Source organism: Hemicordylus capensis, chromosome 5, assembly GCF_027244095.1.
Source record: "Hemicordylus capensis ecotype Gifberg chromosome 5, rHemCap1.1.pri, whole genome shotgun sequence".
Lineage (NCBI taxonomy): Eukaryota > Metazoa > Chordata > Lepidosauria > Squamata > Cordylidae > Hemicordylus > Hemicordylus capensis.
The window spans coordinates 256,756,100-256,811,413 of NC_069661.1; the positions used below are offsets into that span (position 1 = coordinate 256,756,100).

Sequence of the window (55,314 nt, forward strand, 5' to 3'; positions counted from 1 at the left end):
ACTGGTGGTTATGAGCCACCTCCAGCCTCAGAGGCACAATACCAGTTGCAGGGGAGCAGCTGCAGGAGAGAGGTATGCCTTCATCTCCTGGTTGTGGGCTTCTCATAGGCTTCTGCTGGGCCACTGTGGGAAACAGGATGCTGGACTAGATAGACCTTGGGTCTAATCCAGCAGGGCTGTTCTTAGTCACAAAGGCATGTAACTAAAGCAAACCCAAAATGAAGAGTAGCACACTTCAGCAACACAACAAATCAATCCAGAATTTCCACTTGAGGCACAAATGACCAGGCTCAAACCTTCATACTTTGGATACATGATGCGAAGACCCAGCTCCCTTGAGAAGTCCATAATGCTGGGGAAAGTGGAAGGAAAGAGAAGAAGAGGACGACCAGCAGCAAGGTGGATGGACTTGAATGAATGCACTACTCAGCAATGAATGCACCACTGAGAGACCTGAAAGGCCAAGTGGAAGACAGATCCTTCTGGAGAGAATCTATCTATGTGGTCGCTAAGAGTCGGCACCGACTTGACGGCACTTAATCAAGCAAAAGAAAAAAAGGATGCGATAAGAACAACTGTCTTTTCATAAAATGGATTGTAAGGGAGAGTTTCCATTAACCTGGCAATGCAGATTCCAAGCAATCAGTGAGAAAAAGAACTTCCCTGACCCGCCTGACTGACTTGGTCCTTCTTACTGGCAGGCCGCTGCGGCCAGAGTCTTTCCCAGCTCCCCAGCAGCTCTCAGCCTGCTGCTTCCTTGGGCCCTCCTGCCCTGGGGCAGCACTAAGCAGCGTCCTCTTCTGCTGCTGGGGGCCCACCCAGGCCTCTGGACTGGCCCTCCCGTCTTGCATTTCCAGCGTATGTGAGTTCTGCTCAGCAGCAGCAGCAGCAGCAGCACATGCACCCTCCTCTTTATTATGTCGCACACACACTTGCATTTGCTTCTCTTATCTCTGTTAACTGTTTTCGTTCTCTTTCGTAGTTTTCCAGTCAGTTTTTCCTAATACAGGCAGTCGCTTATATAGTGCTTAAATACAAAAGTAGTTTTTAAAATAAGCAAAGGATCAAGGTGTGCCTTGGCAGGCTCCCCACTTCCCCTGTATCCCTTTCCCCCCCTCCGCGCATGCTCACATCACCTGTCGCGGACCGTTGGGAAGGAACGGCCTTCAGGCGTCTGTCGCGTTTTGCTAGTACGCACGCGCAGTTTCGTTTGACACTTGGCGCATGCGTATTTGTTCCATATAAAGTCCCGTACGGCGGCCGGCGGGGCTCAGTCCCTCCGAGCGACCCGGCGTTGATTTGCACATCCTAACGATGGCTGGCCGGGGCAAGCTCATTGCCGTCTTGGGCGACGAGGACACGGTGACTGGGTTCCTGCTGGGCGGGGTCGGGGAGCTCGACAAGCACCGGCGGCCGAACTTCCTGGTGGTGGAGAAGGAGACGGCCCTGACCGAGATCGAGGAGACCTTTCGGTGAGGGCGGGGGGAGAGCCCGTTGCTGGGGAAACGGGGAGGAAGAGACCACTGCCGTAAAAATGGGGGGGGGAATCTGGGGTCGACTACTCCTGGCGACGGGGTGTGGGGGGGGGATAGGGTGATGCATCGGAGCTCCTGAAGAGTCGTGTGTGTGTGTACTGTGGGTTGGCGTTAGGCGCGGGGTCTAGTGCCGAACCACTCTGTATATGGGGGACGGTTCTAGGACGAGACCATTTGGAGCTGGGGAGACGCCAGCCAAGGGCACCAGTGGCCCGTCCCTTTGGTAGCGGGGAAAATCCATTCTGGTCGCCGGGGGGGGGGCGCGTAGAGGCTGTTTTGGGGCTAAACCATTTGTGGGAGGGGGAGAGGCGCCCTTGAGCAGGCTAGAGGCGCTAGTCCATGCTGGGGGGAGAATCCTGGCTCGGAGGCGGGGGCAGAAAAGGGCACACACGTGCACAGCTAGCCGGTCCTCCTGGGGCCCATGGTATGTGTCTGGCAGCTTTAATGTGTGGGACTTGCTCTTCATACGTGCTCAGAGGTGCTCTTGGAGGTGACAGGCATCTTCCGTGCCTGCGCTCTTAAGTCAGGGTTTCTCCACTCCAGATGTGGTTGAACTACAACTCCTACCAATCCCGTCTACAATAAATTGCGGCCAGGGGGTGATGGGAGTTGTAGTTCAGCAGCTACCCTTGGGGAGTGTAACACAGCTAAGAACTTGGCTGTGCTACCTGTGAAGAGGGTTCTCGGAGATGCCGTCCTTGTTTGGTGTTGGCTGGGATTGAGGCAGGAGACCCTTGCCCAGCAAACGGAGGTAGAGGAGGCTTCCCTGGGAAGGTGCTTTTGCTTTGAGGTGGGGTTGCCTCAGCAGCAGCTCGTGTTCTTGGCCAGTGAAGGCGGTGGGGCTCTGCTTTGGTCCGCACCACGCCAAGGAGCTGGCCTGCAACTGTTTGTCTTGGGGTAGGTTTGGGCTCAGGGCCTCCAGTGGCTGATCTCGGCTAGAAAGTGTCTCAGGGCAGAAGGAAATTGAGCTTTGTGGGGTGTCTGTGCATGTCTGAAAAGGAGTTGAAAGGGGAGAACGTTCAATGGATTTTTTTTAAACAAACGATTCCCTGTAGGGGTAGCTCTGGTGCTTGTGTCTGGTCCGCTGGTTGGACTACTCCCCTGTGGACAAGAGGCGCCTCTCAGTGGGAGAAGCAACAAGACAGACTTGCCGGGCAGATATTTCCGCAGCTCAAGGGCTGGAACTCCCCGCTACTCCCTGTGGGTGAACACTTCCTCCTTTTCCTTATCCTGCTGCGACTTTGTGTGACTCATTATCAAGGGGTGGGAGCGGTTGGTCTTTTGGTGGTGTCCTCTTCGCAACAAAGGTCATCCCCACCTCTGGCAGCTGCTTGGCATGCAGGAACTGGAGGCGAAACCAAATGCAGCCTCAACTAGCTACACTTCTGTGGGTCAGCTTTCTGTTTGAAGAACAGGAGCAGGGCTGGGGGAAAGCTAGCAGCAGCACTTGGTCTGAAGTGTCTGAGCTCCCTTGCATTTGGTGGGATTTCACATACTTGTTTCACTCTGTTGTCCAAAATCGCTCAGCCAAGGCACTGTGTACTACATCAGAATTGGCACCATTCACCCACATTGAAGGGAGCTTGCCTGCCTCTTGTCCTTCCCAGAAGAATCCGACTTCAGCCCTTTCTGTTTACACACAAACATTCTGCCCTGTGTAAGCCCGGCTGTAGCTGCCTTCCACCAACCCTCTTCTTGTGTGAACTGACAAAGGAACAACCTTCTGCTCTTCTGACCTTGGCAGGGCTTCTCCCAAGGGTGCTTCTTTTGGGCTTCCTTCCGTGGATTGCAGGGCTCATGACTCTGTGGCAGAGCAGTTCCCAGGCACTGTTCCCTCTAAGATGTGTGCGCACTCACAATTTTTTTAATGTCAGCTCAGTTAATTTTAGATTCTGCTCGGGTTGAATCTGGAAGGTCTCACTCTGAATGCACATGTTGCGCATACATCCAGAACAAAACTCATTCCGCACAGAGATGATGAAAATCAGAGGGACCACTATTCCTAGGATCTCTCGCAGAGCCTGCCTCTATACAGAAGTGAATGGTAGAAAACTGGATGTGGGTCAGCCAGGTTTAGTTCCCTGCTCAGCTGATCAAGGTCACGAAGTGCACCTGGTCAAGCCCCTGTCATTTTGTCTACATCAGGGCTGCTCAAATTCGGCCCTTCTGCAGATCTTTGCCTACAACCCCCACAATCCCTGGCTATTGGTTACTGTGGCTGGGGATTATGGGAGTTGTAGTTCAAAAACAGCTGGGGGGCCTAAGTTGAGCAGGCCTGGTCTACATGAAGCAGAGGTTAGATTGCAAAATGCAAGCTTATGACAAGGTCTTGAAAAAACAAAAAGATAAATGCATTCTAGCTAGGAGGGGACTCTTCAGCATTGCTCACTGGGCAGTCTACACTAGGGATGCTCACGGAATGGGATTCGCGTTCTGTTCTGAGCTCGGAATGCAAATCCCAAAACATTCCATCAGAACCAGGTGAGCCGGAATGTTTTGAGCCTTCCGAGTGCCATCTTGGCGGGTTGTTTCCCCCTTTCTGGCTGGCTTTGGCACTGGCTTCCAATTGGCTTGTGATCTCCTTGCTTCTTGGTTGGCTTGTTCTTATACAAATAAGCTTGATTTGTATGATAAGCCAACCAAGAAGCAAGAAGACTGCAAGCCAGTGCCAAAACCAGCCTTTTTTTTAAAAGAAGCTTTTCTATTGTACATCCCCTGCCACTGCCTTTTAGGTTCTTCCCTGGCATTTGCTCTTGATACATGGCTGCTTAGGCTTGTTTAAAAGCAGGAATATCTGCAAAAATGGCTGATACCGCTTCTCAAGTGCCATGTCCTCCCAGAGCACAATCTGCCATGCTCTTCTGCTTGCAGTGGTCTATGCCCACTCTCATGGTCCTCCCTCCTTTGATCTAATGCATCTTCTAGGCTAATCTGGCCAGTTGCCGTATGTGAGTTTATCTCCTGATGGGGCTGCACGTCCCTTGAGAGAGACGGTTTGTGATCTGGGGGTCCTTCTGGACTCACGGCTCCTGCATGAACAGCAGGTGGGGAACGTGGCCAGGGGTGCCTTTGGCCAGCTTTGGCTGGTTCGCCAGTTACAGCCTTTTCTCGGCCAGCAGGCCCTGGCAACAGTAACATGCTCTACCTCGGGTTGCCTTTGAAAACGATTTGGAATCCAGAATGCAGCGGCCCGCCTCCTCATGGGTGGCCATAGATTTGATAGTGTTACGCCTCTTTTCTGGTTGCTGCGCTGGTTGCCTCTTCACTTCTGGGTCCAATTTAAAGTGCTGGTTCTCCCCTACAAAACCCTTATGGGCTTAGCACCTGTATCTCTCCAGGATCATCTTGCTTTGTGGCTGCCCCCCTTCTTTGGAACACCCTCCTCCTCATTTCATTCAGTCCTCTCCTTAGTGGCTTTTAAGGCCCTTCTCAAGACCTACCTTTTTTGCCAGGCTTTTGCCCTTAAATTTTTTTTTTTAAAAATAATTGCTATTGTTGTTGTTCTCTGCCTAGAGTCTTTGGAGGAGGCGGTATAAAGAAATTTTTAATAAATAAACTGACAATACTTTGGACTATAAATGAGTTCAGTGCTTTCTCCTGGTGGAGGCAGATCGTCAGTCAGGGGGAGGCCCCAGAAAGCAGCACCAGGCAGGGCCCCCCAGAGATGACTGCCTGTGGCCTCCCTGCTATCTCTCCTCTTGTCTGTCCTCAGGAGCTTCTTGTGCCGTGATGACATCGGCATTGTTCTCATTAACCAGTTCATCGCAGAGATGATCCGGCACGCCATCGATGCACACACCAAATCCATCCCGGCTGTGCTGGAGATCCCCTCTAAAGAGCACCCCTACGACGCCTCCAAGGACTCCATCCTGCGTCGGGCAAAGGGCATGTTCACTGCTGAGGACTTGCGATAAAGGAGTCTTCCCTGGCCAACTGCTTCAAACTCCACGCTGTTCCATAAAGATCTTGCCTCCCCTCCCATTCTCACCTTGCTTTTCTGTATTTGCTGCCTACCCCTTGGAGTCCCTGGCTGGTGTGTCTGTGTGTGTGGGGGGGGTGTTGGCAGGATGCTCTACTGCACCCCCATACACCTGTACCCATCGTACAATAAATGTCAAGTATAAAATTCTCAGCAGGGAAAGGCCCTGGATCTTTTGTCCCCTGTCAACCCCACATTCCTGAGGACCAAAGTCCTGCTCCGTTTTGTGGTTGATGTGGAACTCTAGTGTTCAGTTCCCTTTATCTGTGTCGTGAAGTCTTTGTGGATGGTAAACTAAGCTAAAAGATGTATCCTGGGATTCTGCTCTTGGTGATGAGAGAGGTTTATGTTTTGGGATCTCCATCCAGACCCCCTCCAGCGAAAGAGTTACCTGTGTATCATGTCTATTGCCTTTCACCATAGGAATATGACGATATATACCGCTTTTCAACAAAAGCTCCCAAAGCCATTTACATAGTTATATAAATGAAATGGCTCCCTGTCCCCAAAGGGCTCGCAGTCTAAAAAATGAAGATAAGATAGACGCCAGCAACAGCCACTGGAGAGAGGGCCAGTTGCTCTCCCCCTGCTAGACAAGGAGAGCCGCCATCTATAAAAGGTGCCTCTGCTCAGCAGGGAAACATTTTATGTGAAAATTCTCCATCCTTTAGGAAGTGGACTCTGCTGTCTGGTGCTTGAATGATGGGGGCGGGATACCTGCTGCAGAAAAGTACTCCCACCCATCGTTGGTCATGATCTGTGTTTAAGAATCATGTGCTGAGCGTACAGAGAGCAGGTATGTACTCCTAGAGTAGCCAGGCTCACTGCTGTCTTCTGACCTGCTTCTGAACTGTCAGTTACAAGAAACATAAGGAGGCTCCTCCAATAAAGCCAAATTTGTTCTGTCACTATCCTTGATTTATTGAATTAGAGGTATTTACAGTGGGCTTGTTTTTTCTTCTTTCTCCGTATGCTTACCTCACCCAAACCAGTTAGCTACATATGCTCTCTTAGAATTCAGTCAAGTTAAAAATGGTTCAAAGAGCATATTGTCTTTCTGATGAGTACTCTGTATCGTAAGATAATCAAGAGTCTGGCTCTGTGGAAAGCTATCCGAAACCTCCCTATCTGTGGAACCTGAGAATGCCAGGAAGCACCCCCCCCCCCATGCTGTTCTACTTTTTGGTATGCCAAGCCTTCTTGACACAGAGCTATGCTAAAACATGCCATTGTCTGCTTATGTTTTAGAAGGGGTGCTGTTGGTTTATCACACTGAGAGACTGCCCTGTATAAAATCTCTGGGCAGTTTGCAAATTAAAGCACAAGGTGTCCAGGATGGTGCAGTTTGCTCCTTCTTGGCCCCTGCTTGCAGACTGTAACTGACCCTTCTGCTGTTCGAGCTTTGAAGAGGGCTTGGCTGTGGAAACAGGTTCTGATGTGTATCATCGAGTTATTGCACACTTGAGCGCTCTGTTTCACAGTTGGATAGCAGATGGCCCTCTTGGGCGGAAGAGCTTCATACAAATCATATGGTAGCCAAATAATGAGCTGCAGTGTTTGCAAACTTAGGCACAGCTCAGATGACCCCATCCAGTACATCAACCCCTCTCCCTGCCCCTTTTGATGCCTGTCCCTGGCAATTCCTGCCAAGAGTCAGAAGACTCCTTCAGTGTGTGCTCCTCAGAGTGGGAGCCACTGCCCTGGAATAAAGGGGAGCAAGGCTGCCTCCTGAAGTGGGGTGTCCTGTGGTGGTGAGGATGCAGGAAAGAGGACTCTCCCAGGGGCCTGTCTGGTCTATTGAGAAAAATGGCCACTAGGCCCAAAGTACTTCAGTCGGCCATGCCTGAGCACACGAAGCCCCTTAACGGAGTCTCCCGAGAGTGTATCTGATGCACCACAAACTTTGTCCACTTAATTCCGCTTGTCCCTGATGCCAGGAAATTGGTGGGGAGGCAGAGGGACACTGCTTGGCCCTGGCAGGTCACACCTGAAGTGGCAGGAGAGAAAACTGGAGGTCCCCTTCCCCAAAAGCCGTGCTAGCCAGTTCTTGTGCCGTAAGCCCAGGCCAAAGCCTGCAGGAGCACATCCCTAGTCTGCTGCAGGCTGCAGAATACAGGCAGGCCTCTGGGTTGGGCTGCAGGGCGACTGGAGGCCTGGTTCTTCAGCCCATCTGGGCATGTGAGAGGGCCCCCGCAGGCTGGGGTGGGGGTGCTTCCTTGTGGCTGGGTTTCCATCATCCCCTTGGTCCCTGGGTGGAGGGTGCAGCATCCCCGGGCGAACTGGTGGGGACTGCATGTCTCGGGAACAGGAACTGAAAGCACATTCTTTCCTCCTCTCCACCATCCAGCCTGGAAAGCTATTTTCAGCCTGGGTTATGCTGGTGATTCCTTTCTTGAAGCTGTCTAGGAGAAATGGCTTCTGTCATGCTTTGCATGTGCCTCCTGAGTTGGCACTGGGGAAGGGGAAGCAAAAAAAGTCTAGTCTTGCGACTGCTTTCTTAAAGCAAATCTATTTTTGGTGCCCTTCATACTGAAGCCTGTTCACTTTGGAGCTGCTACTTCTTTCAAACTTAACAAACAAACAAAAACAACCAAAGGAAGTGATTCTAAACACTGCAGTTTATTTTGCTGGTTGGAACTCAGTGACACTGGACACGGTCATGACAAATCATTTGATTACAAAACAAATCAAGGGGGTAGCTGACTGAATGTTGTGGGATAGAAGGGGGCAGTGGGCAAATGGGGGAAGGAATAGGGACTTCGCAAACTTTTTCAAGTCCATCACAATGGTGCCCTGGAAAAAAAAATTTTTTTTTGGCTGTTTTGTGGGAAGGAAATGTGTTCTGACACAACCAGGAAACATGCCCCCATCTTCTTCTGCACAGGCTGAATGCAGTGGGGAGAAAGGTTGGCTAGACAAGAGGAGTGGTGGGCTAAACTGCTGCACGTATTAAATTTCTGGTTATACACTTACTACAGTAGGTGGCATTTTGGGGAAGAGCTGTGCCTTTAGATATAACAGGCAGAAATTCAGTGGGGCATTAGCAAATGATGGGGAAGCTTCATCTGTTGATTTTCTGCCTGGTCACATTCATCCCCAGCCCAATATCAAGTTGAAAAATCAAAGCTGAAAAATCAATATCAAGCTGAAATATCAATATCAAAAATCAATATCAAGCTGAAAAATCAAAGTGTGGGTGCATGGAACCTAATTTTTAAAGACAGCATAATATATGAGACTGTACAAAGTCATTACTGCTCATATGACTATGGAGTTAAGGTGGGCACCTTAGCTTGCCATTTCTACACTTTTTAAGAACATGGGTGAAAACGGAAGTACTTTTTCACACAACGCATAATCAACTTGTGGAATTCTCTGCCACGAGATGTGGTGACAGCCAACAACCTGGATGGCTTGAAGAGGGGTTTGGATCACTCCATGGAGGAGAGGCTTCTCAATGGCTACTAGTCGGAGGGCTATGGGCCACCTCCACCCTCCAAGGCAGGATGCCTCTGAGTACCAGTTGCAGGGGAGCAACAGCAGGAGAAAGTGCATGCCCTCATCCACCTCTTGCCTGTGGGCTTCTCAGAGGCATCTGGTGGGCCACTGTGGGAAACAGGATGCTGGACTATTTGGGCTTCCTTGGGCCTGATCCAGCAGGGCTGTCCTTATGATAACTCACTTTAACTTGAAGGTTTTTTTGCTCCTTGGGAGGCAGGGAGCGCGTGCTGGTGTTCATAGACGAGGCTCTCCCTAGTGGGTTATGAAACAAGAAAACCTGTTTGGCATCCTCAGAGGTAGTTGACCACAGCGATGGGAGTTGTAGTCAGCAACATCTGGGGGATCCCCGTCACAGGGCACCCTGGCAGATCTGGGTCAGCCCGCTTTGCCGCAGCCTCAGACCAGTCCTGCTTGGGGAGGGTTGCCGGTGAGCTCACAAGGGGCTCTGCAGTAGCCATGACGCCCACCCTCCTGGGATGCCTGCCAGAGCCCCCCAGCCAGGCAGCTGAGTGGCTTCCTGCGGGCGGACGTCGGCTGGCTTGTGGCGGAAGGGCTGGCTCTGGGTCGGCTGCCGGAAGCGAGGGTGGGCTGGAAGCAGAAGGCAGCGGCCAGGGGCGTAGTGTTGCCTGCCGGGCCGGGCGGGCTCCTCTCTCCGGCCAGCCATGGCGCGGCCCTTGAACATGGACACGCTGCAGCAGAACTTCTGGAAGGAGGAGTACCTCAAGGAGCTCCTGCTACGCTTTGGCTGGCACCAGAAGTATGGGGCCATCGTCAAGGCCAAGCAGGAGAGCCAGCGCGAGCGCCGCAAGAAGGCCGTGGACAACACCCTCCGCCTGCCTTCGGTGAAGGCCCCGCTCCCCCCCGTCAAGCCCAGCCCCCCTCCCTCTCTCCAGGCCCCCGTGGGGCCGGCCCGGGAGCGCGACCTGACCGGCATCGACGCCCTGATTCTGGAGGCCGAGATGAGGCCCGTGCCGCGGGAGGTGCACGGCCTCCTGTACCAGGGCATCTCTCACGAGGACGAAGGGCGCGCCCGTTACCTGAAGACACGCCTGCTCCTGGCCCCGGAGGAGAAGTACACCTTCCCCATCACCACCAGCTTCAACTATGGCTGGCAGATGGGTAAGTAGATGCCCACGGCAAGGCTGCCCGGAGCAGCGCTGTAGGTGGTGCGGAGGCCTGCTGGCCGCCCCCTTGGGGTGAATGAGACCCGTGCCCTTGGTCCCGGGTGCGAGGAAGCATCCCTTGGACCTCATGGCAAGGGCTGGGGGGTACTGGCCAGTGCTGTGTCATCAAGCAAAGCTGCACAACTTTAGTCCTGACTGCCTCTCTCCCCCCCTCCCTCCCTCCCCCCCATGCCTCCACAGGAAAGATGGCCAGCGCCCATGTGGCCCCCACTGCCAAGTGTCGCATCGAAAGCTTCTTCCGCAAGAACGGGGCCTTCTCCTTGCTCAATCCCCGGGACGTGGCCCTTTGAGTGAGATGCGACTGTGCTCCCTTGTCCCCAAATAAGACCCAGCTATTGTAGCCCCGGAGTCTCAGTCCTGTGCCTCTCCTTGCTGGGGTGCCAACCCCCCCCCCCACTTTACAGCAGCTTGCAGAGGAGCAGAGCCTGGGGCTTGTGGCCGGGGGATGAATGGGCCACCCGCAAAGGACCCATTTGACTCGTCAATATGCCGAAAGGAGATCAGGGGTGGAACTACTGCATAGGCCGGCGGGGGGGGCATATTTGGCGGCTGGCCATCCTAATCCTCCAGCCTGTGTGATGGGAGTTTGAGGGCTGGGTGCGAAGCATGGCGGGGGAGGCAGGGTGTTACTGCAGCACATGACTGCACTCCGTTTGTGTCAGTGCAGGGCCTTATGCATTGGGGAGGAGAGCTGGTCTTGCGCTAGCAAGCAGGAAGAGACTCGTTTGCTAAGCAGGACTTACCTTGGTTTGCATTTGGATGGGAGACCACCTGTGAGCACCGTGAGATGTCCCCCTTAGGGGCCGGGGCCGCAGCTCACCGGAAGAGCACCTGCATTCTTGCATGCAGAAGGTCCCAGGTTCAGCTCCTGGTGGCATCTCCGAGTAGGGCTGGGAGAGACTCCTGCCTGGAGAGCTGCTGCCAGTCAGTGTAGACAAGCCGGAGCGAGGTGGACCAAGGGCCTGACTCGGGATAAGGCAGCCGGCAGCCCCAACGTGAGGCTGCCTCCTGTGACAAAAGCCGCTGGTGCACGTTCAGCTTTGGCCAAGGAGAGCGGCTCAGCTTCAGCCAAGCTCATTCCAGCTCCATGAAATGGGCTCCCTGCACAAACCCAGACTCTGCTGCTCCCTGGAAGGACCTGGGCCTGGAGGAACCCGAAGCTTAAAGGGAGCAAGGCGGGTCGGCGGGGAGGACCAATGAGTTTCTAGGTCACCTGAGAGCAGCTATTTAATTGAAAACATCTCTGTCGTTCCCCCCACTCCCCTTCCCATCGATGTTGATGTCACGCCTAACATTTGAAAAGCGGGACCAGAGAAGCAGAAAGTGTTCTCTCCCCAAGTCAGTAGCGGCTCATCCGAACAAGCCAGGGGCGCACCAAAGGGAGCAGCTGGGCTGGCTCTTCTCTCTCCCACCCCGCCTGAGAGCTGCATTGCCCGCAGGCTGGCAGTTTGTCAGGTAGAGCTGTGTGGTTAACCATACTGCTCTACCTGATGAATGGCCAGCCTGCAGGTAGTGCAGCTCCTGGGCGGGAGAGACGAGCTGTCCCCTGCGGTGCCTTCCTGGCTCATTCGGACAAGCCGCTCCTGGCAAAATTGAATCCCTGCTTGCAGAATTTGCATCAGAGGCAATGATGGATTTCCTGGTGGTGGTAGATGATGATGATTTGGTTCACAGCCCGCTTTCCAACAAAGAAGTGCTCAAAGTGGCTCACACAGAACAAGGAAGGAGAGCGCTCTCTGTCCGAACTGAGCTCATGTCCTAGAAACGGAGCCTGTTTTCTGGTAGCGACACACAGCAGTCTCAGCTGGAGACCGGAAGGGAGGGAGCAGGAGAGGGCAGGACACCACCTCTCTTGTCTCATGGGCGAAGCTTCCTCCCCAGGGACCCTGGTGCCTGTTCCGTGAAGGGGCTGAGAGCTCTTGCCTAGCAGAACCGATCACAGCTTGGGCTCCGGAGTCTGCAAAAGAGGCCGGACGTCCTCCTTGTGCCATGGCCTCGCTCGGATCCTGAGTTGCGCCCTTCTGAGTTGCGCAGGGTGGAGCCTGTGAGCGGGTGCAGCTTCTCCACAGTATGCCATCAGTGGCTGACATGATGAGGAAAGTGACTGAAAGCAGCCCCGCTGGGATGAAAAGGCAGCAGTCCCGTTCCAATGAATGTGAATGGGCCTACTCTTGAGTAATTTCCCTCCTCATGTCAGCCAGTGTGCTGGGTGCTTTACAAATCCTAAGTGGACAGGAAGGATTCCATACAGGGTAGACCAAGGAGGGAGATGGCGGAGAGTCCTCTTCTTACTCCTTGCTCCCTCCGGGTTGGTGTCAGTCCTTTGCTTGAAGATCTAACCAGCCACTGCCAGGCTCCTGGTCGCTCCGGGTGGGTCCCTGAGTCGGGAGGGCCCCCGCTTGTTGTCTTCACACTTCCCCCGGCTCGGGACTCTCCTCCGGCTGGGCCACCAGTGGGTCCAGGAGCTCCTTGAACCGCAGAGTGTTCCTAGGGGAGGCGAAGAGGTTGGTGGGGATCCGTGCAGCGGGTGCTCGGAGCAGACCATTGCGCAGAAGAAGGGCAGCGCAGGAGCTCGAGGAGCTGGCAGCAGAGCTCTGGGCCTGGGAAGCTTCCCCCTGAGGCCCACCCAAGTTGCTTTTCAGTGGGGCGAGACGATGCATTCAGCACATGCCCAGAGAATCCGGGGGGGGGGGATGACCCTGCTCTCCCCAGAGCCCTCCCCTGCGCCTTCTCACCTCTCTCGCTTGGACTGCATGACGTAGGTCCGTTCTCGCTTCACCTTCTCCAGGTGGCGCTTCAGCGCTGTCTTCTGGCCAGCCTGGTCCTGCTGGAGGGGAAGTGGGCAAAGCCAGGCCGACATTAGACAGGGGTGGCTACGCAGGGAGGAGGAGGCTCACTTGCCCGGCTCATGCAAGAGGATGGCGAGGAGGCCCAACAGGCATGGCTACTGCCCTGTGTGGACGGCATACGTCCCAGAATCCTTTGCAACGTGCAGGGATTCCTTGACAGGCAGCATGGAAGGGGTTTCCCTGCAAGCAGAGTGTTTGAAAACCAACTTTCTAGGTCCAAGCAGAGGACAACACTGAACTATCCCCGAAAGAAGTAGGTGAAGAAGAAGTCACTGAGGCGACCTACTCCCTTCGCTCTCGTCTCGTCTCGTCTCGTCCCCCAGAGGAGGCCGATCCTAAGGCTCAAGTTGCATGTGGCAGGAAACACGGGCTTAGCCCTTGTGGGCTGGGTTTTGGGGTTTTGTTTTTGCTCACAGTAAATAACAGCTGGATAGGGCCCCCTCTGAAGTCTAGGACGGCAAGGGGTGGGGAAGGACTTTAAAGCCACACCCTCTCCCCTTCACAGCCCCGATCACAATCCGCCCTCCCTATTCACAAATGCTATTTGTTTGGATCAGGATTGAAGCGGGGTGTGGGAGAGTGTTAACACACACACCCCAGCCAATAGTCCTGACCCAACTGCTAAACACACGCATGGAAACACTTGCTTATAATGTGTAGTTTAACTCTAAGATACCTTCACACGATCAAAAAACTGTGTCTCACCCAGGTTTGAGAGCTGTGTGGGCCCCCACAATTTTCGGTTGTATGGAAGCAAGGTCAGAAGAAAACCTGGGTAGCTTTTTCTCCTCCCTTGCTTCCACACAATCACTTCTCCCTCCTCCTGCCTAGTTGTTTGCACCCACACAACTGAAAATTGGGAGCACACGCAGCTCCCAAACCCGGGTAGGACACAGTTTTCGTTTGTGTGAGTGACATTGTTATGTGCAACACACATACAACTGGAGTACAGGGTACCCATATACAGATTTGTATGCACCTGCAGTTACTCACATGGGCTATTCAACACATGTAGAGTAGTCCACTTCTTATCTGTCTCCTGCATTGGAGCGGGGGACCTGTGTCCAGGTTTGCTTATAAAATGAACGCCCGTGCAGCCACTCACACAAAAACATGGACCTCTGTACCGAGAGTGTACACAGAAGGGTCTGAGCCGGACTCTGGAATACCGCAGAGAAGTGACTGGGGAGGACAGGGCAGAGCAGAGGGAGTTACCTGGCCCGGTGGTTCCGTGTGGGGCGGCCATCGCTCGACTGGACTGCCTCCCAGAAGGTCCTCTTCTGATTTGCGGTGCTTGGCAATAGACAGCCTCTCCTGGAACTAGAGAGGGGAGGAGGGCGGGTGCTTCAGTCTGGGTGCTTGGACACTCCTTGGCATTGTACATCTCTGGCTGGGCCAATGCCCTTCACCCTGTTTTCCGTTGCCAGTGGACAGGCAGGGAAAAGAGTCCACCTAGCTGGACAAGGCAGGTGCAACGGATTTGCTAGCCAGGGGTCTCCCTTGTGCCCACGGGCAGGCACGTGGCACATTAATCAGGCCCTGCTCTTGCCTATTTAAATCTGTGCAGCAACAGGAGAAGGGGGTTCCCTTTACCTGCTGGGCACCTTTCAGGGAAGGACCATCTATGCCCTGGCCCATTCCCTGTTGAGGGAAAGGGAGACGGTTCCATCCTACGTGCGGAAAAGTCCGTCTTGTGCATACAGGACTTAGAGCAGGGATAGGCAACCCTGGCGATGCAGCTGCAGCTGGGGATGATGGGAACTGTAGTTCAGCCACAGCTGGAGAGCCAGGGGGCCTATCCCGGCCTGGTTTAGAGCTCCCCATGGGCTTGAGGAGAGAGCAAAAGTATCAGGTCGTCCAGAGAAGGGATGAGAGCAAGCTTCCAGAGGGGGGCAAGGCAGCTGCCCCCAGAGCAGAGGTCAGGGTGCTGCCACCTTCCCAGGGTGCGCTGGGCCTCGTGGACTGGGCAGGACTCACCCGCAGGCTCTGGCGCTCCTTGTCGCGCTGGTGCCGGCGTTCTCCCTCGGCCTGAAGCTTTGCCAGCTGCTGCAGGGCTTCCTCCTTCTCCTGGCGGGAGAGCCAGATGAAGGCCTTCTCCCGGCGTGGGGGCCGAGGGCGTGGAGGCTGGGAGGGGCGCAAGGCAAAAGTGAGCCAGGAGGGCCTTTCGTGTGGCCAGGAAGACCACACAGGCCCAGCCCCTGCGGCGCATACACAACAGCTGGGCTGTGGCCAGTTCCGTCTAGGGATGGGCATGAGATAGATTTTGTGTTCCGTTCCGAGCTCAGAACGGAACACAAAATGCCCAGAACATTCCATTGGAACAACCCGTCAAGCCGGTTGTTCCAAAGGAATGACCCCCATTCCGAGGGCAATTTTGGCCTCCATAATGTCTTTCTTTTGGCTTCTGCGCACACGCTGTAACCATTTGCATGGTGGTACTGACCATGCTAATGGCTGCCACGCATACACAGAAGCCAGAAGAGTGCCATTTTGGAGTTCAAAATGGCGCTTGGAATGTTCCTAGTGTTCCAAGTCGGAACAGGCCCTTCAGTTGAAGGGCATTCTGTTCTGAGCTCAGAGCACTCAAAATGGTCCGGTTCGTGGTCGGAATGTTCCGACCCGAACTGTTCTGCACATCCCTAGTTCCATCTAGGAGTTTATTAAATCCTTGCCTAATACTTTATGTGCTGTTTCCAAACGTCACTAATAAATAAGTACATGAAGACGTTGGTATTCCACCCTTCCTTCAAGGAGCCCAGGGCCATTCTGTCCTCACAACAATCCTGTGCGGTAGGCTAGGCTGTGATAGGAGGATCTGTGGCTGCTTTAAAAAACAAACACTGAGAACATAGGAAGCTGCCATATACTGAGTCAGACCATTGGTCTATCTAGCTCAGTATTGTCTTGAACCTTGGAGAAACTGCTGCCAGTCTGTGTAGACAATATTGAGCTAGATAGACCAATGGTCTGACTCAGTATATGACAGCTTCCTCTGTTCCTATGTCTTTACAGACTGGCAGCGGCTTCTCCCAAGGTTGCAGGTGGGAATCTCTCTTGGCCCCATCTTGGAGATGCTGCCAGGGAGGGAACTTGGAACTTCAGATGCTCTTCCTAGAGTGGCTCCATCCCTTCAGGAGGATATCTTCCAGTGCTCACACATCAAGTCTCCCATTCATATGCAACCAGGGTAGACCCTGCTTAGCTAAGGGGACAAGTCATGCTTGCTACCACCAGACCAGCTCTCCACCAGAACTCTTTTATGTGTTCAGGCTTTTACCGCTTAGGGGTTGCCAGTCTTTCATTTCTGGCCGCTCTGTTTTTGTTTTTTATGGCTCTTGCTTTTTGGTGTTTTTGTGTTTTGATGGTCTTAATTGATTTTAATATTTTAATGTGATTTTATGGAATTCTATTGTATTAACTTTTGTAAACTGCCTGGGGGGGTAGGTGTTATGAAAGACAGTATATGCAGCGGACAATAAAACAAACAAACAAATAAATAATGGGGCCTTCCCTCAGAGTACTCAGTGGACCTCGGAGCTGAGCGGGACCTTTTGACCAGACCCTGCTATCCCCTCAGTGCTGATGGCACTCTGCATCTTCTCAGAGGAGGGGCTTTCATTCTGAGTACGTCACATATTCTGGGCCAGATTCCCTGCCCTGAACCTTATCCTGGGGATTCCTGCCTCCCCTTGTCTCCTTCCTGGTGCATGCAGCTCTTTTAGTCACAGAGCAAAAACGAAAAACCAGATACTGCTTTGCCAATAGTGTGATATAAATGGCATAAATCATATCTTTGTATAACATCTTTCAATCTTATAAAACACAATTATAGTGCAAACATGTAGTTTCTGAGATGGTCTCTTCACCAGTGCTTCTGAACGACAGAGCAGTTGTTAAGAAGCACTGGTGAAGAAGAGAACCTCTCAGAAACTTCAGGTCTCTAAAATTCACTATTAAACAGTGAATCACTATTAAACACTGCAGCTTTAAGTGGATCAAGAAGACTATAGACCACAGACTTGCATTAATTGTTTGGACTGCAATGGAAGACGTTTTACGGAACAGAGTATTCGTGCTACCTGTTTTGCAGTCATTTGAACTTGTAGGTATTCTGGCCATCCATCCTCTCAGCAGTCACTTCAAGTGCCATTCAGTACCACGCATCCAGCAGATTGTACAAATAACCACCTCTGGACATTTACATCCATCTCTCAAGAGATATACAAAAAGGATTTGGGGGGGGGAGATTTAGACCTACGATTGTACATTGTGGGCTTATTACAAACTATTGGGTTACACATTATGTTTTATAAGACTGAAAGATGTTATACAACGTTATGATGGATACAATTTATATCACAGCAGGATCTCGTTTTTCATTTTTGCACCGTATTATGCGATGCTGCCCCCCACCCTGCTCTTCTTTTGGTTTTGCATCGCTCTTTTTGTCCCCCCCCCCAGTAATCGCCCCACCACCTCTGGCTCCTTCAGCTTTCTGAAGACTTATTCTGCAATCTGGCGGCACACCTGTCGGCTCTTCACTGACCTGTTTCCAGCTCGCTTGTCTTCCTTCCTGTCCTGGCCTGCTTCCCTCAGGCTGCCGGCAGAGGCTGCGATCTGCGACCTTCCGCTGGCCAGAATCGAAAACCCACAAAGCTAGGACAGGGGTCATGGGCCCCAGGAGGCCCTTACCTGGCAGATTCCGGCCTGTTCCCTCTCAAGCAGGACAGGATCCATGGCCTCCTCACCGGCTGTTTGCATGCCCTTCTCCAGGCGGCTCTGTGGCTACAGAAGCAAGTACACAGGGGAGATTAAGCTGGGCCCAAATCCCTCCTGCATTTATGTAACAAACCTTGGCCCTCCATCAGGGTCTTCCTTCTTTCCCTGTTCCCACAAAAGACCAGCATGCATTGTGACAACCCTTAGGAAGCAGACCCCGCCATCTGCCTGCTTGCCTGCAGAAGGTGCCAAGTTCCCTCCCTGGCAGCATCTCCAGACAGGGCTGGGAGAGATTCCTGCCTGCAACCTTGGAGAAGCCACTGCCAGCCTGGGTAGGCGATACTGAGCTAGATGGACCAAGGGTCTGACTCAGTAGAAGGCAGCTTCCTATGTTCTTATGTGTTCCACACATACATAAATTCAAATTTCGTATTGCACATAGAGTTCAGCCTCCTGAGGGACGCATTCTGTTTTTCATTTTAAATCAAGGGTTCTGAAGCTTGAGCCCCCAGCAGCTGTTGTTGGATCAGCTCCCATAATCCCCGGGCACAATGGCAGGCCATTGTAGCTAGGGATTATGGGAGTTGAACTCAAACCACAACTAGGGACCCAAGTTTCAGAACCCCCAGTTCAAACCAAAGCAAGTCTCTAGCACTTTTGGCTGATGAAATTTCAGAAGCTAGAGAGGGCCTTTCCCAAGATTCTCCAAGAATGAGGGGGTAGGAGTCAAGTACACTGGATAGCTCCACCCAGAATAAATTATATACATTTTGCTTGTTTTGCATAATGAAACACAGGTTGCAGAATTCCAGTTTCCATATTGCAGAATGTTTATTTTTGAGCACACACTGTTGGACCTGCAGTGGAGCCTGAATGGGCTCCAGTTTCCCAGCTTCCTCAATACCGGGACTGGCCAACCAGGTGCTGAAAATCCAGGATGGCTGGTATAGCAACAGGCAGGTGGCAGCCCAGTTCCTTCTGCTCCCTAAACATCCACCCATTTTCTCCTTCCCACGCCAGCCGCTGCCACTGCATTCTCGTGTCCTAAGCCAGGCCTCCCTCCCTCCCTGTCCACTCACACACCTCCTTACCAAAGCGAGTCCAGAAGGTCTCCCTGTTTGGGCCACACAGATGGAGGCCTCTCTAGACAAGCCCACCCTGAGAACGATGGGCTCCCACCTCAGCTCCTCCTCCTCCTCCCTTCCGGGGCTGGGTGGAGAGAGCACAGTCACCCCTGTGTGTTTCCAGGTCTCCAGAGCTCCCTGCCCACACAGTGGAGACACCTCTAGCCTCTGTCTGAGCGTGGCATGCTCAAGGTCCTCCAGGTGCAGAGCACACACCCCAGGGGCGGAGAGAGTCCTCTGCTGAGGTCCTTCCCCTGACACTCTTTCTTCCACTTTCCATTCCTGCTCCTGACACGCCTGTGGATCTTCCAGCCACTGAGGCTCCCCCTCCTGTTCCTTCCACAGCGGACACAATTCCCCATCCCTTAATCCGGGGAGACAAGGTGTCTCCAGCTTCCCCCGAAGATGCTCCTCCACTTGACAAGCCTTCCATTCTCTCTGATGACGGGGAAGAAGGAGGCTGCTTGGGCCTCTAATTTCCTGCTCCTTGGGAGTGTCCTGATTCTTTGGGAAAGCTCCCTGGGGCCGGCGGGCTTGTGGCTGGTTGTCGAATGGCTCCTGGGATGAGGGCATCTGTTGAGTGCTCAGCTCCTTGTCCTTGGAAGGGTGGCGGTCTGCTTCCCTTGGTCCTGGGCTCTGGAGGCTCCATGGCCTTGACAAGCCCTGAGGTTCAAGAGATTTTGATTTCCTCAGCAAGACTCCCTGCAGCATCAAAGGATGCTGTTCTTGACTGTCTGTGAGTCCTGGCTCCCTTTCCACCACCTTCCCTTCAGCTTGAAGGGGTCCCCACCCACTTGGAAGGCAAAGGCTCTTTGGCTGCCTCCTTTCCTGGAGGATACAGGGCACCCTCTCTGTCTCTGGAAAGCAGTGATGCAGTTGGGTTGTCTGTGGTGCCTTCATGCCGCTCTCTGACTCCTCTTTCAACATCCCTGGAGTTTGACCAGGCCCTGGGTCTCTTTGCTGGCTTTGGAGTAGCTGTAGGGCCTCTTGTTGCTGTCCTTGCAACAGTTTCCTTGCTGCATCGCATACCTTCGGGTCTTTGGGATGTGGCTGGTGGGACTCTGTTCCTCTCCACTCTTCATTGTAAGAAATCTGGGGCCCCATGGTTCTTTGGGGCTCGACTGCCTCCTGCTCCTCTGGTTCAATGCACTCTCTTGTTTCTTGGGGTGGAAGGGCCTCCTCTGCCTTCCGTTCATGGGGTTTAAGAGTGTCTAGTTCATTGTGCAGCCTCCCCAGCTCCTGCAGGAGCTGAATCCCAAACTGTGGCACTTTGTGAGGAGGAAGGGCCTGTGACAAGCTTTGCTCTGGAGCTCCTGGTGGAGAATCACCTTTTTCCTGTGGGAAGTTCTGGCTTCCGGGCAGAGATTTCTGGACATGAGAGGTCTCCCCCGCCATTTTGTGAGCTTCCCTTTGGGAGACAAGAATATGTCCCGGTTCTGTGGAACCAAGAGTCCTTTCATCGGCATTTCGTATCTCCCGGTGCTGAAGAACCTTCAGCTGACTTGCCCCCTGGATGTCATGTGAATCTTGCCCACATCCCTGAACTTGCTGAAGTGACTGGGTCTCCAGCTTCAAAGTGGCTTGGCCCTGGGGGCCTTCTGGCCTTTTGCAGTGCTGGATCTGGAAGGCATCTCTCCTTGCTAGCTTCTCAGGTCCAAAGGTCTTGGACTTCCTCAGCAGATCTCTCAGGAATGGAGGGCTTTCCAGATCCCGTTTTTCTTGGAGATCAAAAGCCTGTGTCTCCCTGAGTCCTTGAGGCTCAGCAGCTTCTGGCTGTCTTTGGCCGGCTCTCTGGGCTGGAAGACATTCACTCTGAGTGGATTTCTGGCGTGGAAGAGCCTCTAATCCCTTACATTCCTTGGGGCAGAAAATCTGGGCATCTCTCAGTTCTTGGGAAGAAAGGACCTCTCCCTTACTTCTTGGGGGCTCATGAGTCTGGAAAGGCGCCATTTCTATCTCTTGTGGTTTCTGAGTCTCACACCCTCTTTCTCCCTGCAGTTGGGGCTCCTTTTGATCCTTTGGGGGAAGTTCCTGGATCTGAAAGGTTTTGGAATGAAGGACCACTGAATCCCCACATTTTTGAGCTACCACCTCATTCTGCATTTTTGTCTGTAACTGAAACATTTTAGGACTACTCACGTTCTGCAGCATCGGGTTTTCCAGCTCCGTTGATGCCTCTGACTGCACAGCCTGAAGCTCCCCCAGATCCAAGGATTTGGATTTCCCCAGCAAACTTCTCCAGGGCAGGGCAACTTGCATCTCCTGATATCTGAGGGGCAGCTGAGCTGTGGACTTTCTGTGCCCCATGAACTCTGACTGCCTTAGCAGGGTTTCCTCCTCAAGTCGAAGGACATACGGGGGGCATAGATCTGTGGATTCCAGACTCATTTGGTTCTTCTGTAGCCTCCCCTGGACCTGCAGAGATGCACATTCTGTTTGCACAGTTCCTGGTTGCTGGAGGCTTTCCATTTCTTTCTGTCCTTGAACTTTGAAGTCATTGTTTTCCTGGGAATCAAGGGCACCCGACTCACTTTCTCCAGGTTTCTTCTGTGAGGATTCCAGTCCCCTCGGCTCTTTTTGCACAGAAGATTCGCTCTCCATCTGTAACACCTTTGAGTCCTGTAGGGGGTCTCTCACCACCTGTGCATTTTCCTGTGGTGGAAAAATCTCCAGCCTCTTCAGCATTTGCTTCTCAAGGACGTGAGGACATTTTTTTGGATATCCTGGAGTCTGAGGAATTTCTGCTTTCCTTGGCCCCTGGAGTTGTGAGGCAGATGGCCTTGACAGCTCCTGAGGATCCAGAGATTTTGATTTCCTAAGCAGATCTGCCTGAAGCTCTGAAGTTTCATGCATGAGAAAGGTCTGAGCATCTCTTTCCAAAATGTCATGCATCCCTGAGGGCTTCTCTTCCATCCTGGACTTGCAGCTCTCTGCCTCACAATGCCCCTGGGGACTGCTGGTCTTGGGATCCATGGCTGTCTGCAGTTCGAGCTTCTCAGCATCCCCCTGTGATGATCTTGCTGAATGAAGCCCAGTTGCTTCTTCCGGCCCTTGGGTCTGTAAGGTCTGCAGTTCCATCAGCTCAAGGGATTCTGTCTTGAGCTCCAAGGAACTCTCTTGAGGAGGGATTCCTGCATCTGGGCCCAGGGGCTGAAGTAGCCGTGGTGTGGCCTGGGCTTGTGAGACCCGTGGACCACTCTTTACATCCTGGGATGGAAAGACATGATGATCTTTTCGGGTTTTTTGTTTCCTACGTTTCTTCTGGGGATCCTTCTGGGCCTGAAAGCCTTTTGGCCATTTGGGCGGCTCTCCCTGAGCTCGAAGAGATTCCTGCCCCCACAGCTCATGTGGCTTTGAAGTCTGGAGCTCTGCTAGGTCAAGAGACTTTGATTTTCCTGTTAATCTTCCTGGTGGTGGGAGGCTTCTTGTTTTACCAAGGCCTCCTAGAGGCTCATGGGATGGGTGATCTTCTAGTTTGACCCTCTCTAGTGTTTCGGGATTTGCCTGTGGCATTTCCTTGAGGCAAAGAGCCTGCAACTCCCTTTGGTCTGAGGCACCACAATCTTCTGGATCTCTTTGGGGTACCTCCTGGGCCTGCAGAGATTTGAGCATGGGATGCATGATGTCTGGTTGTCCCTGTCTTGGAGGTGGGCATGCCTGGGAGTGACTATCCTTGTAGGGATCGCACATGTCCGACACTTTATCCTGTGGCCCAGAGCTCAAGAGACAGTCCTTCACCTCCTTTGGCACAGGAGTTTCCTGCATCCCTGGGTCTCCCTCCTGTATTTGGGGCGCTCCCTGAGTTAGCACAGACTCCATCTCTTTCAGGAGCTGGACCTCATGGACCTGAGGGCATCTCTGAGTCGGTTCTGCTCTCCACAGGTTCTGGGATCCTTGTGAGCCTGACAACCCTGGGTGAAGAGACTCTACCTGAAGGAGAGTTCCCTGAGGTGGTAAAGATTCTGGATTCCTCCTTTCCTGAAGAAGGGCATTGCTTGATATCATTCCTTGATCCTGAGAGGTCTCTTTCAGCACCTGAGGAGTCTTTGGCTCCTTTGCATCCTGGAGAGAAAGGGTCTTTTGTGTTATGTCTTCCTTCGACTCTACTTGCTGTGTTCCTTGTGGCTGGATTGCTGGTGGCTTGTCCTTCTCCTGGGACTGAGGAGAATCCAGCCGTTCGTGGTGGGGCATGCTCTGCTGGGCCAGCTCGAGGGCCCACCACAGAAGAGGAGGGGTCTCTGGACTTCTGCGTTCTCCAGGCTGGAGAAGAAGCTCAGTTTCTATCTCTAAAGCTGGCGGAGACTGCAAAGCTTCTGCAATCTTCCCTTCATGCAGTTTCGTCTGTGACATCCTTTGGGCCAAAAACGTTGGCTCTAAGTACCTCAACTTTTGGGTCCGAAAAGCTCGTGGCTTTCTCAGCTCAAATGATTTTGCCTTCAGTTCCAAAACCCTCCAGAGGAGAGGAGGGGATTCTGGAGCCCTCTCTCCCTGTGAATCTTCTGGCATCATTTCTTGGTCATGAGAAGGCTTCTTCTCTCTCCGTATCTGAAAAGCTTTCGGGTCCCTTGGCTCCTGTGGATCAAGCATCTTGGAACCTCCATGCTCCTGTGATGCACAAGACTCTGGATCTTGGTATGGTTTGCCTTGTGGCTGGACTGTTTGTAGCCTCTTCACTTCCAGTAGCCCCTGTGACATCCTTTGGGCCAAAAACGTTGGCTCCAAGTACCTCAACTTTTGGGTCCGAAATGTTCGTGGCTTCCTCAGCTCAAATGAATTTGCCTTCAGTTCCAAGACCCGCCAAAGAAGAGGAGGGGATTCTGGAGCTCTCTCTCCCTGTGAATCTTTTGGCATTATTTCTTGATCATGTGAAGTCTTCTCCTCTCTCTGGATCTGAGAGGCTTTTGGGTCTCTTGGTTCCTGTTTATCAAGGATCTTGGAACCTTCATGTCCCTGTGATGCACAGGACTCTGGTTCTTTGTATGGTTTGCCTTGTGGCTGGACCGTTTGTAGCCTCTTCACTTCTGGTAGCTCCTGTGACATCAACTTTTGGGTCTGAAAGGTTCGTGGCTTCCTCAACTCAAATGATTTAGCCTTCAGTCCCAGGACCCGCCAGAGAAGAGGACAGGATTCTGGACTTCTACGTTCCTCATGCTGAGGACACTCTCTTTCTGTTGCTGGAAAGGCTTCCAGATTCTTCTTTTCAGGTAACTGAAGGGCCTCAAGGATCTTTGGACTTCCACATTCCTGTGATGCACAGCACTCTGGTTCCATGTCTGGTTGGCTTTGTGGCTGGACCATTTCTAGCCTCCTTACCTCCTGAATCTGAGGAGCCTGCAGCTCCTTCTGTGGCATCCTTTGGGCCAAAAATGTTGGCTCTAAGTAGCTCAGCTTTTGGGTCCGAAAGGTACATGGTTTCCTCAGCTCAAAAGATTTTGCCTTCAGTTCCAGGATTCTCCACAGAAGAGGAGGTGTTTCTGGACTCCTACATTCCTGGGAGTGAAGGACCATGTGGGAAGATCCTCGGGCCTGTAATATCTTTAGACACTCTTCACTGTAAGACTGAAGGGCCTGCACATCCCTCAGTTCTTGCACAACAGCCTCTGGGTCCTTGGGTACTTCCAACACTCTTTGAAGTACTTTCTGTTTCTTAGATCTTTCCGTCGTGATCTGTGGGGTTCTCTGGGCCTCATCCTGAGGCTGAAGCAGTTCTGGACGCCTCTCTCCCGGAAACCGAGCTCTCTGGGATTCTGTGAACCGCATTTCTGGAACCTGCAAGATATCTTTCTCTGCCTGAACCTCCGCTTCCCTCAGCTCCTGAGGAGAAAGACCCTTCGGATCTCTGTATCCCTGTGGTTTATGAGCCTCTGGTTCTATCTGTGATCTCCCCAGTGACTGAACTATCAGCGACTCCCTCAGCAGCTGGGTTTTAAAGGCCGATGGTTTCCTCAGCTCAAACGTTTTTGACTTCACCCCCAAGGCCCCCCACAGAAGAGGAGGTGATTCTGGCCTTCCTTGATCCTGGGGCTCGGGGACCTGTATCCCCTTTTCTAGAGTAGTCTCTCGGACCTGTAACGGTTCCATGCCCTTTCTCTTGAGGGACAGAGGGACCTGCGGTTCCTCCCGTTCTCTTTGCACGATGGCTTCTGAGGGGCTTGGCAATCGTGTCTCCCTCGGTGGAATTTCCTGGCTCTGAAGTGTTTGCGGCCTTCTCTGTAGAGTTCCCTGGATTGCCGGGCTTTCATGCCCTGTCATTTCTTGAGGCTGAAGGGCCTGTATCTCACCTTGGGTGAGAACACTTGATTGATCCCCCAGAACTTCCTGAGGAACTTGTGATGTTCTCTCCCCTGAATGTTGATGGGCTGCCTGGGGATCTGTTGGTATCGGCTTCTCCATTTGGAGGACCTTCTCTGTCTGAGGGACCTCTTGGTCCTGGTGATGAAGGGTCAGCTCGAAAGATTTGGCCTTCTGCCCCAGAACCCTCCACAGAAGAGGTGGGGTTTCTGGACTTGGGCATCTCTGCAGGTCTCCTTGTAGCTTCTCCTGTGCTTCCAGAGGCCCTCTGTCCATTGCGGCCTGACAGGTTTCTGTTTTCTGTTCCTGAGGAGAGATTGCCTGCTGATTTCTTTGTGGAGCTTCTGGGTCCTGCAGATCCTGCCTCTCATCTGTCTTCTTTTCCAATGATTCTGGGACCTGAACAAGCTTTCGCTCTCTCTCCGGACATTCCTGGTGTTGGAGAACCTCCCTCAAATCCTGGCCCTGCTGAGCCTTTGCCATTTCTGAATTCCTCAGCCCTTCAGGCTCAATTGTTACAAACTCCAGGGACCCCAAAGACTTTGACTTCCTCAGTAGTTCAGTCTGTGCCTGGAAGGTATTTGGATCCAGTTGTTGGTGCTGGAGGCCCTGAGGACTTTGCCGAGCCTGTAGTGTTTGGTCCTGAGGTATGTTCTGGTCCCCAGGAGGTCCCTGGACCTCCATCTTGCTTAGTTTCTGGGGAGGACCCAGAATCTCTTCTCTTGGAAGCATCTTCTTAGCTGTGAGGGCTTCTGGTTCACACAGCAACAGCTCCTCCTGGGCAGAACAAGCCTCCAGGTTCACCTGCAATGTTTCCTAGAAAGCAAAATTACAGACAAGACTTTTGGAAATTCCAAAGCGAGTGGCCCCCAAGTCAGATTCTAAAACCTCCTCTATTCAAAGGGAATAAAAACAAGGATTCCTGAATTTATTATGCCAGGGGTTCTCATCTTCATGTGTTGTTGGACTACTGCTCCCATCCTTCCCAGCCACAATGGCCTTTGATGGGAACTGTAGTCCGATGGCATCTGAAAACCAGGGAATTGAGAATCCCTTCGCTACGCTGCCTGCATCTTTGCGGTGCTCACGGTCCCAGTCACTCCGAGACTCTCCTCTGCTGCTGCTCCTTCTCCTCCTATCCGGCCCCTCCAGTTTCCCCGCAGGTGGCTCAGGTGCTTCTGAGGGCCCTGACTCTGTGGTGCCCCCCCTTGACATTCCCCCTAAGAAACCGTCATTTCTGAATAGGCTTCAGCTGGGAATGGCCGCTGGGAAACAATGGCTCCTTCTAAATGGCTACAGGAATAATATAATTACTTTGTAATGCTGTATTGAGGATGGGGGATGATGGGAGTTGTAGTTCAACAACAGCTGGAGAACCAAGGTTGCCTCCAGTGTTCCCTCGAACAGGGATCCCCAGATGTGGTTGACTACAACTCCCAGAATCCCCAAGCAAAAGCCATTGCAGCTGGGGATTCTGGGAGTTGTAGTCAACCACATCTGGGGATCCCTGTTCAAGGGAACATGGGTTGCCTCCCCCTGATGTAACCCCTCGGTCCTCCTCCCCAAATAGACGCAGCTGTACACTTGCTCACCTTCATCCCCTGCTTTTACTCCGCACTCCGTCTTGTCTGCCCCATTCCCTGGGGGAGGGCCCACCGCTCGGGGGCGGGACGCCTGCTGTGCACCCAGAACGCCCCGGGAGATCCAAGGCCGCTCCCCCAGCTCAAGGCTCGCAGCTAGCTGGTCTGAAAAGGGCTTCGCTTGAGAGCCTCGGGAGTGGCTGCTGCCAGCTAGAGTAGGCAATACTGGGTGAGACAGACCCGCAAGGAGGCAGCACCTGGCGTCTCTGTGCTGCAGAGCGTCTGTCTCCCCATCACCCACCTCAGTGCTCCACCTGGCAAGGAGTGGGTGAGGTTTCAGACGTACCGCCGCGCGTTGCTCCCCAGGAGGGGTGGGCTGCAGCTGTCGCAGTAAGGACATCCGCGGGGTCTCCTGGAGCCGGGCAAGCAGTTTCTCGTAGAGGGCGGGGCAGGCGTCTCCCTCCTGGGGGGTAGGACGACAAGCAGTGAGTGCCCGATGATAGCAATAGCAATAGCACTTACATTTATATACCGCTCTATAGCCGGAGCTCTCTAAGCGGTTTACAATGATTTAGCATATTGCCCCCAACATGCTGGGTACTCATTTTACTGACCTCGGAAGGATGGAAGGCTGAGTCAACCTTGAGCCCCTGGTCAGGATCGAACTTGTAACCTTCTGGTTACAGGGCGGCAGTTTTACCACTGCGCCACCAGGGGCTCTTTTGATGGAGCCATTTGGCCGACACAGCCTCCCTCCCAGTCTGTCCGGGGTTGCCGCGGGCCGTGTGGCCCACCAGGGCCCTGCCAGGAGCGGGCCATGGCTCAGGGGCCGCGCAAAGGGCTTGTGGGCAGAAGATCCCTGACCTCTCTAGCTTAGACAGGATCTCCCCCGAGACCCTGGAGGGCGGCTGCTGGTCAGAACAAGCAGTCCTGAGCTGGATGGGCCAAGGGGCAGACTCAGTGGGCAGCAGCTGCTTCATTGGCTGATACTCCCAAGGAGCCAAAAGGTGCTCGAGGAAGAAGACCTATGCTTGGAACATGTCAGTTTGGCCATGATCCCCCCACCCCCCATAGCTAGGGTGCAACGTCAGGACATGTTTCGAGTCCTTACAAGCTTTTTTGGGGGGGGTGAGGCGGAGGTCCCCACCCCCCCAGACCAACAACAGAGCCCCCGATTGGCCGGCTGCAGGGCTCAGTCCTGGCAGCCTCTCCAGCTCAGCAATCTCAGAACTAGGGAAACCCCCCCTGCACCACGCCCCACCCCTCTGAGCAGCTGCCTGTTGGAGTAGACACTGCTGAGCTAGATGGGCAAGTGGCCCAGCTCAGCATGAGGTAGCCACCTATGCCCCCACCCCCCTGCCCTCCCGCACCCTGCCACTCATGATCCCGGCCAGATCCTCGATGGCCCCGCTCAGCTCCTCCAGCTGGGCGTGCTGCAGGGTCACAAGCACCGCGGTGGCACCGTCCTGCCAGGACACCTCTGCCCTCCGGGCTCCTTCCAGCCGCTCCTGGGCCAGCGTCAGCATCTGGGCGACGGCTTCCTGCAAGGCGGGCGAAGTGTCTTCTCCTCCGCAGCCTGAGGGTGCAGAAGGGAGCCAGTGTGACATGGGGCTGAGCTGGGGCTGATCAGCGGCCTGGGAGTGGATGAGGCGGCACATGGTTGGATGATGTGTCCACAATGAGGGAGGCTCGGCTGTCGTGCACGCAGGACGACGGGGCCTTCTCTGTGGCTGCCCCCAGACTCTGGAAGGCTCTCCCGGTGGGTCTCCTCCGCTCCTGGGTCTCCATCACAGCTTTGAGAAAGCATGTGGAAACTTGGCTTTTTACCCAGGCTTTTATATGATGGCCTCTGCTGCTGCTGCTTTGTATTCTCTACAGTTTTTATGTTTGTATTTTAAATCTTTTTAGTCCGATTTGTTTTATATTTTAGCTTAATATTTTAATGGTGTCCTCTTTATAGCTTTGCTTTTAATTTTTGCGTAAACCACCTTGGGGTTGTTTTAATGAAAGGCGGTATACAAATTTAACCATAAATTAACAATAAATGAGGAGGCCCTCACCCTCCGCCATGACCCTGAGACCGTGCTTGCCCCAACGGGCACAAGACAACCCCAGCTTGCCCCATGAGGTGGCGGCGGCAGCAGCAGTGGTGGCTCTTAGCGCCTGGCAGTGCCCTCTCCCTGCCAGGAGGGACCAGATCAGAGACCTGCTAGAGGAGGGTAGGGTGCTTCCGTCAGTGCCACAGACGTCCATGACCCAGCGGCAGAAACGTCACCCAGCAGGGAACATTCAGGGTCAACGGAGACCCTGCCTTCACCATGTGACTGGGGCTAGCATGCTTGGATTGGGGGTCAGTAACTCTGTGTGTGTGTGTGTGTGTGTGTGTGTGTGTGTGTGTGTGTATAGCCAGCATAGCATAGTGGCAAAGTGCTGGACTAGGACTGGGAAGACCCTAGTGTTGGACTCGAGGACCGGAAATCCCCATTCAACCATGAAACTCACGGGGTGACTCTGGGCCAGTCATGTATCTCTCAGCCTAACCTACCTCACAGGGTTGTTGTGAAGATAAACATAACCATGTACACCGCTCTGAGCTCCCCTGAGGAAGAGTGGGATATAAACACAAACACACATATCTGGGGTTGCCCCCCCCACCCGCGGGTGAAAGCAGCCCTAGGGGGTTATGACCGGGAGGAGAGCCAATCTTGCAGTAGCAAGCCTGAATTGCCCCTTTTGCTGAGCAGGCTTCACCTTGGTTTGCATTTGGACGGGTGACTACATGTGACCACTGCCTGCTATAAGATATCCCCCTTAGGGGATGGGGCCATAACACAGCGGTAGAGCATCTGCCTTGCATGCAGAAGGTCCCAGGTTCAATCCCTGGCAGCATCTCTAGGTAGGGCTGGGAGAGACTCCAGCCTGTCACCTGGGAGAAGCCGCTACCAGTCAGTGTAGACAATAATGAGCTAGATGGACCAAGAGTCTGACTTGGTATAAGGTAGCCTCCTTTGTTTCTACTGCTGCTACTGCTACTTATATACCACTTTTCAACAAAAGGTCTCAAAGCAGCCTACATAGATAGATAGATAGATAAGATGCGTCCCTGTCCCCAAAGGGCTCACCGTCTAAAAAGAAACAGCAGGTAGACACCAGCAACAGCCACTGGAGGGATGCTGTGCTGGGGGTGGAGAGGGCCAGTTGCTCCCCTCTGCTTAATCTAAGAGATCACTCTAAGAGGTGTGCCTTTTTGCTCAGTTAGCAGCAGTTTCTGTGTGTCCTGTTCCTCTGTGTCCTGGACCGGGACAGAAGGCTAAACAGCCATGAAGCCTCCAAATGGTTATCGGCCGCCTGCCTCTGCCTAGGACTATCCCACTTGGTCCAAACAAGGCTGGCATTCCTAAGCCTGGATTAGACTCCACGAGCCTCAGCTCACTCCATCTTCATCATTACTCCACCTACAAGGACGAGGACATTTCCATTTGGAGGGCAATGCGTTTGCGCCCTGAATCAACGTGGGCGATGCACTGTTCTCTTGCCAAGACAGAGATCCTGGCAGGGCAGCCTGGGGCCGTGACTTCAAACCACCATTCAACTTGCCTGGCATTTGTTCTGACCACTAGACCGAAGGCCACACTGATAACAGCTACCCTGTCTGGGCAAACTCACTGCTAGATCATGTTCCCTCCTACGCTGCCATACCTGCTCCCAGGGGGACTGGCTGCTTCCTGCCAAGGCCTCTTTCCCGGATGGTGTCTGGTGGCGCAAGGGTCAGCAGGATCTGGACCAGACATGCTCTGTTCCTCTCCTGCTGGAGCAGCAGCCGGTCCAGCAGAACCTGCTGTAGGGGGAGAGCAGAGGAAGAACATGGATGGCGCCAAGGACTCCGTATTCACACCCAAAGCCCAGTAGTGCCATTTCTGAGATCAGAAGGTGAACGGCAGCAAGGGTGCTGTGGCGTGCAAAGGCCCGTCTGCAGAGCTTACAGTGTACAAAACAGACAAACACGCCATCAAAGAAGTATCTAAAGAGCGCTTCTTTTTACTACTATTTGCATGTCCTCCCCATGACTTTGATAATGTTGTCAGCGCAGGACAACTGCACACATCCCCACACCCCCACTAATCAAAGGGGTCTCGGATGTTGGCATGCATGCCATTTCCCTATTCAGTTGCTTGTTACAGTAATTCTCCGATTGTTTGCATACACACATGAACGCGCCAGGAGAGCGCTACAAGACTCCTGCTAATTAAACAACTGAAGGCTCTTGCCAGTCCAAATCACCCACTTGTCGAGGAGGTTGATCATGACAGCTCTGCAAGTGACTGCTCTGGGCTTGCCTCCTCCCGGGTTAGAAGCCGTGCCCAGACCAGTGACTCATGAAGAGAGCAGTCTCCTTGAGTGTGAGGCAACTGATGCCCACGCCACACTCTTTGTGAGCAGGGACTTGCTCTTACTAGCAAACTGGTTGCCCCTAGCAAGGCTGTGGGGAGCAGCAGAAGGAAGACCCAGAGGTTGCTAAGTTGCCCTGAAGCCGCCCATTTGGCAGCACCACCACCACCACCACCACGGAGTACTGCATGGTTTCCCAAGAGCAGATAATCCATTTCCTGCGTCCCAGTGCCAAGAAGACCCTCTTTGGTTTCTGCCCCGATTTACCACCATAGATCTTCCTGGCACCACAGACTTGGTTTCCCGCCATGCTGGCTCCGTTCCGGGTCCTTCTGCGAGCCGCAACTGGGCCAGCTCCTGATGGCAAGCCTCAGGCACGGTGGACTTGGGGTCCCAGGATCTGTCAAAGGAAGCATCACATAAGACGTAGCAAGGGATAACAAGGTCTCTGCTAATCTGAATGGTGCAGCCTCTGTTGGTAGCCACCCAGCCACTAGGCAGGAGCCAAAAAGTTACACCCTCCTCTGCCATTCCAAACCATGCTGGGGGACCCAGTCTGAGGCTCTCCAGTTGGTCTTGGGCTACAGCTCCCAACATCCACAATAAACTGCAACAGGGGGTGATGGGTGCTGTAGTCCCATCCCGTGTAGTTATGGTTGTGTTTTAAATTGTAAACCGTGGTGGTTTTTATATGGAGTGGTATAGAAATGTGCGAAATAAATAGTAAAACAAATAAACAAATGGGGATTCTCACGTTTGTCCCTGCTGGTGTATGCTGCACCACTAGAGGAAACCACACTCTGATTTCCAAATCAGCCAGCTGGGTATTATTATTATTATTTCTTGTTTACACAGTCAGACAGGTGTTATTGACTGGTTTGTTTTATCCAGACATCGAGTCCTTCCCAAGGACCTGGGATGCCAGAATTTTATTGTCAGAATATTATATTGTCATCGCAGAATATAGGCTGTTCCCAGTAAAGCTGCTTTTTGTAATTGGCTGGTGGTGATTTCTGTGGCCCCGATGGTGTTGAGGTGCTCTTCAAGGTCTTTTGGAACTGCACCCAGGGCGCCAATTACCACTGGGATGATTTTGGTCTTTTTCTGCCACAGCCTTTCAATTTCAATTTGTAGATCTTTGTATTTGGTGATTTTTTCTATTTCTTTTTTTTCTATTCTGCTATCCCCTGGTATTGCTATGTCGATTATTTTGACTTGTTTTTCTTTCTTCTCAACTACAGTTATATCTGGTGTATTGTGTGGCAGCTGTTTGTCTGTTTGTAGTCGGAAGTCCCATAATATTTTTGCATCTTCATTTTCTACCACTTTTTCAATTTTATGGTCCCACCAATTTTTGGCTAGAGGTAGCTTGTATTTTTTGCAGCTGTTCCAGTGTATCATCCCTGCTACCTTGTCATGCCTTTGTTTGTAGTCAGTCTGTGCGATCTTCTTACAACAGTTGATTAGGTGGTCCACTGTTTCATCTGCTTCTTTACAAAGGCGGCACTTGCTGTTTGTTGCGGATTTTTCTACTTTTGCTCTTATTGCATTTGTTCTTAGAGCCTGTTCTTGTGCCGCCAGTATTAAACCCTCTGTTTCTTTCTTCAAGTAACCATTCTTAAGCCATTGCCAGGTCTTGCTGATGTCTGATTTTCCACTTATATTGTGCAAATATTGACCATGCAGGGGCTTATTTTTCCTTTTTTCTGCTCGGCTCTTGACTTGTTCCTTCTTGTAGGCCTGCTTTGTTTCATTGGTGTTGAATAGTTTCGCATTATTGACCATTTGAAGTGCATCTTCTTCACTGTCCTTGATATATTCTTCAAGGCCTCTTTTCTCCTCCTCTACTGTTTGATGGACTTGCAGCATTCCTCTTCCACCTGAGCTGCGAGGGAGGTAGAGCCTATCGACATTACTGCGAGGGTGCAGAGCATGATTGATGGTCATTATTTTCCTGGTCTTACGATCTAATGTCTCTAGCCCTGCCTGGGTCCAGTCTATTATTCCTGCCGTGTATCTGATAACAGGTATAGCCCAGGTGTTTATGGCTTGTATGGTGTTCCCGCCATTGAGTTTGAACTTGAGGATTTTTCTAACTCTCCTGATGTATTCACTTCCTTTTTTTTTTTTTTTTTAACTTCAGTGTGTGCGATGTTATCAGCCTGGAGAATGCCCAAGTATTTGTAATGTTCTTTCTCTTCCAGGTTCTTGATCTTGCTTCCATTGGGCAGGTCTATTCCTTCTGTTTTTGTTATTTTTCCTCTGTTCATTGTTAATGCAGCACACTTGTCTAGTCCAAACTCCATTGCTATATCGCTACTGAATATACGGACAGTGTTTAGCAGTGATTCAATTTCTGACTCGGACTTTCCATACAACTTCAGATCGTCCATGTACAGCAGATGGTTGATTTGACTTGATGTTTTAGATGTTTGGTATCTGAGGCCTGTTTTGTTTAGTATTTGTGAAACGGGTCATGGCGATTACAAACAACAGAGGGGATAGTGAGTCCCCTTGGAAAATGTCTTTTCTAATGCTAACCTGTCCAAGTGTCTCGCCATTGATTGTTAACTGTGTACTCCACAAGCTCATTGCTTTTTAAAATAAATATCTGAATGTTTTTGCTGATACCAGTTGTTTCTAAACATTTTAGTATCCATGTGTAAGGCAATGAATCAAAGGCTTTCTTGTAGTCAATCCATGCAACACTTAGATTTGTTTTTCTTCTCTTGCAGTTTTCTAAAATCATTTTGTCAATCAGCAGCTGGTCTTTTGTGCCTCTGGTGTTTGGGCAATTTCCTTTCTGTTCAGCTGGAAGCTGTTTGTTAGTTAATAAGTGTTGCATCACTTCATCTGCTGTTATTCCAGTTAATAATTTGAACATGGTTGGCAGGCAGGTTATTGGTCTATAATTACTTGGAACTGCACCTTTTGCTGGGTCTTTCATTATGAGATGAGTTTTCCCATTTGTTAGCCATTGTTCAATATCACCTCCTTGCAAAATGTGATTGAACTGTTTTGAAAGTTGTTTATGAAGGCTTGTTAGGTGTTTAAGCCAAAAGCCATGCAGTTCATCGTCGCCTGGAGCAGTCCAATTTTTAATTTTCTTTGCTCTCTCACTTATTAATTCTGGTGTTATTATTAGATCTTGCATTTGTTGGTTACATTTTTTACCTCTTTCATCCAGCCTGCTTTTTAATTATAATCTATTGGATTGTCCCATAATTTTCCCCAGAATTGCACTGTTTTTTCTTTATTTGGCGTTTCTAGGTTTCTTGCAGTTTCTCCTTCTATGCTTTGGTAGAAACGTCTCTGATTTGCCTGGAATTGGAGATTCTGCCTGTGTTGTGTAATTCTGGCTTCATATCTGCTAATCTTCTTTGACACTGCTGTTATTTGCTGCTTTATTATTTCCAGGACTTCTCTAATTTTCCTTGAATCTAGGTGGTGGCATTATTATTATTATTATTATTACATTTATATCCTGCTCTTCCTTCAAGGAGCCCAGAGCGGTGTACTACATACTTGAGTTTCTCTTTCACAACAACCCTGTGGTTAGGCTGAGAGAGAAGTGACTGGCCCAGAGTCACCCAGCTAGTTTCATGGCTGAATGGGGATTTGAACTCAGGTCTCCCCCGTCCTAGTCCAGCACTCTAACCACTACACCATGCAGGCTCTCTCTGTATGTCACTGGAGCAGCAACCTGGGTTATCTAGGACCAACATTACTTTTTCACACAACGCATAATCCACTTGTGGAATTCTCTGCCACAAGATGTGGTGACAGCCAACAACCTGGATGGCTTTAAGAAGGGTTTGGAATACTTCATGGAGGAGAGGTCTATCAACGGCTACTAGTTGGAGGGCTGTGGTCCACCTCCAGCCTCAAAGGCAGGATGCCTCTGAGTACCAGTTGCAGGGGAGTAACAGCAGGAGAGAGGGCATGCCCCTTTCAACTCCTGCCTGTGGCTTCCAGCGGCCTCTGGTGGGCCACTGTGTGAAACAGGATGCTGGACTAGATGGGCCTCCTTGGGCCTGATCCAGCAGGGCTGTTCTGATGTTCTTATGTTATGCTGCAAAGGATAAACCAACCATACTTGTTCCTCCTTCTACATAAGAACAGCGCTGCTGGATCAGGCCCAAGAAGGTCCATCTAGCCCAGAATCCTGCTTCACACAGTGGCCCACCAGATGCCTCTGGGGAGCCCACAGGCAAGAGCTGAGGATAAGCCCTCTCGCCTGATGCTGCTTCCCTGCAACTGGTATTGAGAGGCGTCGTGCCTCTGAGGCCGGAGATGGCCCACAGCCACCAGACTAGTAGCCATTGATTAGTCGAAGCCCCTTTTAAAGCCATCCAAGCTGGTGGCCATCACCACATCCCATGGCAAAGAATTCCATAGATTAATTATGCACTGTGTGAAAAAGTACTTCCTTTTGGTTGTCCTAAATCTCCAGGCCTTCAGTTTCATTGGGCGACCGCTGGTTCTAGTGTTGTGAGAGGGGGAAAAATGTCTCTCTGTCCACTCGCTCTAGTCCATGCATAATTTTATAGAACTCAATCATGTCTCCCCTTAGTTGCCTCTTTTCCAAACTAAAGAGCCTCAGATGCCTTGCCTCATAGGGAAGGTGCTCCAGGCCCCTGATCATCTTGGTTGCCCTCTTCTGCACCTTTTCCACTTCTGCAATATCCTCCTGCTTTCACCTCAAACACTTACCCCAATCAGCCAGTTCAAAGCTCACAGGAGGAAAGGAATGTGGGAACTCCTTAACACTGAGCAAGGCTGGTAGGGGTTATGGCAATACCAAAGTTCTTTCTGCCCTCAGGGGGGAAGCAAAGAGTTTCACAGTTCCCACCAACCACGGAACTGTGGATGAAGTGCCACACAGCCTCCTTTTGGTGGGCATTGCAGTGCCCATTGTTCAGATGAAGAGACTGAGGATGGATGAGCATCTTCTCTGCATGCAGAAGGTCCCAGGTTCCCTCCCTGGCAGCATCTCCAGATCGGGCTAGGAGAGACTCCTGCCTGAAACCCCCCCCCCCCCCCGCCCCGAGAGCCCCTGCCAGTCAGTGTACATAATCCTGAGCTAGATGGACCAATATTTTGCCTCGGCAGTAGGCAGCTTCTGACCTTCTTACAAAAACCAAAGGCTCATCCAACCCACCTTTTCTATCCCCCCCCCATCAACAACTCTCTCCTCCTTGAAATGGCTAAATAAAAATGACTCTGAACATGGTATGTGTCTCGGGGGCCTCTGCACCTCTGTGATTTATGCATCTCCCCCACTCCAACAAAAGTTTGCTAGCCAAAAAGCTTGTTTGGCCACCCCACCCCCTCAACTAAGCACCACATGGGGGAGTCCCCCTCCCCACCCAGGAAACCACTCAGCTCCCCACCTACAGACTCACCGATCCCCCAGAGTCGTCAGCTCTATGACAAGCAGGGCAGCCTGGAACGTCGCCTCCTGCTGGACAAGCTCAGTTTGGGCATGCAGCTGTAACAGCCGGCGGGAGGCTTCTGGGTTACTGCAGAGGGAAAGAGAGTGGAGGGGGCGGCAGAGCTTGGCTGACAGTCGGCAGCAGCCTATCCCAGGGCTGGGGGGAGGCACCCCAGCCCTAAGGTCCAGGCTTTCCCGTCAGGAGTCCTTTGAGGGCCTGACGGAGTTGGCACCTGCGAAATTGGACAAGGTCCCTTTAAGCGAAACCGCCTTCTCCAGATAAAGGGCAGGGCCAGCTGCTAACTAGACAGCCACCCATTCAAGTCCACAGTGGACTTCAGAGCTTTGCTGGAGCCGCGCTTGCCTTGCTCGGGTGTAACTCTCTAGCGGAACCTCTCCAGCTCGGAACTGTCTCAGGTGCTGACCCACTTGCAGGTCTCCTGCTCTCCCCTGGCAAGAGCTGAAGTCTGAATCCCTGGTAGGACTCTTGCCTTCACCCAGACGCCTGCGGCAGGAGCAACCCCAGCCTGGCCAACAACCTCTCCTGAAACAGGGTGCCAGGGCGATTCCCCCCCAAGCTGATGAGTCTTGGTGCCACCATCCACCCTCCAAAATGTGGTCCAGGACATGACCGCCAAGGAAGCACTCCAGTTGCATGGTTTGCAGAAGGGGTGTGTAGCTCAAGCCCCTCTTTCTGCCTGAGTCCTTGCCGGGCCGCGGCCAATCAGGTTGAAGGGATTCTTGGGCTAGACAGACAAACAGCCTGAGTGTATTTGGGGCTGGAGAGGTGCCCATTTCTGAAGCCGCCTCACCTGTCAACCAGGAGGTGTCGCCGGGATAGCGTGGCTGCGGTCTCCAGCTGCCTCCGGTGCCGTAGCTCCTGAAGAGCTTGAGCCGCTGTGCCCTCTGCGGCCAGGGGATCGAGGGCGCCCACCTCTGGGTCGTTCTGCAGCAGCCACACCCCGCATCTGGTTGGGCAAAAGTCTTAAGAGGCAGAGAACCCGCCAGCCAACATCCGTCCACCACCCACAAACCAGAAAGGAGGCCTCCTCCCCTCCCTCCAGCACTCATCAGCACCCTTCAGCAACTCACTCTGCTGCCTCTGCAAGCCACAGAGAGGGAGACAAAGATGGGGACACAGGAAGCTGCCTTCTACCGAGTCAGACCCTTGGTCCATCTAGCTCAGTATTGTCTACCCAGACTGGCAGCAGCTTCTCCAAGGCTGCAGGCAGGAATCTTGTCTCTCAGCCCTATCTTGGAGGTGCTGCCAGGAAGGGAACTTGGAACCTAGATGTTCTTCCCAGAGCGGCTCCATCCCCTAAGGGGAATATCTGACAGGGTTCACACATGTAGTCTCCCATTCAAATGCATACCAGGGTGGACCCTACTTAGCAAAAGGAGACAATTCATGCTTGCTACCACAAGACCAGCCACCCAATGGTGCAGTGGGTAATTGACTTGACTAGCAAGCCAGGGGTTGCCAGTTCGAATCCCTGCTGGTATGTTTCCCAGACTATGGGAAACCCCTATATCAGGCAGCAGCCATATAGGAAGGTGCTGAAAGGCATCATCTCATACTGCGTGGGAGGAGGCAATGGTAAGCCCCTCCTGTATTCTACCAAAGACAACCACAGGGCGCCAGGAGGCGACACTGACTCGATGGCACACTTTACTTACTTACCAGAAGACCAGCTCTCCGGATCCTGGAAATCCCATCCAGCCCTTTCAGTTGTTGGACTACAGCTCCCACGAGTTGTTGGCCATTGAGGCTGGGGGTAATGGGAGAACACAAGAACAGCCCTGCTGGATCAGGCCCAAGGCCTAGCTAGTCCAGCATCCTGTTTCACACAGTGGCCCATCAGATGTGAACTGAACAAAGAGACACCTTTTAAAGTGGTGATTCTCTTATATTTAGCACGGGGCGAGTAAACTAGCCCTACCCACCCCCAGCACAGCATTCCTCCAGTGGCTGTTGCTGGTGGCTGTTTTACTACTAGTAAAGTAAAGTGTGCTGTCGAGTCACTGTAAACCCCTGGCGCTCACAGCGCCCTGTGGTTTTTCTTTGGTAGAATACAGGATGGGTTTACCATTGCCTCCTCCTGCACAGTATGTGATGATGCCTTTCAGCATCTTCCTGTATCGCTGCTGCTCAATATAAGAGTTTCATACCAGTGGGGATTTGAACCAGCAACCTCATGCTTGCTAGGCAAGTCATTTCCCACTGTGCCATTAGGTGGCGTCTTACAACAACAACAACAACAACAACAACAGATATTTATATACTGTTCTTCAACCCAAGTTCACACAGCGGTTTACTTAGAAAAATAAATACTACATAAATAAGTTGGTTCCCTGTCCCCAAAGAGCTCACAATCTAAATAGAAACATGAGGCAGACACCAGCAACAGCCACTGGAGGTGCTGTGCTGGGGGTGAATAGGGCCAATTGCTCTCCCCCTGCTTAATATAATAGATCACTTTAAGAGGTGCCTTTTCCCTCTGTTAGCAGGTCTTATGTTTCTTTTTAGATTGTGAGCCCTTTGGGGACAGGGGACCAAGTTTATGTATTATTCATTTTTATATGTAAACCACTTTGAGAACTTTGGTTGAAGAGGGCTATATAAATATCCGCAGTATTAGTAATAGATAGAAGCAAGATAGAAAAAGCATTGACGCTTTTGAACTTTGGTGCTGGAGAAGACTTTGGAGGATACCCAGGACAGCCAGGAAAACAAACCAATGGATCCTAGAACAAATCAGCCCAGAATTCTCACTCGAGGCACACATGCCTAGGCTCAAACTATCACACTTTTGACACTCCAGCAGTTCCTGGGAACCTTTGCCCTCGAGGATTGTCTGCATGAGCCTGGAGCCCCTGCTGGCCTTAGCACTGGCCTGGGCTGTCCCTTGGGCTGCCCCCCCCCACACACACACATTGCCTCCCTTTCCCCTGGAAAGACGGCAGGGGCCCTTTGCCATCCTCAGGGAGCGCACCTGACATCGTGCTGAGCGCCGGGGAGGCTAGAAAGTGGCAAAATGCTCCCTGCGCGCAAACCAAAGTCCACCAGCAACTCCAGCTCCGAGAGTTTGTCTTCTTTTACATTCGGTGGCAGGGAGGCCCACACAGGCTGACCTGCAGGAGAAAGAGAGAGACCAGGTGGAGCGTGGGAAGGAGCACGGGAGTGTGTGGCCCACGTCAGGAGGCCAAGCGTGAGAGGAAGCAGTGAAAGCGGAAGTTGCTCCGAAAGGGACGCAGCAGGAGCTGACCTTCCTCTCTGTGAGCCTACCTCGCAGGGTTGTCATGAAGGTGAACGGCCACTGCGCTGAGTCTGCCCCAATGTAGCTAGAGTTAGGGCAGACGTTGTGTCTTCTGGGAAGGCTTCTACTGATTGATCATCATCATCATCCATAATGGCTGCAATCCTGACTCTCCCAGCATGGCTGCTGTGAATGTCAGTGCCCACACAGAGCTAGTCCCAGAGTTGGTGTCAATGCTTTTGGAAGTATCGTCCTCTTGTGCTTCTGTGCAAGCACACCAAGCATGCAGGACGGGGTCTTCTTCTTCATTGCCCCCAGGCTTTGGAATGCTCTCTGGCTGGCAGTTTTTAGAAAATGAGTAACAACATGACTCTTCACACAGGCTTTTATATGAGAGAACTGTCTGTCTAAACTATCTATCTAATTTGTAGACTGCTCTAAATTTCTGTCTCTAGGCTGCTTACAATTACATATTAAAAATGAAAACCTTAAAACAATGTAAGACCACAGTCAAGTTAAAAAGCTTGGGTGAAAAAATGGATCTTTAGAGACTTCTAAAAAGTTGCCAGAGATGGGGAGGCTCTTCTTTCATCAGGGAGCGCATACCAGAGTGTCAGGGCAGCAAAAGAGAAGGCCTGTCCCTGTGAAGACACCAGACGCATTGGTGGCAACTGCAGACCTGATGATCTCAATGGGTGATGGGGCTCATGGTGAAGAAGATGTTCTCTTAAATACCCAGAGCCTAAACTGTTTGGGGCTTTATTGGTTATAACCAGTACCTTTTATTTTGCCTGGAAACCTACCTATTGGTAGCCAGTGTAGCTTTTTAAATATAGGAGTGATATGGTCTCTCCAAGGTGACCCAGAGACCAACCGGGCTGCCACATTCTGTACCAGCTGCAGTTTCCGGACTACTGTCATGGCTCAGACCTCTGAGTCAGAAGTGTCTGAGGAGGAACGGGAGGACTTGGTTGGGAGAACAGGCTCAGAAGCACAGCAGGAGGATTTGGCTGTGAGAACAAACGCTGAAGCTGAGCGGGATCAACCACAGACGGGGGAATCTGGACAGCTGAAAGAGATGAGGGCTGAGGAGTCTGATCAGGAGGAAGCTGGAATTTCACCTGTGTGAAGAAGACGTCTCAAGAGAAAGGCTCAGTGGGAGACATGCAGGCACAAGGTCTCACAGGAGAAGCAATAGCACTGCTGAGTCAGCAAAGCCTGATTGGCTGCCAGTTATCTCGAGCCCTATATCAAGCCGACATGGTTTCTAAGTCAGCACTGTCAGCAACTTTGCCTTTTCCCCACAGTGCCATTGTATTTGTACTTTCTCAATCTTCCCTCTTTCAGCCTGTCCTTGTTCTGTTCTTCCTTGCTCCGTTATTTCAGTTATTACTCAGTTATTGTAGAGGGAGGTACCTAGTTTAGTTTCAAGGGACTTTCCTTTGTTTATAATACTTTATCTTGGAGTTATTCTTTGTTTTTGTTTGTGCAGCTAAGCTGCTTCTCTTAGCTACAGAAATTTATTTTGACTCACACAAATAGAGCTGAAGGGATCGTAAATCCGGTCGGGTCAGCTGTGCCAATGGTTTTACAACAACTAAGTACAAAGGCAGCCCCACATAGAGTGCATTGCAGTAGTCAAGTCTGGAGGTGACCAGCAGATGTACCGCTGTTCTGAGGTCATTTGTCTCGAGAAACAGACGCAGCTGGAGAATCAGCTGAGGTGGTTTGGAAGCACCTCTGGCCACCGCCTCAACCTGGGACACCAGGGAGAGGTTTGGATCCAGAAGTACTCCCAGACTGCATGCCTCTTCCTTCTGGGGAGGTGTGACCCCATCCAGAACCAGCTGTTGCTGCCGCCGCCTTGTGTTTTTGTTATAAAATAAAATGTTTTATTTTATATATGTTTTTACAATTTGTTAGAGATCTATTTTTATATTTAAATTTAATATTTAGACTTTTGTGTATTGTTTTAATTGTTCATTGTTTTAATTTGATTGTCAACTGAAAGGCAGTATATAAATTCAACAATAAATAAATAAATACATACATACATTTTGGAGCTCACCCACACTCCTGAACAGCTTTGTTAGAGCAGAAAGTCATGGCTTGACCCTCAGTGTCATGTTTCTGTGCCAAGACAGCAGTTATGGGGTGCAGGAGGACCTCAGAAGTGCTTCTGCTTGCGCACAAAAGTGCCCTTGCTTCAGAAAGCGTCAAGACCAGCACTGGAGTTGTGCTGTATGGGTGTGTTGGTGCTAGGAGTACCCATGCTCCACTCCTCAGGGTGTCAGCCAGGGTTCTCTCTCATTTTCCCCACCTGTGTGCGGCATGAGCTTTGTTCTGGGTGGCAGTATCGAGGCAGGGTGTGCGGGTGTGCACATGTGCATTCAGAGTGGGGCCTTCCTGATTCAACCTGAGCGGGATCGATACTTAACTGAGTGGACATCCAAAAATGTGTGAGCATGCGCACATGCGCACACCTTAGCGGGAACACCAGTGTCAGCCAATATTTATATATTGGACCTGAGGCCACGTGCAAACTTTAAGTGCACAAATGAACTTCCTCAAATCCATTTTAGATTCTAAATTAATCCCTATGTTTAGCTATTAACTACTCTGCAAAATCAAGCCCACAAAAGGTGACTCCTGACTAAGAACAATTAACATGAATGCTGCATTGCCAGGAGCCTTGACTTGAGTCAGCCTTCTTGTCCTTGGGATGAGAATAACGAGCCCTACAAGGTTAGAGCAAAGGGGGCTGTCTTGGCCAGCCTCCTGCTTCCCACAGTGGCCATAGAGGACTCTGGGATACCCACAGGCAGGGAGGGAAGGAACCAGCCATCCCCACCAGTTAACCCTCAGCAACTAGTCTTCCGAGGTACGCTGCCTTTGAATGTGGAGGTTCCATATGGCCATCAGGGCTAATTGCCATTGGTCAAGCACTCCCTCCTCCATGAATAGGCCTCCCCTCCTTTTAAGCTAGTGGCTGGCCTGCCATCAATGCTCCTTGTGGAATCTTTCCTGAAGTTGTGGGAGGTGCCAAACATTTCAGGCAGGGGTGTAGCTAGGGTAGAGAGGGCCCGTGTTCACCCCTCTCTCTGGCGGCCTCTCAGAGTGAGAGAGATAATGGAGAAAATAGGAGCCCCCAGGGGCTGTGGCGGCCCTGGAACATAGGAACATAGGAAACTGCCATATACTGAGTCAGACCATTGGTCTATCTAGCTCAGTATTGTATTCACAGACTGGCAGCAGCTTCTCCAAGGATGCAGGCTTCCTTTAAGCAGCCATCTCCAGATCTGCCCTGTGTACATGTTTTTATGTTCCCTTGCAGCAATAGGTAATTAATGATGACCCCCAGGGGTGTAGCTATAACTGAGTGGATGGGTTCAAAGAACCCGGGGCCCCCAGATCCAGAGGGCCCCCCAGATCCACCCCTCCCTGTTTTCTTCATTACCTCCCTTACTCCAAGGGGCCACTGGGGAGAGGGGCGAACACGGTCTCCGCATAGGAACATAGGGAACTGCCATATACTGAGTTGGACCCTTGGACTGTCTAGCTCAGTATTGTCTACCCAGACTGGCAGCGGCCTCTCCAAGCTTGCAAGCAGGAATCTCTCGGCCCTATCTTGGAGATGCTTCCAGGGAGGGAACTTGAAACCTTCTGCTCTTCCCAGAGCGGCTCCATCCCCTCAGGGGAATATCTTACACACTTCTAGTCTCCCATTCAGATGCAACCAGGGCAGACCCTGCTTAGCTATGGGGACAAGTCATGCTTGCTACCACAAGACCAGCTCTTCTCTCCTGCTCTTCGGGCCCTGAAACTTGGCCCCGAAGACCAGGGGTAAGAGCGCCTCTGCCCTCAGGAGCTGGGGGCCCAGGGAACCCTGTTGCTCAGTTATAGCTACACCCCTGGTTTCAGGTCCTGATGGTCTTTCTGCTCCCTTAGCCCTTGCTTGGGCAACTTGCTGGGTGCAGATCCTGCATCTGTCCCACTTCCTGGCTTCTTACCGTAATGCACCTGCAACATCTCAGCACACAGTTTCCTCTGGAGCACCCAATATTTCCGTTCCAGTGCTGCCAGCACTCCAGAGGGCTCCTCCCCGAGCAGGGAGGCAACACCCACTGAGTCCCACCTGCGGCAGAGGAGAGACCCCAGTTAGAACTCAATATGATTAGAAACCCGGCATATTTTCATTTTCCCTCTTATTTTTCAGCAGAAAGTATTCTCGGCCAGAAAGGCCAAATTTATTTATTTAAAATATGTATACACCACCCCTTCAGTACAATACTGCTTAGGGTGGCTCACAAAATTAATAAAACAAATAAAACAATATAGAACAATATAAAACTAACTACACTACTAAAACCAGGAACCCGGTAGTACCAAGCGTAAAAGTTGCAACTCAAAAAGTTAAAAACCCACCAAGTATGAGCTGCTGCAGATAAATTAAAAATGCCTCTCTAAAAAGATGGGTCTTCAGCTGTTTTTTAAAGACCCCAAGGGAGGGGTCATGGCAAAGCTCATCTGGGCCAGGGGGCCCTCCGGGATATTGTAATCCAACAATGTCTAGGGACCCAAGCAGCATTCCCTCTAACAGGGATTCCCCGATGTTGTTGACTACAACTCCCATAACCCCCAGCCAAAGGCCACTGCAGCTGAAGATGCTGGGAGTTGTAGTCAACAACATCTGGGAATCTCTGTCCGAGGGAACACTCGACCCGAGGTGGGGTTGGGAACTTCTGGTCTAGTTCACTGCTGCTTAACTTGGAAAGGAAAACAGAGGTGTGAGAACCACGTGGTACCTAGTCTTCAGCTCCCCACAGCCAGAGGAGCACCTAGGTAATTTTGGAGCCTGGGTTTGAAGGGCTTTGGAGGCCTTCAGATCCGAAGGGTTCTTGAGGGTTGGGGGGCAAGTAAAATCTTTTTTAACAAACCTTTTTTAAAGCACTGCAGCATGGTGGGGACAGGGGCTCGGAGGAGGGAGGTGGTGGCAAGAGCTCCTTCTCTGAGTCTGCCTGCCTTCCAAATGACAGATTGGGTCATTTTCAGCCCATTTAGGAGCTCTTTGCATGTGCACGTGTGTGCACAGAGGCCCCAAATGGGCTGAAAACAGCTTGATCTATCATTTGGGAGCAGGGCTGTCCTTAGGGTGGGGCGACTGGGGCACTTGCCCTGAGCCCCACACTGGCACAGAACTCATTCTGGGCACACTGCAGTGCAGCTTGCCCTCCTCTCCCTCCCAGTCCCCGCCACTTATCTTTCCTCTCAGCCCAGCCAGAGCCCATCTTTTGTGTCTGTGTGCCACTTGAAAGGCTCCCAGGCAAACTGCTCCAGCTTTTCCTCTCCCACCTCTCAGCTGTTCGGTGGGTGGGCGGGGCTTCCATGGAGGCCTCCCTGAAGCTCAGGAAAGAAGCAAGCAGGCAGGCAGGCAGAGAGTGTCCAGCCCCAGAGCTCTCTGCAGACCCTCTGGCCAGCCCAGCCTTAGTCATGGAGGTATGATGTGATTTCCTTTTTGTGGTTCTCTCCCCCACACCTTGAATATTGAGGGATTGGCTTGCCATGGGGCTTTGGTATTGAGCAGAGATGTAGGGCAGGCCGGGAGGAATATGCATATTTTAAATTGAAGTGGATTGGACAAATGGTTTAAAAAAGAAAAAAAAAACCATCCAAAAAGTCCTATAAGTGACTTGATGCATGGAAGAAAATTACAAAAACTTTTGGAACAAACAATATATCATTTGTTCATTTATTTATGAATGCACTATGCTCAGGGTGATTTGCAGCCCAGAAGGTCTGAGAACTGTGTGAAGCATGCATTGTGCTTTTCCTTTCTATTTCTTTAGAAATGCATTATATGTCAAAGGTGGTTGGACATGTCCAAAAACCTCACTCACACTATTTAGACTGTAGGTCACCAATCAGGATGATTCTGTAATGATATGAAATGTCAAGGAGGCCCTGCACATGCTGATTCCCCCCCAGGCCCGCACCTTGCTAGGGATGGCCCTGTTTGGAAGGCAGGCAGGCAGGCAGGCTCAGAGAAGGAGCTCTTGCCACCGCCTCCCTCTCCTGAGTGCCCACACACCTGCTGGCAGACCCTGCCATGCAGTGGCGCTTTAAAAAAAGTTTAAAAAAAGGATTTGACTTGCCCGGCAGGTGTGGGGCAGCAGTGAGGCTCTGGGGAGGCCCCCCAGAAGACAGGAGGCCATGGACCAAATCCCCATGGTCCATGGCTACGTGCGCCTCTGCCCACAGCCAGCTCTTCCCTCCCTCTCCTGGGCTGAGCTATGGGGCGGTGGGGGGGGGGCAGACCTACCGCTCTAGGAGTTGTTCAGCCTGGCTCCTCACTCCCCATCGATACAGGGGGGTGCTCGCCCGAGCACTTATACCCTTCAAGAGATGACAGAGAATAATTCAGTGTGACTTAACAGATGCCAAGCTGAAAGACCTGGGTTCAAATCTGATGACTGCCACAGACTCCATCAGGATGGGTAAGAGAAAGCTTGGGGGCAGGGGCGTAACTACCATTAGGCAAGGGGAGGTGGCTGCCTGGGGGCCCCCACGCCTTGAGGGGCCCCCCAGAGGCAAGTCACATGTGAAGTGAGTGTGTGTGTATCAGCGAGGGGCCCATTTTAAAATTTTGTGGGCCCACTCCAGCTTCGTTACGCCCCTGCTTGCGGGAACATGCAGTTTGCATTGTCTCAAGCTTTCTCTTAGCCATCCTCACAACGAGCCCTTAAAGGAGACCCTGTAATTCCCCTTCTATGGATGGAGGATTTAACTGGCCCTACCCATCTTGCCTAGCAAGCAAGAGGTTGCTGGCTCTCGAATCCCCACTGGTATGTTCCCCAGGCCATGGGAAACACACCTATTCTGGGCAGCAGAGATATAGGAAGATGCTGAAAGGCGTCATCATCTCACACTGCGCGGGAGGAGGCAATGGTCCACCCCTCCTTTATTCTACCAAAGACAACCACAGGGCTCTGTGGGCGCCAGGAGTCGACGCCGACTCGAGGGCACAACTTTACCTTTTACCGCCCATCCCCACCCAGCATAGCATCCCTTCAGTGGCTTTTGCTGGCGTCTATCTAATGTTTCTTTCTTAGATGGTAAGCCCTTTGGGGACCAGGAGCCATTTTATTTATTTACATCTATGTAAACTGCTTTGGGAACTTTTCTTGAAAAGCGGTATATAGATATTCGGCGGCGGCAGCTGAGAGAGTGTGACTTGTGAGTCCACCCACCAGGTCTCTGTGGCCAGGTGGGGTTTTTAGTCCAGGTATCCGACGCGTAAACTGCCTTGTTGGGCAAGACCCAGAAACCGACAGGACACAAGAATTCGGTCCTCAGTGGTGTGGATGATCACAAGCATGGCCTGAACCTGATTCCCAACAGGAAGTTCTCCAGCCGCTGCAACCAGAACCCCTCCCTCCTACCTGCTCACTGCGGCAGCCCCGTCTCAGCCCAGGGGGGGAGCTGCTGTCTACAGCCGAATGGGAGGTTCTGAAGAGCCAGTCCTGGTTGCGGGGGGGGGGGGAGAAAGAAAGAAGGGTGAGGGAACAGCAGAGTGCGGAGCTGGCCAGCCCAGCCCCTTGCCCAGATCCTTGATGCTCCCCTCCACGCTCCACCCTCCAGTCCAGCCAAGCCACGGCAATGCCTGCCCTGTGCCGCCCCCAGCAACAGAATGCCACTCCTCTGCCCAGCCTGCACCTCGAACCCTAATCCAGGGCTTCTCAGCCTCAGCCCCAGAGGCGTATCTAGGGAAAAAAGCGCCTAGGGCAAGCACTGAAATTGCGCCCCCTGTCCAAACATCAGACACCCATCTTTCAGATAACTTTACCATAATATCAGCGGAAAAATACAAGTCTGAAGGTCACATACAAGTCACATATCTGAATATGTGTACAGTGACTTATATTATATATATATTTTTAAAAAATTATCTGTAGCCCCTTTGGGGGGCTTCCTAAAGGCTGGGGGGGGGGTCTGCAAAGGTTCCCCCCCCCCTGCTGGCCTCTAGGGCCTCACAGGGACCATTTAAGCATGTGCGGTGGCCATTTTTTAAAATAATTTTTTTTAAAAATGGCAGCTTAAAACAAAATGGCCACCACGAATGCTCAAATGGCCTCTGTGAGGCCTGGTATGGCCTATGGCCTCACAGAGGCCATTTGAGCATGCGCGGCGGCCAATTTGTTTTCAGCAGCCTTTTAAAAAAAAAATAATAATTTTAAGAAATGGTGCCCCCCTTCAAGTGGCGCCCGGGGCACGTGCCCTGCCTGCCCCACCCTAGATACGCCCCTGCTCAGCCCGCCAGCTGTTTTTGACTACAACTCCCAACAACTCCAGCCACAGCGGCCAATAGGAAGGGACCATGGGAGCTGTAGTCCGACATCTGCAGGAGGGCCAAAGTTGTGCAGCCCTGCCCTAATCCAGGGGTAGCCAGCCTGAGGCTCCTCAGCAGTTGTTGGACTACAACACCCATCACCCCCAGCCTCAATAAACTGTGTCTGTATGATGGGAGTTGTAGTCCCACCACAGCTGTGGCACCTCAAGCTGGCCACCCCACCCTAATCCATGCAACCTGTCAAGGTGCAATTAATCTGCTCCATGGGTTAATTACAACTGACTTCAGATGGATTGGGGCCCATGTGCGGCAGCCTGAAGGATAGCCTGTAGCCAGCTGCTGCTACTGTCTGAGAATCTATTATTTATTAATTACATTTATAAACTGCCCAATCCAAAGGCTCTGGGTGGTGTACAACAAATTTAAAAAGACATAAAAACACACACCATTTAAGACCCAATGCTAAAAACAATATAAAAACAATTCAAAAACCATTCAAAATCATTTAAAACTAATTAAGATACTTTAAAAAAAATTAAAAGCCTTGGAATGGTTTTCAGGCCAACAAGAATGCTAAAAAGCCTTGGCTTCTACCCCCCCCCCACCAAAAAACCCCACCCCCCTTCTACTAGGCCATTCTCCTTCTGCAGCTGCATACCTGTCCCAAACATACCTGTCCACAGCTGCATGCCTGTCAGGCTCCTGCACACGCCCCCCACCCCACCCGAGATTCCCAACTCCTTGCCTTGCCACTGCTTGAACCAACGTAAGCAAGAAACGCCAAGAAAATCAGGCTAGGGAGAGATGGTATTTTAATGACTGCATTCATTCAGATGAGCGGTGTTTAAAAATTAAAAATAAGTAATATATGCTTCTTCTTGTCCTAGCTGAGGACTGAGGCGTCCACTCTAGCCCTGATTTCTCTTGCACATTCAGAACTTCAAGGATGAGCAGGTGAGCTCTTGCAAAGCATATCTTGCAAAGGAGCGAAAGCCGGCATTCTCCCACTTGGGTCCCCAGCTGCTGTGGGACTACAGAAGGCCATTAGGCCCGGGGGTCAGTGTTCCTTCTAACAGGGATTCACTGGCATTGTGGACTACGACTCCCACAACCCCCAGAAAAACACCCTTGCAGCTGGGGATGCTGGGAGTTGTAGTCCACAACCTCTGGGAATCCTTGTTAGAGGGGACACTGCTGGATGAGGGATGAGGGAAACTGCAGCCTAAGACCACCTGTGGACCCAAGACGAGGAGTCCCTCTGGGTGAGGTTGCGACCGGCCTGACGTTCCTCCCCAGCTCCCAGGAATCCACCCCCCCCCCCCGTCGCCTGCTCTGCTTCGAGCCCTTCGCCGCCCCCATGAGCTTTGCAGCTGACCGGTGCTGTGCAGCGTAGCTACCTCGATGTCTCTCCAGGCCAGGCCCGGCCCCCGGCTCCTGAGGAACTCGTGCCAGGCCTCTCCTGCAGCAGGGGCTTGCGGGACTTGGGCCAAGAGCAGCTCTGCCTCCCGAGCACAGAGGTATCCATCGTGGTCGGCGTCCAGGAACTGGAAATCCCAAAAGAGCTGGGCAGGAGGAGGAGACCAAAAGCAGCCCATTCTTAGCCCCCTCTGGAATCGATCCCCAGCACTGCGGCCTTTTCGCGGCTCTCTGCAGTGGCATCATTCACAGCATCAGAGGTCAGAGTCGGATGGGACCTCGGAGGTCTTCTATCTAGTCCACACACCCCCCCCACTCAGTGGGGGAAACTGCTACAGCACCCCGACTGGTGGCTGTCCAGCCTCTGTTTGAAACCCCCCAGCTATAGCCTACCACTGCATGAGGCAGACAGTTCCACGGTCAAACAGACCATACAGTTAGGAAATTCTTCATTGGTGGTAGGTTTTCTCACACAACAGTCCAACAATTTGAGCCTCACAGAAGGAGGGAGTCTCGGAAACTGAAGCTGAAACTCATATTGGTAAATATTTGAAATTTGCCTCCTCAGATCAGATCTACCATTCAGAATTCAAAAGAATCTGGATGTTGCATGTGGATTTCTGCTTCAGAGTGCCAGTGCTTTGGATTTGTTGACATCTCGCAATGATTTTGATGTGGGCAGGCATCAAAAACAAAATCAGTCTTGCAAACCGTCAGCTATCACGTAACTGAATACCATTGCATGTCAGGCATCGAGTACACACCAGATCCTACATGCCATTGCATGTCACCTATCAAACGTCATAAAATATTAAACACCGTTGGATGCCAGTGAGTTAATCCTGTCTCACGTTAACATGCTCAGACAATGAGGCGAGTCTCACGATCAGTGACACTCGGCTTTAGGGGGTTTGCGGGGAGAGCGGGCTTAGTCCTCTCTCCTCACAGATGAGCAGGCAGGAAGCCCCGGGCAACCGGATCGGCGGCCCACACGACCGCTGGCTCCATTATGGAGCTGGCGGGGGCTGCGGGGATTGTCCCAGGATGCCCCGCGCAAGCGCCTGAGGCATCTTGGAGAGACCCTCCTCGTGTGTCGCTGGGGCGCAGAGCTGTGCTGCGCAACGCACAACCAAAAAACCCGGGTTAGCGGCGCGCTCGCTCTGCTAACCTGGGCTAAGGGGAGGGGGAATTAGCGGGGTCTGCTGCCGAGAGCTGCGCACATGGCCGCCAAAAAGCGGGCTAGGCTCCCTTAGCCCGCTTTTGGGCCGTGGTGAGAATCGCCTCCATATCTGCCGAATCAGTGACATGATCAGATGAGTGGTTCAGTTTCCCCCGATGAGAATTCTGGAACTGAACGGGTTGCAGGGGGTGCTGCAGAGAGCGTGGCTATTGCCGCCGGGGGACAATCATACCCCCCCCAAGGTCCCTCCCCCCGGGCCCCAACTCACCTGCTGCTTCAGGTAGCACCGCTGCCCTGCTTCCAGGAGCCCCTCCAGCAGCTTGTCGGAGCAGCAGCCTCCCCAGGACTGGCCTCCGAACACCTGTGGGGCGGAGAGACACGCGCAGGGAGGACAGGCCTCTCCATGGCTGGCTGCTCGTCTGCCGGCCGCCTCTGTTTTTGAGTTTTAGATTGTCTGAATTGTTTTAAAGCCTTTGTGTATGTTTTGACTTGTTTTATGCTATTGTTGACCGCCCAGAGATGAACGTTTGGGGCAGTGCACACATTTGCCTAATAAATAATACATAAATGAATAAATAGAGGCCACCTCCAGCCTCAGAGGCAAGCTTCCTCTGTGTGCCACTTGCAGGAGAGCAGCAGCAGCAGGAGAGGGGGCCGGCCCTCTTCCCCTCTTGCCCGTGGGCTTCTCAGGGGGATCTGGTGGGCCACGGTGGGAAACAGGATGCTGGAGTAGAGGGGCCTGATCCAGCAGGACTGTTCCTACGAGAGAGGAGAGGGTCACCTGAATAGCCCTGGGGGTTCCACTGCTGGGACACACCTGCAAGGGAGATGGAGGCGGGACATTGGTTGCTGCTTAAACCACAGGGGCGGGCAGAGGGGGGCTTCCCCCCCCACCGTTTCTGCAGCCTCCTTTTGTCACAGTCACGTTGAGGATGGGAAAAGGGAAACACAGGGGCTTGGATGATACTAGGTCAAGGGCAGGGTCTGTTCCCACCCTGCGGCCCTCCAGATGGGTGTTGCTGAACTACAACTCCCATCATCCTCCAGCCACAACTTATTGTAGCTCAGCAACATCTGGAGGAGGACCACAGGGGGAATCAAGCCTTCAGTGGAAAGAGAGGGGTGTGGATGCTGGACTTTGGAGAAAGCACTAAAGGCTGGCCCAGAGAGGCAGCACCATTCAGTAGACAGGAGGCAAGTCAAGTGAATGCTGGGTAGGAGCCCAGAGACCACTGAGCAGAGGGGAGATGGGGGGTCCGAGATGGGCTTGGGAGCCAAGCTCCCTGTGGGGTCAGGGACCCGGCAAATCCAGGGGCATGTGGTTTTTATCTGAGATGGGTGCTTTCCAGCTTAGCCGCTCAACAGCAGCAAAATGCTTCCGTTCAGGCAAATCATTTTCAAAACGTAAACAGCAGGGGGAGCAATCTCATGAAAACGAACAACCTGAAAAACCAGCAACTTTTTAATGCCGGATATCCGACATCATAGCACTAAATTGCAGTGATTAAATTCGGAACAAAGCATTGGAAATGTGAAGGGCACCCTGCTGTCCACATAGGGAGTGAGGTGTCACAACACAGGAAGTGTGGAAGCACACTTCAGAGATTCGCCGTGACCCCATGGCAGGGTGTAATCTGGAAAGTGCCATGGAGAAGAAAACCACAATAAAAGGCACAAATGCACTGCTTGACAAGCTTTACATTCCATAACAGAAAATCATTGGGTTTCCATTCCCCAAACACACACATTCACACACTAGAACTATGCCCTAAATTACCAACTAACTGCACAAAGAGGCATCTGCTAATTCCCTTGCGAAATGGGCAAAGAGGTGCCTTCTAAAGTTGTGCGTCTTCTATATTAACCGGGGGTGGGTGGGTAGTAATTGTCCCTATTTATCCCAGCTCTTTTGGAAATAATATATAGATATATAGATAAGACTAACTCTATTATTAAGGTAATCCTGATCTTACCCATTATGTCTGGCTGCTTTTCACTATAGTGCTGGTCAGACACCAAGCAGAAAGTCGGGTTTTTTGCATGTTGGGGAGCTGGGCATTGTTCTTCATTTGTGCAGCATGTGCTACTCACAGGCCGGATGGTTTTCCTGCCCTTGGTGCTTATAAGCCTTATAAGTGAAAGGGATTATTAAGGAGAAGGAGATTGCAGAGAAGCTGAATGAGTTCTTTGCATCTGTCTTCACGGCGGAGGATACTGACCATATACCCTCTCCAGAATGGAACTTCTCAGGCTAGGAGCTGAAGAACTGGGCCAATTTGAGGTGATGAGAGAGGATGTTCTAAACTGCCTTTAAAAACTAAATGTTAAAAATTGCCAGGGCCAGATGGCATCCACCCAAGTTCTGAAGGAACTCAAATGTGATCTATTACTGATGAATCTATTAGTGGCTACTAGTCTGAATGGCGAGAAGGTGGGCAGCATCCCCGCCTGCTCACGGCCGCCTCCATTCGCTGGCCCTGTCGGACCAAAGGGCAGGCCGTCAAGTGGGTGGCCTGGCAGGGTGGAGACCCCAGCAAGTGCCCTCTGTGCTCAAACTCCAACCCTGGCCCTAGCCATGCTGGGTGGAAGCAGCAATGGCTGGACTCTCATGCCAATGTGGGGCTGGGCACTTGGAGCACATCCCAGCAGTGCTTCGTCAGCTGCACGGGCTCCCAGTCTGTTTCTGAGCCCAATCCAAAGGGCTGCTTTTAACCTTTGAAGCCCTAAATGGCTTGGGGGTGACCGGAGAGCCCACCTTGCCCCATATGTCCCAACCCAGACCGTAAGATCTTCTTCGGAGACACTGCTCCGAGTCCCCCTGCCAAAAGAGGTGAGGTGGGTGGCAACTAAAAACATCAGGGAGAGGGCCTTTTCAGTGGTGGCACCCCCTGGCTATGGAATAGCTTCCCCAGTGAGGTTCCCTGGTGACCTCACTTTGTCCTTTTGGACACCAGGTGAGGACCTTTCTGTTCATTCTGGCTCCTAAGAATTTTTTCTTTTTAAAGCTTTGAAAATGGTGTTGTTTTTTTATTGTATTTTCTATTTTCTATTGTAACTTGCTTGTTTCGTGTTAATGGGATGTTTTCATTGTGTTGTTGTGAGCTGCCCAGAAGACAATTTGTTATGGGGTGGCTAACCAGTAAAGTTTGTTGTTGTTGTTGTTATGCCCCCCACCTTACTTCCTTCAGAACCCACCTTTGGCACCACTCCCGAGTCTCTATAACACAATGCGTGCATCACTGAAATAAAGGGATGGGCTTCCTGCTTCTGTTCCCCCCTTCCTTTGTTCTTCCCCCTGTTACAAATACTTTTAGACTGTATGCTCCTTGGGGCAGGGACCTGCTGGACTCTTGCCTTGTGTAAAGTACCCTGCACACCGAGGGAGATGTAAATACATAGGTAATACAAGCCCTAAGGCAGTTTGAGTAGTCAAATTAAAAACGTAAAGAGTAGAGAGGAGAAAACGGCAAGATCTCCTCTGAATTCTTCTAGCAATCGAGCTGGTTAGCATCCTTCATAAAACTGGGTTCCTGGAATAAAACACAGTTCTGCATATGAAGTCTTCTTAGAGTGGCACTAGCTAACACTTTTATCCATTTTAAGTAAGCAATAAGCATGGATCATCCAAGGTAAGAAGCAGTATATCCCCAACTACCAGATGCTACCAAACCATCCCACCTTCATGCCCTGATTGGGAGTGTCCAGAGGTAATTGGCTGACCGTGGTTAGAGACGCAATACTGGCTTAGATTAAACTTGCCCTTGTCTGGTGCAGCAGGGTGATTTTTTCTGTTCCTTCTGTTCTTCCCCAAGTCTCACCCCAGACTTGAAAAACCTTACAGCAGGGGTTCTCAGGCTCGGGTCCCCAGAAGCCGTTGGACTACAACTCCCATCACCCCCCTGCTGCAATGCTCATCGGCAGTGGATGATGGGAGTTGTAGTCCAGCAGCATCTGGGGCCCCAGGGTCGAGAGCCCCAGCCTACAAGGGTCACGGCTTGTCTCCCCTACCTGGTACACAGCGGCCCGCAGCTGGGCCCTGTCTGTGGGGGCCTGGAACGGCCCGTGGCAGAGGCAGTAGAGATCCCGAAGCCGGCGGCTCTCCAGGCCAGGTCCTCTGGACTCCATCAGGACAGGCTGAAGGCGGCCGGTTGCTCCTGCCGGGGAATGGAGGGACCCAACCGGGTTACTGCAGAGACTGGAGGCTGGCATTCCCTCCCCTCGGTGCCTTTGGGGGCAGCCGTGCGGCCGACCGCTGGCTGGGTGGGAGAGTCCCCAGGGGGTGGAAAACGACCCCTGCCTTTCCTGGGGATGGTCGCCCAGAGGCCAGAAAGTAGAAGGGAATCAGCCCCCTCCTTCATGGGGGAGGCGAAGTGACGCTTAGGAACGAGGGCGAAATAAACCCTTCGAGTCCAGAGGCAGCACCCCCAAGTACCAGCTGCCGGCTGGGGCAACCCTTGGGGAGAGCTTCAAGGCCTGCCCAAGGCCAGGGCATCGAATCCCTGCTTGGCCCGAAGATGCTGGGACTGAAC

The 55,314-nt window shown here is 52.0% G+C and overlaps 4 protein-coding genes across 5 annotated transcripts; 2 read left to right on the top strand and 2 right to left on the bottom strand.

Annotated features, from left to right (window-relative positions):
- The first annotated feature begins 1,238 nt into the window (after positions 1 to 1,238).
- On the top strand, positions 1,239 to 6,422 carry ATP6V1F (ATPase H+ transporting V1 subunit F). Its single transcript, XM_053257780.1, has 2 exons — positions 1,239 to 1,472; positions 5,248 to 6,422. The coding sequence occupies exons 1-2, from the start codon at positions 1,315 to 1,317 to the stop codon at positions 5,447 to 5,449; spliced, it is 360 nt and encodes a 119-aa protein (XP_053113755.1). The 5' UTR covers positions 1,239 to 1,314; the 3' UTR covers positions 5,450 to 6,422.
- Positions 6,423 to 9,483: 3,061 nt separating this feature from the next.
- On the top strand, positions 9,484 to 10,547 carry ATP6V1FNB (ATP6V1F neighbor). Its single transcript, XM_053257607.1, has 2 exons — positions 9,484 to 10,134; positions 10,380 to 10,547. The coding sequence occupies exons 1-2, from the start codon at positions 9,678 to 9,680 to the stop codon at positions 10,487 to 10,489; spliced, it is 567 nt and encodes a 188-aa protein (XP_053113582.1). The 5' UTR covers positions 9,484 to 9,677; the 3' UTR covers positions 10,490 to 10,547.
- Positions 10,548 to 11,411: 864 nt separating this feature from the next.
- On the bottom strand, positions 11,412 to 21,819 carry LOC128327726 (uncharacterized). Of its 2 annotated transcripts, none has more exons than XM_053256879.1 (6): positions 21,031 to 21,819; positions 17,741 to 17,833; positions 15,026 to 15,172; positions 14,264 to 14,368; positions 12,935 to 13,023; positions 11,412 to 12,686 (listed from the first exon to the last, which is right to left on the bottom strand). In XM_053256879.1, the coding sequence occupies exons 1-6, from the start codon at positions 21,802 to 21,804 to the stop codon at positions 12,608 to 12,610; spliced, it is 1,287 nt and encodes a 428-aa protein (XP_053112854.1). In that variant the 5' UTR covers positions 21,805 to 21,819; the 3' UTR covers positions 11,412 to 12,607. The 2 variants fall into 2 exon arrangements, with proteins under 2 accessions (XP_053112854.1, XP_053112853.1); XM_053256878.1 differs by having other exon boundaries at positions 12,935 to 13,026.
- A 557-nt stretch (positions 21,820 to 22,376) lies between these two features.
- LOC128327461 (uncharacterized) lies at positions 22,377 to 39,585 on the bottom strand. Its single transcript, XM_053256258.1, has 10 exons — positions 39,579 to 39,585; positions 37,678 to 37,687; positions 37,398 to 37,553; positions 36,557 to 36,673; positions 31,419 to 31,551; positions 30,462 to 30,600; positions 28,133 to 28,338; positions 27,109 to 27,225; positions 22,580 to 25,998; positions 22,377 to 22,485 (listed from the first exon to the last, which is right to left on the bottom strand). The coding sequence occupies exons 1-10, from the start codon at positions 39,583 to 39,585 to the stop codon at positions 22,377 to 22,379; spliced, it is 4,413 nt and encodes a 1,470-aa protein (XP_053112233.1).
- Between the last annotated feature and the right edge of the window lie 15,729 nt (positions 39,586 to 55,314).

Bases quoted from the DNA above. Each gene is read 5' to 3' on its own strand.
- ATP6V1F (XM_053257780.1), top strand. From the start codon at position 1,315: ATGGCTGGCCGGGGCAAGCTCATTGCCGTCTTGGGCGACGAGGACACG. The intron at 1,473-5,247 runs GTGAGGGCGGGG...GTCTGTCCTCAG, and splicing joins GAGATCGAGGAGACCTTTCG to GAGCTTCTTGTGCCGTGATG.
- ATP6V1FNB (XM_053257607.1), top strand. From the start codon at position 9,678: ATGGCGCGGCCCTTGAACATGGACACGCTGCAGCAGAACTTCTGGAAG. The intron at 10,135-10,379 runs GTAAGTAGATGC...ATGCCTCCACAG, and splicing joins CAACTATGGCTGGCAGATGG to GAAAGATGGCCAGCGCCCAT.
- LOC128327726 (XM_053256878.1), bottom strand. From the start codon at position 21,804: ATGGAAGAGAAGCCCTCAGGGATGCATGACATTTTGGAAAGAGATGCT. The intron at 14,369-15,025 runs GTGAGTCCTGCC...TCCCCTCTCTAG, and splicing joins AGGAGCGCCAGAGCCTGCGG to TTCCAGGAGAGGCTGTCTAT. The intron at 13,027-14,263 runs GTAACTCCCTCT...CTTCCCCTCCAG, and splicing joins ACACGGAACCACCGGGCCAG to CAGGACCAGGCTGGCCAGAA.
- LOC128327461 (XM_053256258.1), bottom strand. The intron at 36,674-37,397 runs GTGAGGCGGCTT...TTCCCTCTGCAG, and splicing joins CGACACCTCCTGGTTGACAG to TAACCCAGAAGCCTCCCGCC. The intron at 27,226-28,132 runs GTGCGGGAGGGC...CCTACCCCCCAG, and splicing joins CCGGGATCATGAGTGGCAGG to GAGGGAGACGCCTGCCCCGC.